The 72,089-nt window shown below is 46.3% G+C and overlaps 2 protein-coding genes and 2 non-coding genes across 4 annotated transcripts; 1 reads left to right on the forward strand and 3 right to left on the reverse strand.

Annotated features, from left to right (window-relative positions):
• Positions 1 to 12,525: 12,525 nt before the first annotated feature.
• LOC115322535 lies at positions 12,526 to 12,628 on the reverse strand. The gene has a single exon (XR_003918994.1). It is a non-coding gene; the product is annotated as a U6 spliceosomal RNA (small nuclear RNA).
• Positions 12,629 to 14,845: 2,217 nt separating this feature from the next.
• Positions 14,846 to 14,948, reverse strand: LOC115322527. The gene has a single exon (XR_003918990.1). It is a non-coding gene; the product is annotated as a U6 spliceosomal RNA (small nuclear RNA).
• Positions 14,949 to 28,338: 13,390 nt separating this feature from the next.
• LOC8038773 lies at positions 28,339 to 29,519 on the forward strand. The gene has a single exon (XM_002412868.5). It carries the CDS (start codon positions 28,362 to 28,364, stop codon positions 29,418 to 29,420), a length of 1,059 nt encoding a protein of 352 aa, XP_002412913.3. The 5' UTR covers positions 28,339 to 28,361; the 3' UTR covers positions 29,421 to 29,519.
• A 3,559-nt stretch (positions 29,520 to 33,078) lies between these two features.
• LOC8038771 (gamma-butyrobetaine dioxygenase) lies at positions 33,079 to 55,760 on the reverse strand. The gene is made up of 7 exons (XM_029982222.3): positions 55,098 to 55,760; positions 45,101 to 45,187; positions 44,346 to 44,503; positions 43,586 to 44,045; positions 36,243 to 36,607; positions 35,477 to 35,745; positions 33,079 to 33,251 (listed from the first exon to the last, which is right to left on the reverse strand). Exons 1-7 carry the CDS (start codon positions 55,102 to 55,104, stop codon positions 33,173 to 33,175), a joined length of 1,425 nt encoding a protein of 474 aa, XP_029838082.2. The 5' UTR covers positions 55,105 to 55,760; the 3' UTR covers positions 33,079 to 33,172.
• Positions 55,761 to 72,089: the final 16,329 nt, after the last annotated feature.

The following is a 72,089-nucleotide window of genomic DNA, read 5'->3' on the forward strand; positions in this document are numbered from 1 at the left end:
GCCCCTAGTACAAATCGAGCGAATCGTTCGTTACCTGCTCGCGTTTCTGGTGAAAGTGGAATATCCCTCCCATAATTTATTCAGAGTTGAAAAAGCATCATTTTGTGATACAAATATATCAATGCCATATGTGGAGAATGTACTTTGAAGTCGAGAGTTGTACTTTCCTCAAAAAGTGCCAGAAAAAAAAAAAAAAAAAAAAAAAGAACTTTTAAAGTACAAGTTAGTACTCAGAAAATGTTCTCCAAGCAGGGTACAAGCTTGCTTAACCTGCTTGGAGTACTGAATACTCAACACTCAATATTCCGCAACATAATAAAACTGGAGACACGGAAACAAAAAGAACGTACACAACACAACACCGTCTCTGACACAGCTAAAAGGTTCATTTACATAAACAATGTTGCCAGAGGGTCTGGCCAACAAACCGCCGAACAGATGGAAAAAACAGCCCAAATATAGCCAAGAGAAAAAAAAATTGCTGTTTTGAAACATAGTTATTGATACTTCAAGAGAATGCCAAGACACATGTTTCATTTTCAAGTGCATCACTCAGGCGCATCACAGTTTGAATACGTAATTTATCTTGAAAACATCTGAAAAAAAAAAAAAAAAAAGAAGTCTCAGATGGTTAACGAAAATACAGTAAAAGCCTGTTCACACATACAGCAGAGCGCTAAGTCAGCGCCACGTGAGCGCTCGGAAGAGCGCTTGTGTGGCGCTTGCCAACGCTTGACTTACTTTTAATAGGGAATTGTAGTAGACCGTTTTTGTCCTCCGCTACGGTATCCGTGAAGAAAACGCCGCAGCTGCGTATGCGCGCCGCCAGCCTTGTCTGCATAGTTCAAGGTCTTGTGGCGGATTACGGAGCGCTATCCGGGTGCTTAGCGGGCTGCGGGAACGGTCTACAACAATTCCCCAATATAGCGCGCGATTAGCGCTTTAGTAGCGCCTTGTTAGCGCTTCTTGTACCGCGGTTACCGCTCAATCACATTGGAGGTGGATCCGCGTTCGCAAAGCGGTTGCGAACACGGTTGTATAAAGGTTCAGTACAATGTCACGCGCACTTGATGTCATCGAGTGCGCGTGAAATTGTACTGGATCTTTATACAACCAGCGTTCGCAACTGCTTTGCGAACGCGGATCCGCTCCCAGTGTGAATGGGCGGTTACTGCTGCATATTAGCGCGTGCACTGCGGTTCTGGTTCCTGCGGTTGGGTGTGCATCAGCAGCACGATGGCGGACATGTGGGACGCTGAAATAGAAATGCGACAAATGCTCTTACATACGCAATTGTGTGGACGGTTTAACGCCCAGAAGAGCCTTCTAAGTGCGCGAAATATTTTGCCACCAAGATACCGACCGGTACAGGGATATTTACATGAGGGAGAAATATCGGCGATTACTCCCTGACGCGCGCGCATCGCGATTCGCGAGACGAAATCGCGAGGTTTTTGTACATCGCAAAGCCTGACGTTTTCGTCGCGGGATGCGCGTGCCGTGGAGAAATCCCCGGGATTTCTCCCTCGTGTGAATACCCCTTACCCGGCGAACCTTGTTCCCAGGCTGAGGGACTGAGGCACAGAGCTCTTTCGAAGGTGATTATTATTTAACTGCGTGTCTTTGAAACCAGGGTCACACATGTCGAATAGAAAGCGATGAGGTCGGAAACAATCAATTGGTCGCTCAAAATCCATGACTCTGGATGGTCTGCCCGACCATCATTTGCTTGAAAAGCGGCTCTTTTACTTCCTCTTCTTTCACCACCAAAGAAAAAACAACGTGCTGTTCCGCATCAGCAAGCACGGCACAAGGAGCATGAGAGCGCTAACACTGTGTTGCTGAAGTGCTAACCGAGCGGTACATGCCACATGAGCGGTGCCACTCACTGATCTCTATTATAGGGGGCTGGATGGCGCATCCAGGAAACAGGTATGAAGCCACCGGAAGACAGCGGCTTGTCCCGGAAGTGAGCGCTTGGCAGGCTTTGTAGCCCTTCCGACTGCTGGTTCGCCATTAGGGTCATAGCAGAGAGGGTAAAAGAGAAAAAAAAAAAGCACTCCCCCTCTCCCCCATAAGCCGTCCGCTCCGCCGAGTGGGCTGTAGCTAGCGTCCGGCTGGCGTGCAAACTCTGTTTAAAATCGCGTCATTTTGGAGCTTTCAAGCTCAGATGCGCAGATTTTGGTATGCCAGCTGTTGTGTAATATTATGCTAGATAAAAAGACCCACAGGGTCCAATGGCGCTGTTACCTGCATGCAAATAATAAAAAAAAAAAAAAAAAAACAGGGAAAACTGTGTCAGATTGGCCGGTCTCTTTGGCGAAGAGTAAATCCGGTTGCTGTACCTTTTTTACTATACAAAAGTTCGTACTGGTGTAGGCCTTTAGCGACCATGAGTGGAAGTCTGAAATAATAAATAAAAACGTGCTCTCCTGCCGCATTACACGCAGTAGTTGAGGGTAGTACTGCCGGCTGACTCAACTGCTATTTAAGTAACGGGAAAAAGATATGCTAGTTTATCATTTAGCAAAATAGAACAACAGAGAGCTATAGGCTGATTTTGGAGTAGCCACAACTATTCTAAGAACGCGAACCACTTCACAACGGCAGCCACGAGCGAGAGTTCGGTGTTCGGTAGAGCCCGCCGATACAGCCCAAAGATGGAGAACGGCAACCTCCCGGTTTGTCGTCTGCTAGCGGAGTCGGCGGCGTGCCCTCTCTCTCGTTTTACCCCGCCGAACCCGCTGAACTTCCCGGATGTGTGGAGAGGGCGCTGCGGTCCAACAAAATGGTGCCGCCCAGAGAGCGCTAAATCGAATGGTCCCGAGAGCGAACACAAGCGTCGCTGCGGTCGCCGCGCCCTGATTGGGTGAGGTGTACCGTGACGTCAGGCCGAGTACCCCGCTCCGCGATCTCGCATCGGGTCGCTTCCCAGCACCGGTTTCCTGGTTTGGCGTTGTGTGCCGCAAGCTCTTCGAGGAGCCGGACTTCGTTTACCCCGTGTACAAGACGTTGAGTTAGGCCGATATTAACGTGCTTCTGTACATTTTATAAGCCTGCTTGTCCCTTTTACCTTTAAAATTGGGTTACAAATCCCGAAAACTATTGGCGGAGGCAATTACGCCGATGAACCTCCCCGTCCGTCCACACGACGCAAGGCAATCTTGAGAGGGGTCGGTGAAGCGCTGACGCAAGTGTTTCAGACGCTGGAATTCTGTTCCTTGCATGTTCATGATTTAGGACGATATTACATCCCGCTTTCAAGGCATCTGAAGCGGCCTTTATATCATGGGCCTTTCGGTGGTCGGCAAATTAGCTCGCGACACCGACTCTGCTCTGCCACTCTGCATGCGCTGGTTTGCAGATGTTTTAAAGGCCCTGCGTCTGATGATCTTTGAAGTGCTCATGAAACAGGGTGGTTTTACATAAATGTAGCTTCTTCCTGAATTAATTATATAGTTTATACGCGTATGCAGGCATATTTCTTAGAGGATTCACAATTACTGGAAATTAGTTTGTATGGTAGCAGCAAAAACGGCCGAATTTCCCCAGTTGCCTCTATGATATGCAGTAAACTGACCAAAATATGCACAGCAATAGTGCCGTAATTTGGAATGTTTATACTTTTTTCTGACATTCTTTATTCCAGCCTTTGGTATTCGGAAAATACACCGTTAAGTCTGAATTGTCATTTCCATTTAAGAGTCACTGCCGCAGGTCCCCAAAAGCTTCCTCAGCCTCCAAACTCCCTGCAACTGGACTCTCTGACAACAGAGAAAAACAGGAGTAAAAGCAAGCATTCGAACGTCTGTCCAGTGGTAGATGCAGCACTGGTAGCAGAAAATTTGGAACCTGTGAAGGGCGACAGTCTGCGTGAGAAAAGCTTCTGGTACTTTAGCTTCAGGACAATTCGATTTAAGTAAAATCTCAATTTTAGGGCTTAACGGACTAATAACGAGCTAGACACCTTAACTTACGTTTGTTATATATTACTTGAGGATTGATATAAACAAGTCTACAGATACCACCCGTGTAGTCCATTGAAATACTATCCGAATCCAGCAAAGGTCAAGTGCGAGCAATGTATATAATACATGTTCCTTGTTTTGTTTTTTTTTTGCTTTGCCCCTGCACTTGGGCTGTCTTACTTGTGATTCTCTCCCCATGGCCGACACTGTATTTAGCACGTTGCTCGAGCAGCATGCAGCTTTTCTGCTGCGGCGATCTTGTTTAAAGACAGAGATACAAAAAAATAGTATACATAACCTGCCAATTCATTCGGACCATCAGCAGCGTTTATTGTGCGAGATGTAAATCTGTAGTGATGCCCCTGCAATTGTGGCCATATTTCTTTATTTTCACATACCAGCTGCGGTTCATGCGTTGCCTGGCCTGTCAGCCATGCTTAAAATGTTCGTTGAAGTTTCGCCTGTAGCTACAGGCCATACCTCAATAAAGGCGTATATAAAAATTTACACTTCCTACGAAAAGCACGCCAAAAAAAATTAAATAGAAACGAGCGCGCCGACAGCTAGCGTCGTCACAGCGTCCACAGGGCGAGCCGGGCGAGTCGGGGAAAAATTCTCTCCTCGCCGTGACGTCACCCCGGTTCGCCGTAAGGGGGCGCCAGGCGAACTTCTCGGGGCTAATAGGGCGCTGGATTTTCGCTTGTCACCTCAAGCGAGCCTGCTTGTTGCGCAGTAAGAGCGATTGCAGACCCGAAAATATCATGGGAAGCCATTCAATGTAAACATTTTGAGATTCTAGTTGACTAAGCGTGCATATGTCCCAAGTTCAAATGCATCATTTTTGGGATTTAATTCAGAGCATGATTATTAAAACCCACTCAAAGACACCATAAAGTACGGACCAAAACATCGCCTTAATGCACTTGGAAGCCCAGCAGACGCCCGACTTCCGGGACAAGCATAAAACTTCCGGTGGCTTCACTTGCGGCCTGCTAGGAGTGCGGCTCTACGCCATCCAGCCCCCTATAATAGAGATCAGTGGTGTCACTTGAGCGCTGCTTCTCAGCGCTCTGCGGTATGTGTGAACCGGCCTTAAAAGTGCAGGCGAGCTGGTGAATTTTGATCAAGGTGAAAATTGCCCGAGACTGTGGTAAAAGATGGGAAACATAGTAGAAGACGCTTAAGGCCGGTTCACACATGCAGCGAAGCGCTAATGTAGCGCTTCTCACGTGCCGTCTGCTACTTATTGTCTGCCATGAACAACAGTATTGACGGTGCGACACAAAGCTGGTGAACGCTCCAGTCAGCACGCGCTTAGCGCGAGGTCAGCGCTACGCTTGCAGCGCTCCGCTACATGTGTGAACAGGCCTTTAAAGTCTCCCGTAAGTTAGAGGGGGGTAAGTATACAGGAAGGTGGTGGTAATGGGGGGGGGGGGGGGAGGCGGGTGTTCTTACAAGATGTAGTAGAGGCAGGTAAAATAAACCCCACTGCTGACCTTGCCTACGCTATACCTGCATCCCTCAAATTGCTAATTCCAAATGTCACATCCCTGAAAACAAGCTATTTTATTGCACGAAATGATTTTGATTTCACGAAAGGCCCGTTTACACTCTTGCGACCGAGTACGACTGAGAGAGACGAGATCTCTTACAACTTCTTAAATGTTTCTAGAATGAGGGGACACACTGACATTGTGGCGCCATCTATGCGGTGACCCTAGAACTGCATTTCACAAAAGCGAAGGTTTTGCGGGATTTCCGAGGTCAAATGTGCGTAATACCCATAGAAAGGCTCGTTTATAACATTGACAAAAGTTTTTCGAGCCAAAAAAGAAAGGATATTGCGCGAGAAATAAAAAAAAATATGCCGGACCGCCGAGTTTACACTGCTTCCCAATAGATGGCGCCAGTGTGTTCTCTGGTTTAAGAAGTTTTAAGGAACCCAGGTTTAAGAGGTCGCAAGCAGTCGCAAGAGTGTGAACGGGCCTTAATACTGCGGCTGTGTACGAGGGTCTGAGACCATCCGTTAAAATAAGGGTGGGGGGGGGGAGGGGCAGGGCCGTACCCAGAAAAAAATTTCGGGGGGGGGGGGGGGGGGGGTTTCGGGGACAACGGCGGCCATTTTGTCTTATTTTCGCCTATGAATCATGTGCATCGGTGGCATATAATGGAGAGTTATAGCAAACCGAAGAACTGGTCCCGGTTTGGTACCCGGTAGCCGACCGGTGCCACTGCGCGTGCGCAGAGGTGGAGATTAAAATCGGCTGGCTGCAAGTGCACCGACCAGGGCCGTACCCAGAAAAAAATTTCGGGGGGGGGGGGTCAGAACCCCCTAACCCCCCCCCCCCTGGTTACGGCCCTGGCCCGGAGGGGGGGGGGGAGGTCTGAGACCCCTGAGACCCTCCAGACTTTAAGCCCTGAAGATAATGGACAGAGGAAAACGAGCGTCTGAAATTGAAGTGTGTTTATTTCCCCAAATCCTTATATAGCCCCAAACCTAACTCCGACCACTGAACGTGACGGCATCATCCTTTGTTAAACATTCCACCAAACCTTTGTTATACAGTTTGAATCATTCAAAGTCTTCACTTTAACCTAAACAGTGAACCCCCTTCCGAACTCAGAACTTCCTGCTCTCGAACAACACACCCCAACGATATGGACCGCACCCATCTAAACAAAGACCGAACTTCCCTAGACTTCCCCAAATCAAAGACTGAACTGCCCCTTTGTCCCCAAGAGGCCCTTAATAATCCTGCCTGTTACTTCCAAAACACAAAAATAAAATGCGTAAAATACAAGCCAAGAAGTGTTATGGTTGTTGTCCTTGCTGAATGGGTGATAATCCGTACAGCATTGACCATTATTCCGTAGCCTATATGTGACATGCAAACTTTTCTGCATACATTTCCTTCAAAACGGAGATTTTCTTGAATTTTTGCGAACTCATATCGATGCTGATATTCTAACGCAGCAAGCAAGAATTAGAAATAGACCTAAAAAAGTCACACGCTAAACCCTCAAATTTCTATTCCGAATACAACGAGTAGCCCAATTTGGCTATACATAGCCCAATGTGGCAGCACTGCACATCAGCCGCGCTATACACGATCTCAACTCAGTTAAGTCACGGCGCGGTGGTGGCGCGTCGGGCGCACTTCCAGTCTGGGGCTGTGTATGGAAGTCTTCATGTGAAACGTGTATTCCTGCATTGTTTTGAAAGGAACCAGAGAAAAACCTGCCTTCTCGTCAAAACGCCGCGACTGGGCTGTACCAAAAGTGTCGAGAAGGGTTTGAAGGTCAGATTTCATGCGCTCGGTTCGTCCGAGAACGTGGATATGTGCCATGAAAAGGGAAAGCCAGACGCAGTCGGACCACGATTGCTTGGGCGGGAAGCACTTAGGGTTGAATTCACGGATACTTGTGGTCATCCGATTTATTTGTTTTGTTCCAACATGAACACCGGAAAACCGTCAAGTTGTACGAACCACCTGCGGACTACGTTCAGCGTGCGTCTTCAAGTTCAAACGGCCGCCTGATCGTTTGAACTGTCGTCTGCTCTTTCAAACGTTTCTGCTTGCCGTCTGCTCTTTCAGACGACGCCGGCCCGTAGACCAAATGTTGGCCCGGTACTTCCGATAAGAAGTAAGTGCAGGCCTCAAAAGATTTAAGTTTGAAGGTTGGTAAGCAGGCTCGATTTAAACAGTAGATATGTTGATGATTGTTACCAGTGGCCATCACCGACTTGTTATGCCTGATTCACTTGGTCCGATTCTGCTTGCGATTTTCAGTATCGACGCCGACCATCTCAGCTACGGTTCACGCTTTTGCGGCCCGAGCGACGTCGCGACTGAAAATTGCAAGCGAAATCTCATCATGCGAATCGGGCTTTAGCGTACATTCTGCGGCGTCCACGCGGAATGAATCGCCGCATGACACAATATTCACGCGAAGTTTTGCGGTGTAACGAGCCTCTTTAATTTCGCTGAGGCCGACACGGTAGTCAGACATTGCCAGGAAGACGTAGAACCAACAATTCGAACGCGAAAAAGGGCAGGAGGACTCACGCCGACGTCGACAACATCGCAGCGGCGGCGAGCTCCTTCCCCACACTCCATAGCGTATGCGCGGCGCCGGTGGCGTCCGCTAGTGGCGCTCCGGTTTGTTTGTAATAAGACCTTAGCAAAAAGAGCGCTCTGGCCGCCGCCATTTTGCGAATCGGGCGACCCCTATCAGCCAGACATTTCTGGCACCCGCCTGAGCTGTGGAAACCCGGTCAGCGTGACTCCCCCACCTGCATTTTGCATTCGGAGTTTGCCGGCTTTTCTTGGAAGTTTTTACTTTATTCGCCTGTTTAGGATGCTTACCCTTTGTATGTTGTCTTCCACTGTGAAAACCAGGGAGTACCAGGGCTCGTAGCCTGCTCGGCCTTCGCAGGAAACGAACGAAGAGAGCGAACGTCAAGTAGCCCGCGAAGCAGGCAGTTCGACGTTCTTAAATTGTTATTTCCGTTGAGATAATCTCCAAAAAGCCTTTCCGGCTGCGCTCCGGGTCTTCGCGAAAAATAGCTGATAGGGTCGGGTCCGGGGTGTGGGGACAGAATAGACACGTTCATTCATTTGCTTTGAAACTGTGCAAAAAAGCTGCTCTCTTCTACATGTTCTCCAAAACACGCCGGATTCCGCCCGATTGTCGTGAGGTGACTGTCGTGGACCCTGTATATTGGATATGCTGTGTTATTTCAGACCTTTCTCCAATCCTGTTCGGATAACGCGGCACCGTGAGGTATGTACCATATATGTTGTTTGATTGATGAGACTCATTGAATTTCATGTAGGCGGGGAATATTCATACAGTTCAGATATCCTGTGTGGTCAAATATTTTGACCTATATAGATTGACGTGGCTGAGAGAACGGTGCCGTAAAACGATGAACATAAAATGAAACCAACATATTCCAGATGCATTTGTTCTGCCGCGCACGGACTCACCAAAAAAGCTTTCATTTCTTTGTTTTTGTTCCCAAAAATAGAGCACTGCTTCTATAAAGACCTCTTTAAATTATGTTCGCCACAGAACTCAAAATAAAAAAGAAAACGCGGCAATTCAGCCGCTACCAGCGTCCGGAATTGCGCCTACGCAGGCTGCCACTGCCCACTGACGAGAAACTCCACAGCTCAGCGAAGTTGGGCAACACTGACGTACACTCTCAAAACCAGGGACGCGCGCTGTAAATCGCTTCGTTCGAGACTACCGCTGGAAAGGTCTATACTCCCAGCTCCAGACCGCCGCTCGTCCTCTCGCGGACAAACGGAGAACCAGAGGAGGGGGAACAGCTAAGCCGTGTTCCAAAATTTACTGGATCTTACTCCAGGGTAAGGGTTTTGTACCCTCAACGTTCTGAAACCTACCCGCGTCCAGCGTTTTTTAATTTGTGCTGTCACGTGATACGATCCGCCGGAGTAACTCGGATACATTTGGGTAAGATTTGGAACACAGCCCTAGAGTTCCTGTATATGCTTCCCCGAAGTGGGAGCAGAGTTGCGCATCTTATTTCTCCGCGCCGCTCGCCCCTCTATTCGTGGAACGAAATCACGAGGTTCAAAAAGCATCCACGCGATGCAGAGAAGCCGAAACGCGGAACACGACTGCGCCGCCGCCACCGCCGCCTGGAGGCTGGCGGCAAGCTCTTCGTAATATGTTTATTTAGAATATTTGTTTATTTACACGAGCTTGGTGTACAGGCTCGTATTTACACGACCATTTATTTACACGTGCATAAAATGCGCAATGTGGTTGGCAAAAATAAAGCAGAATGAACGAGCGCTCGCCGTTGGCGCTGCGCCGAGCGTATACCCGACTCCTGCAGATACGAGTGTGGCTTTTCTACAAAACATATGGATGCTTTTGAGGGCAAGATGTGCAACTCTGCAGCCACTAGGGAAAGCAGTTACGGCGTCGGCGCGGAGACGGTGGCGGTGACTGTCGTCCTTGGTGCCAAATGGTTCTGGTCGGCGTGTTCGTGCGTGAAGCAGTTTAACGAAAAAAGGGAGCGCGTTAAAATAGGAATCTTTGTGTTCCGCCTCGCAACAGCGTTGCACGAAGGGACCGGGATGTCTAATTACATTAAGGACTTTCGTATACCGCATACACTGAGGATTTCTGGTCTTGTGTTCGCTAACTCAATCTGGACTCAACGTGACGGCAAACGCTCACGCCAATAATGTAGAGCTCTAGTGTACAGTCTACGAAACGTTTATTATTTTGCTCTAAATAGGAGAAAACTGGCCGCGCGACGTTATGTCGAGCATTAAACACCGGGAATGGGTTCACTATTTAAGGCGTTATAAGGAACACAACAGTAAAGGTTCTTGTTGTGGTGGGGCAAGGCGTCAGTTGTCGAAGATCCTCTCCCCGATCGCGGCTGGTGACTTCGATGGCGAGGCAGTGGCAGCAACTATTGGATGCTTTAGCTATACATTTATTAACAAAGGGCCGACGGCGACATACGTCCGCGGCCAACTTCGAAACTCCCCCCCAACCCCCCCCCCCCCCCCCCCCCCCCCGCCGTCCCAAAACTTTCCTGGCCCCGCTCTTCCGGTGCCCGCCTCCGTCCCGCAAGGGGACATTCCTCCCGCGCGGCGGCGCCGCGCTCGCTCGCGGAGGGGCCCTTTGTTCCCTCCCGCGCACCGCCAGCCCCCCTCCTCCCGAAGAGGGGGCCCTCTCGAAGATGCTGGCAAGCGCCCAAAAATAAACAACTATTCAAGGAAACATACTCTCTGATCCTTACGAAAGGACAGAATACACGTACTCTCGCTTTCAGGTAAATTCCAAAAGCAAATAAAGAAAGCCTGGATGAGAACGGGCAGTTTTGGAGAGGCGGGTTGCAACGGTTGCATATAGCGTGGTATACAAATGTACGATATATTGAAATATTTCTTTTTGATAGAGCAATGAACAAAACCCCTAAACACGCCGATGATGATGTTCATAGGCAGTTTTAGCATAGCGTTACCGCAGGCTACCGTGAGCACGGCCAAACTCCTGGCTCGGGCTGAAAACTTGCTCCAACGGTGCCGCATGCAACCGGAAGCAAGCTTCCGGTTGCATGCGGCACCGTACGGTGGCCTGCGGTCACGCTACCCTAAATCTTCCTATCAACAGGAAGTTTTCGTACACTGTTTTCTTACCTTCGCTACGCTCTCCGGAACGTATTGGCCACAGTGCACGCGCGGCGCTATAGCCTTGCCTGCAGTTGGGTTGTGGAGAATGTTGCGGGACAGCGGAAACGATCTACGAAAACTCTCTAATAACCATAGCGCAGTCTGGTCACTTGTTGTGACGTATTAAAACCGCGACGGTGAGCAGCAAGTTGTAAGCCTGTAACACGAAGGCATCAATACTGTGAACACTGTCCTCCCGGAGCTTGACGGTCACCGTGCGCAGCTCACTTTTTGGAGCACTAATAGCCAGGCAAAGTGCAAACACCATGATATGTTCATCAAGCTCAAAAATATTTTGGCACAAACAGTGACGTGGCTGGTGCCAAAACACGCTTGCCCTCCACAAAGCTTCGCAAGTTGAGGTTTAACCAACTTTTAAATACCAGCATGCTCGTTTTCCTAACGCACATCAACATCTCCGTCACCTGTAATGCTCCTGACGTGACCGCATCGAAGTTGTAGGCAAATAAATTATTTTTTGCATACTGACCAGCGTCAGCGATCAGGCGCACAGGAAGTCCTGGAGGATCTATCCCCGTCTCTTCCGCCATCTTGAAAATACCGGCCCGCGAAGTGTCCGAAATCCTAGCTCCCACCGATAAAAATGCGAAATAATAATAGTTAAAAAGCGCAACGAGACGCCGAGGCAGAAACACAGCGCTAACGCATTACTGAACTTTATTTCCGTAGTCACTTAACATTAATAACCATGGAAAAAAAAAAAAAAAAAAAGCCAATGAGGAAACTTAGGGACACACCGCCAGAAGCCTAAAATATTGTTATTTCGCTCAACACAAGCTGCTCTACCTTGGTCGATATAGCGCAGTTCTTTATCTGCCAATGACCGCAGAAATCGCAGTGTCTTTTTAACTGCGTTGGAAAGAATAATCTCCAAAGCAGGCTCCTGTGAAGTGGAGGGCTGCGCATAAAACACGATTTTTGCTTTTTACAGCACTCTTGGCATCGGTGTTTTCCTTGGATCTTCGTGGATGTGCATTTCTGACGCTCTATGATAAAATATATTGGTGTGTGTATATTTATATAGCCTGAACTTAGTCTGCCTCACCGGGCGACTCGTTTCTCAGCTGTAGATGAGCAATTTAGCCACTGCGGTACAACCTCTACCCTGAGGTCTTTAAAGTGCACAACACTGTAGTGATACGCGACCGCACGCCGATACGATGCTCATTGTGATCGAAACGTTCTCTCACTACGATATGTGAGAAGGCTTCTAAGAAAAACAGAGACTAGCAAAAAGCAGAACTACTTACTGTGTCATGGCTTTAACCTACATAAGCATGACGGCGCCTTGGAACGAAACAAGTAACTAAACAAAAAATGTGGAACGCTTCACGATTTTGCGTGTCATCCTTGCGCAGGGGCCATGCTAATCTTCTCTGTATCGTTCCAATTTTAGTATATGTACTTTGGAAGTACACCCACCATACCACCCCGGTCCGTATATATAACCTGCTTTTGGGCAGCACCCATATAATCAGTGACTCAAACGTGTTAATTTGTCCGCTACTTTTTATTACGTGTATTACTCAATACTTACAAGAGATATGTTTCTAGTTATGTGTTTCGATTAAGGAGCCAATTTGTGTACGCAGAAATGCTTAGATCTCCTCTAAACTTATAAAACGTGTTCACAAACGCTAATTGCTAATATAACCTAAACCGAGCGTAGTGCATGTTTCGGCCGTGAGATGGCGCCACAGGCCCACGGGTCCATCCCGTGGGCCTGTGGGAGAGGAGGACGAGACGGCTGAGCACTTGATACTCTACTGTAAAGGGCTTCACCCTATGCATACCGAAGACAACATAGATTTAATAAAGTCATTGGGTTTTAGAGACAGGGAAGGGAGAGTGGATTTCAAGACTGTAGAGATTACCAAGCAAAGATTAAGTGAATGGTGGCAGAAATCGAGAGAAAACTAGGTATTTGCTTATTCACTGATGGCAAGGGGGTTTCATAGCCTCACTTTTTTTGCACTGCGGAGTGAATATAGATTTCACATTTAAATATTCTAAGCTTAAATGGTAAAACAAAATGGCTAGGTGGCGTAAGCTACCGCCCGATCCAAAGGGCTCAGCCGTATTCATCCATCCATCCATCCATCCAGGGAGCCTAGATTTAGGAGAGGGAGCAACTTAAACCACGTGAATCGTTTGCAATTTAAAGGCGGACCCCTCCTGAGCCGATTGATCGGAAGTGCGCATGCGCTGCATTGTCGGGTGGCGAGGAGGAAAGCAGGCAGAAAGGCTGAGACGCGGCACGTCCTCGCAGCTCGTATTGCAAACGCGGCCCATCAACCATGTGACTCAGATCGAGAAGTTGGAGTATTTCTGTAATACATGCTTTTAAGGTCCGCGCAATCGGTGGAAGTGGTGAGAGGTGTCGTGTCTGAACGTCTGAACCACGGCCCGGGTCTGAACTGTATGAACGGCGCCACCTCAGTACGGAGCAAACAAAGTGAAGGTCCTTGAGGAATGCAGTCAAAGATAAGGCGCACTTCGAGCGCCGATTCGTGCTATGCACGTGCGTGCACTCTTCCTCTCTCTGGAAATGCCACAGAACACTAACGTTGATAGAACGTTCGCGTGCTCGCGCCAAAACAACAAAAAACGTGCATATCGCAAAAAAAAAAAAAAAAAAAAAGAAGGAAAAAGGATGTTTGGCTGAAAACCAGTCGAAATGTCGTTAATTTACAAATGCTCGTGTGCACGAATGGGCGGGTGTGGCTCTTTTTCGGTTGTGGCAAGTTGTTTGAACTCTGAAGGCATTGAATAATGCCTGTATGAAAACAATCGTTATTTTAAGAAAAAAATAATTTCTTATTTTCTCTGAGGTGTCCAACGAAATTGTGTTCATATGCATTATAAAATGTTTCCTGGAACTTGGCGTCCTCGAGAATATATCTTAATAATAATTTTTAGAGTATGGTCACTTTCTTTTTCTTAGAGGTATTAAAAAAGAGGTTATGATGCGTATATAGTTTCTTGTCCGAGCCGCTGTCAGCATTTTATCAAGAGCACAAGCTTGCTTCATTCTCCAAATTCCTCGGATAGTGTATGTTCCTTTTATTTTAGTATATGGTAAGTTCCGTGTCCATGGCACTGAAGGGGGTGGTTTGTGTGCTAAAGAAAGCCCGAAAGGCCGGGTATGTCATTTGGCTGTTGGTGCGCACACCAAGAAACACAATCCTCCCTAAGTAGTCCCAGCAAAGGAGCAGGGATTAGCTTGGCAATTATGGGTAGAATTCTGTGTTTTCGGACAGATACGAAAACACACACACCACACACACACACACACACACACACACACACACGCGCGCGCGCGCGCGTCGGTAGAAATTTTGTTAAATTTGGATTTATACGAAAAAGTTCGAATTTTGAGGTCATCACGACAACACAAAGAACGAAAAGTCGGTATTTTAAATATAAATTTCATAAGAGCATGGGCTTCGTCAGCGGTTAAAGTAAGATCAATCCCGAATTTGCGAGAATTCGGAATAGGAGTGAAATAAAGTGCGATTAATTGCGAATTTTCGGAGACAACTCCTAAAATTACCGTTCGGACTTCACGAGAAATGAACTCCCAAAATACGAAATCCTGTTACATCAAAATAAAGACGAAAAAAAGAAGAAAAAAAAAATGTGGAACGCTTCACGATTTTGCGTGTCATCCTTGCGCAGGGGCCATGCTAATCTTCTCTGTATCGTTCCAATTTTAGTATATGTACTTTGGAAGTACAATTGTCGTACGACCTCGGCCCGTATATATGTCCTGCTTTTGTGCAGCACTAAAAAAATCAGTGACTCAATTACAGTAATTTTTTTTTACACTCTATATTTAAGTTTAGTACCAGGCATTATAAGAGATATGTTTCCAAGGGAACTCTACAGTAATATTTGAATATATATATATAGAACGCGTCTTGTATGTCTTTTAGGCTTATAAAATAAGTTCATTAACCTGGAGTTCAACGCCAGCTCAAACGGAGCATAGTGTACATTAGGGCGGCTAGATGGCGCCACAGGTACCGTTTCTCTTTCCGATTCGGTCGATAAAGCGGCCGCCTCACTAGCCTCACGGGTGTTCGCGCGCGCTTTTCGCTTCGCGTCCCGTGGCACCTAGTGCCGCTGACCCCAGTGATACTCGGTACCCCCCCCCCCCCATTTTTAGTTAACATCAATACTAGTGATGGGCCGAACTTTTGCCGAATAGAAAGTTCGGCGCTGAATCTGGGGATTCGGAAAAGCCGAACTTTTGCCGTACTTTTCGAAAGATTCGGAAAAATTCATCGTTATCAGACTGACGTTGATATTTTTTTTTTTTTTTTTTTTTGTGGCAAAAAAATTTTTAGCTTGGATTTTTCTTAACTTAAATGCAACATGTAATGCATATTGGCGCAGTTATTACTAAATAAGGAGGTCTTTTACAAGATAATTGTATCGGTGTTGTTTTTGTGTGTTTACTGGCAATTTTAGTGACTCCTTGCGGAAGTGGCGTGACAACGAGGGTGGGTGGTAGCAACGATGGGTAGCAGCGAGCGCACTGCTAAAGTGAACTAGAGGAGGCTAAAGTGAACTAGAGGAACTAGAGTGCGCAGTCACGAATCACGCTACGAGTGTTTCGGTTTGGAGGTCTCATCAGCGCAAGCCTGCCAGTGCGTGTGGTGTAAATACAAAGGCAATTCCCACTGGGTTTCTACTTTCTCTGGGAGTCACCTTTTCCTGGGCGAAAATGAATGCAACAGTTACTGAGCCTTCACCAGAAAAGATAACAATATTACTGTCAATATGCATGTTTTTCGATTTCAGTTACTTGACGTCAGCTTTGCTTGAAAGTGTGCGCCCCATATTCGCAACGTCTCGTTTTTAAACTTTAAAATGCCGGTTTCTGGTGTTAAGACACACGGACGTTTAGTAAGGTAAGAAGAGTTAGGAATGTCGGATATGAAACGTCGAGGGCACCATAGTTCCGTGTTTAGCTTTATGTAGATACATGATAACCGCGAAATAACGCTAATTAAAAAGCAATGTTATTCTGTTTTGGCACAAACTTCCCGTTAGCCGAAAACAGGATTGTTATAATTGCAAGGAGTGCTTTAAAGTAATTGTTAGTCAATGCTTCAACTACCTCGTTGCATCACTAAAAAGGTCAAATGAAAGTTGCGTCATCCAGAATGTACCGCATCATCTGTCACTTGCGCGGTGGACTGCGTAAATTACTGGTCGATTCTCTGTTCTTGAGGCAGAAAATATTGAAGAGAACCACACTCGCAGAGGCTCGCAAACGCAGTTAACGTGTATCTCCCACACCTCGCCATAACTGCTGGTTGTTCTACACTGTACGATGCGGTGTCCATTTGCCGTTCATGGCCCCGTCCCCGTGTCCCCGTCGCGTTCTCGCGCGTGCGCAGACATTTGCCGAACCTTTGCCGAATCTTCGCCGAACTTTCCTTCAAAAGTTAGGCAAATGCCGAACTTTGCCGAATCTGAAGTTCGGCAGATTCGGTCCATCACTAATCAATACATGCTGCCACATCAAGAGTAATCGAGGTTTATTATTAAAAAAAAAAGTTCACTAGGAACGTCAAATTTCTTTCTTGTAGCAGCATTAAATTTCTGTTTAAAATCGCAAAAAAAAAAAAAACGCACAAATTCTGCGTTTTATTGTGGAAATGGCACGACTTTCAGGTTTTCAAGCTCCTTTAGAAGAAACGGTCGTCTCCCAAAAGGAGAAGGAGTTCGTTCTACACCGTCATAAACGATCTCTCCGTTAAAATAAGGCCTTTAGGTATGAAAAGAAGAACTCGTGACAGAAGGCACTAAAAAATCATTGCTGGTATGCATTAATTGAACTTAGCTATATATATAAATAACGTGCACACTTCAGCTTCAAAAGTATAGTTTTTTTGTTTTTTTTTAAAGTCTCTTAAGTATCGGCAGGCTGGCGCAATAGGGAGTTTTCGTAGAGAGTTCTCCCTACCCCGCTGGCGCTATCCGCAAGGAAGGCGCCTCTAGTGCGCATGCGCGCCGCTGGCCTTGACTGCAGAGTTCCGGATGTCATAGCGGGTTGCGGAGAGCGTTGCGGGACTGAAGAGACGATTTACGAAAACTCCCTAATAATAATGTCACGGTTGCCAGACATACTATACAATTTTCATTAGGATTAGCTTAAAAGGACACTGACACACCAAAGGTCGTATTTTTTTGTCGTTTTCTAAAGCGATGCACGTTGTAATTGTAGAAAAAAAAAACACAATGCAAAAAAAAAAAAAAGGATTTCCGCGCACGTTTCTGTTTTTTTTTATATTTTTGCCGCTCTTCCTCGCTTCTTTAAATGCGAAAGCATTAACTGCCCCATGGAGCAAAGCGGCGTTGTTTGTAACCGCCTGTAGCAGCGAAACGGCAGCTAAATGCCCATCTGGTGCAGCGAACCGGCAGTTGAATTCCCATTGGCCCGAAAGGAGAACTACGCAGATGTTTCGTCACCGAAGCCGACGGAGCGCTCGAGGTCAAAGCGGACGCGCCTCAGAAATAAAACACAAAGAAAACAACGCAGATGCATCGTCTCGGAAGCCGTGGAGCCTGCGGGGTTGGGTGTATGTCAAAACGCCCCATTCGCATTTTGCCCGTTCTCGTTTCGTCCCATTCTCGTTTGAACCTTCTCAAAACATCCGAACCGTCCTTTTCGCATTTGGGCCTAATCGCATTGGGTCCCGTTCGCACTAGGACCGAATAGCGCGTGCTACGTTTTCAGCCTTGGATTGGCCCGATAGTTCGTAGAGTATGCTGCAGTCCACTTTAAGGAAGAATAGAGTACAGCTGCAACGGAAAAAGAGTAGCACAAGTAACCGACGACCGGAGCGGCAAAATCGGGACACGCGGCGCTATTGTTCCCGAGCGCGCCGATAGCGAGAGTGCCAGTCACGTTCCATGTCTCAACGGGGGGGGGGGGGGGGGGGGGGGGGGGGGGGGGCCGGCAAAAAACAGCCGGACAAAACATTCCATCTGAACACATACTGTGCACAGCGAATGCAGTAGAGAGACAGCGTGCAAAACGCCGCCACACTAGGCTACCATAACATCTAAGCGATTTTTGCATAGCACCGAGCACGGAAAAGAGAAAACAGATATTCATTCACATAAACGAAGCAAATTTTTTTAAAGCCCGGACACTCCGTACGTCCAACCTAGCTAAGGTTATCAATAGACTCGACCATGTCATTTGTCGAAACAGATAAAAGACGTTGGCAAAAATGATTAGACTGAATAAGTGAATCTAACGCACGTATTTCACCAACCGACGGTCGCGCGCTTTAAATACCATATCCAATTGTCACTGCGCACCTTGGACACACTTTGGGAAGCAATACATAATTACATCGCCGCCCGAGGTCTTCATTGAACGTGTAGTGCTGACCAAAATAAAATGCTAACCTGACTTTCAATCGCTCGCCTCAAAGGACGATTTCGAAGAGGCGGCACTCTAGGTCACTTAAGATAAAAACAAAAAAAAAAAAAAAAAAAAGAACAAGCTATAGAAACGAGCGTCGTAAAAAAGGGTACCGACATTTTTATTCCTACCTCCGAACAGAAACGAGCGCCACCCACTGCATCACACAGAGTAGAGGCCGGACTCGGCCACCGCGCGTATTATCACTGACGTCCGATGCTATGCACTCTGAGCTGGCTGCCCGCAGACATACCAAGCGCGCGCGAGGGAGGGAGAAACTTCCTCCGCCGGGAGAACACGACACATTTTGGGGATCTATTTCACGTAGCGGATAACGCGGGCCTTTTCACACTTAGATACTGGCGCCATCTAGAAGTTGCTCGTTCAACCACGTTACGATCCGCGCGCCATCTGGTGGCTGAAACAGACGAATAAATAGAGGTACCGCGCCCTCTTAACAGCTATCTTATCTCTAAATTTTCTGCCGGCCACCCCCGCGTTGAGACATGCAACGTGACTGGCACTCTCGCTATCGGCACGCTTGGGAACAAGAACGTGTCGCGATTTTGCCGCTCCGGTCATCGGTCACTTGTGCTACTCTTTTTCCGTTGCAGCTTACAAAGTGCGTGTGTGTGTGTGTGTGGTGGTGGTGGTGGGGGGGGGGGGGGGGGGGGGGGGGAAGGGGGTGGACCACTCTGAGTGCACCTTCCCGCGACCCGGGAAAAAAGAGACCTATCGAAGCCGTGCTATGACACAAAAGAGCAGTACGGTGTTTTATTGCCCAGCGCCTGCCACTTCCGGACAACTGCGTGTTTCAAGAGCAGAAGAGACATATTCCAGGAACTAGTAGAAAAACCGCGGGGCTAATTAGCACGTGTACCTGTGTATGGGAGCGCGTGCGTATAGGCGAGTTGGGAGGAGGGAGGGGCGGACTTGAAGAAGCTTTTTCGGGGATACGCGGTGACCCAGTCACGACACCGACATCTCGAAGTGCCGCCATTTGATATTTCTTTCTTGGAGGATGAAACGCGAAGGATGTAACAAGAACGGATCAAATGCGGCGGACCCAACCGAGAAGGATGTTTTGAGAATGGTCCTTTTGAGAAAGTCCAAACGAGAACGTCGAAACGAGAACTGGCCCAAATGATAACCACCCGGCGATGTTCGCCGCGCCTGCGCAGTGGAGGAGCGTGATGTCACCGCTGGAGCGCATGTGGCTCCATAGCAACGGCGTCATCGTTGCTAAGGGGCCTGCCGAACTGCTGACGACGCAGCGGGAAACGGGGGGGGGGGGGGGGGGCGGAGGGCGTCGGACCGTTATGGGCGAAAGGAAGACGTGGCGCGCTGTTTGTAGGAACCCGCTGCGCGTAGAAATGCTTTCGCCTTCCTACACCGTAAGCAGTCTTAGGTGTCCTCCTGTAAATTTTATTTGTATCGCCAAAAATTATAAAATTTAAAAGCTAAAAGCTTTGTAAGCGATATTTCTATAATATTTAATAACGGCATTCGTAAAACATGTTTTTAACGCAATCGCGAACGCACTACGGACATTCTTTTTGAAATACCGAAAATTTGATCTAGAGATATTGCCTCCTGGCTTCTTATCCACCCTCGGAAAACATGGCGTCGCTGGCGTCGCTCGGCACATGCAGCACTGGTGATGATCGGTGAGTCGGGGAATCGAACGAAGTTATCTTTTTTAGGCGTTCGATGACCTCTCAGACTTCGAAAAGGAAACCGTCTAGCGGTCAAAACAACTGAGCTTGGTGTCTGTGCACCGTAGTTTCGGTTGTGATTCCGCCAGGGCCGCCTTTCACGCAGAACCCGCGCGACGTGGCCCCTGACGTCGCTCACAAAGGTCCACTGCGCGTTCTCTTCAACCTCCCACCGTTTCAAAGAATTAGATCGCTGAAAGGGCCCTAAAAGAACTCCGAACTCGAAAGTGAAGCGTCGTCAGCTCACAGCGATAGGCGGCAGGCACAGAGAACAGCGTTTGATCACAAGACGCGGCGCGGGCGAACACCACACTTCGGGTTCGGAGGCGTGAGGGAAACTTGAGTTGCAGAACGACTCAGTCTTTGACGTCACTGTACTGGAGCGGATAGCGCGGGAACTTCAAATACGGCTTTGGGAAATTGTTTTTTGTTTCTTCACAAATACTGAGTTCCCGATTTCCGCACATTGAGGGTAATGTCAAGGTATCGTTTTCAATCGTTTCGGATAAATGAAAAAAAAAAAAGTGACTTTGACCTGTCAGTGCACCTTTAAATGGGCACTGAAGCCGATTCTGAGATCGTCCTTTTGTGGTGACAACTCAATCTAGACGCTCTAAGCATCCCAACAAACCTGAAATCACAATCGTGAGCAGCTTATTTCCTTTTAAAAGCATGGTCAAAGATCGCGAATCGAGAATTTTCTTCCGAGTGAAATGGTCGACGAAGGGCGCTTGTCGGCGAGTTGCAAGTGATGGCTTCGCCCGCGGAGAAAAAGAGGTGTCTTATCCGAATGTGTACTTTCAGACTCTCTTCGAAACAAGCTGTAATAAAATCACTGAGAATCTGCCCGTATTGTAGGGCTTTCATTGGTCCACAGAATGTAGTCCGCGAGAAAAAAGAGTCCACATGTTCTTCTATTGCCCTGAGATGAATAGGCGGTTTTGTCATATAGTACTTGGTATATGTGAAAACTAACACCTTTTAAACAATATGAGATCAAAAACGACATTTTTCAGAAATGTCTTCAGTGCCCCTTTAGGTTTGATTATGACATGAAAGCTTCTAGCGGATGTTTATATATCAATTATATGCGTTTTAAAATTGTTACCATAAGAAACATGACTGAGTTCTTCCTATCTTGACGGATAAAACATTTTATATTTTTAGCTTCGGTCACATCCGGCACTAGTGACCATCCCAAGTGCAGTCAACACCAGTGGTAAAGGACATTCTGTCGGCAGCGTGACAGCAGCTGCTTTAGCAGAATAGCCTTTAGCGAAAATGACATTTAGTGAAAAAGACCTTTAGGGTATCGTCTGACAAGGGTTTCAGCAGCCTTTTTTTGAGTGTGAAGGCGTGTGAATGGTGATGGCTCGGCGCAGGAAGCCGCGGATTTGCTTTTACAGCTGTTAGATTCACAAGTCTGGTACTCTGAAGTTTCAGATTTGGGGATTATAGTATCAAGAAGCGTGGTGTCGGATACAAGCCGAAAATTTCGGCGATTTTTCTCATTGTGCTGCGCACTCCTCATGTGTCTGTTGGACAGAAGAACGACACGGTTTGAAACTATGCATAACCTGGTAGGCTCGTACTCTTCGTTCACCTATGGTGTGGACAAATCAAAGTGTCTCGTAAAGTGATTGATCGTCCGCTGGCTGCTAAGCATGTACCCACGTGGCTATGTTCAGATCGCAGTATATTGGAGAAAAATTGCCCGATCTATCTATGCCAGTAAGCGGGATCACGCATGGCCTAAGAGTCGCAATTTGACTAACGCAACTTGCATCAGACATGGTAAGTCCAGATTTAGGGCGCGTTAAAGGGTTCACATTTTAAATTAACTAATCAGTTTATTGCTGGGTCGGCAGTGCCAGTCATCAGCGGTTTAACAAGTTTAATGGAAACAAGTATTATTGAAGTATACTAAGATGACCATAGACCTTTTTTGCCCTATCCCCCAGAGGTCATCCTGGTGCATCACACACAGTCTGGTGATGGTTACGAAATTGCAGAGGGTAAGCAAAAAGCCGAAGGAAAGTAATTATACTTTTGGTTTTTAATTTTTACGGCTAGGTGGCGCGAGCTACCGCCCAATATAAAGGGCACAGCCGTTAGTATATTCATCCAGTCAGCGTGGGATTGAATACGAGCCTTCGCCGAACTCTGACGCAGGTACTCGTTCTCGAGCGGAGCCGACTTCGCGCCGATCGATGACGCAGAGTTCGTGTCCAATACAGCCACAGAGTATGTGATTAAACTACGGCGGACTCGCAAAATTAGCGCAGCCACCGCTAGATGGCGCGCTCATGTGAAAAGGACTTATTTAACGTGGCTGTCCAACCCTCGAGAAAGCGAGAAAAAAAAAAAAAAAAGAGAAAGAAAGAAAGAAGCAACACGAATTCAACTTCATAGTTTAATAGTCTCGGACAGGCTAAGAAAGACAAGGAGGTAGTTCACCTGCCCCACCTCCAGCTTCATATACCTTTGATAACACATCGTCGTCTCGTGAGCTTCGACGGTGCTGGCGCAGCAAAGCACGAAGGAAAGCAGCGATCGTGTTATGGAGGCCGGGCATTCGAAGGGTACGCCCTTGTCGTTCACAACTTATCTAATATATATTCCCACTTCATCCTTGAACATTATGTCCATAATATAGTAAAAACAAACAAATAAACACAAAAAATCACCTACACTTCGACAAAAAGAAAGTGTTGTGTGTATGTTTTCACAACCAAAAGTTAGTCCGCATCAGTGGGGTCTGCTCTGCTGTCACCGCTGAAGATGAGAAATTTGGTCAATGCAGCACAACCGCTAACTGACGTCTTTAACGTACACCACGCGGTAATGATGCGCAACCGCACGCCTGTACGATGCTCACCCAGATCGAAACGGGGATGAATTGAATCTAGGATCCCTGGGTTCTGCAGCGCGAGCTTTCGCTCCATGCACTCCGAGCTGCGGTAAGCTAACACACTCTCCACCGATCCCCATGTTCGAAAAACCAAACGACGTTTAATTAGAAATAAATAACGTGATCAGCCATATGATAGTTTCTTTAAATATGCTCAAATAACTGGAAATAAATATAATATTTTAACACGTTCTCAATACGGGGAAGCCGTTGATAATCAAAGCTTCTACGGCAACTTCGATCAAATAAAATATCCAGGGTAACTTACTGTCGCAAAATCCGGACGTGGCTGAACGACAGCTGTGTGTTTTTTTGTTTTTTTGTTTTTGCCTTGTTCTTCTCGTCATGCGATGTTCGGGGGAGTTTAGTGGGAAAAACATTGAGAGAGATTCACAGGGTTGCCAGATAGCTCCTAGCTGATATAGCCAAATGGCTAGTCAGTGTAGCCCAAAAGTAGCCGAAAATTTGCATAGCCCAAAAGTAGCCAAAATTTTTACATTGCGCTTACAAGCTCAAGGCAAAATTTCTGATACTGTATATGTTTAGGTGAGAGATAGTATGCAAAATCAAAGTATTACAATATTCAGAAAACAGTTTTATTTCAAATAATAAACCAAAAAGCTAATGTGGACACATTTGGACAGTCTCGTGCTATGAACAATATTATTAGGAAGCATTAATCCCACTCGTATTAGCTCCGTGGAGTACATTAGAGTTGAACCGAGCGAAACATTCTTCGGAATGCTTAACATTTTTGCAACACTTATTCCTCCCTAAGAAAAAAAAAAACACTTCACATGAAGGATGCTCTCCAGGGTTGCTTCAGACATCTTACAGTATACAGAGGGAAAGGGAACAATTTCGCGGTTATCGGGGAAAAATTGGACATAGCCCAAAAATAGCCGCACGTAGCCACATAGCCGACCGCCAAATTTCGACGCCAAACCTATCACTAGGTAGCCCAATTTGGCTATTAATAGCCCAATCTGGTAACCCTGGAGAATGGAGATTCAGTCCGAGGAGGGACTCTGAAGTGGAGAGACATGGAACCGTCCACGTCGAGTCCGGGAGGTGCGACAGGCAGCGAGCCAGGTCCAGGCAGGGGAAGCCTTCATCGAAGTGTGCGTGTGTGTGTATGATCGGCCTTCTCGAGCCCACTGGGTCCACCCCCCCTCTCCCCCCTGAACAGTGCATTGCAAGATGCCGTCACTCCCGGACACTGGAGACACTCCCCCCGCGCTCTCTCTCTCTCTCTCTCTTTTAGTATTCCGTAATTAATTTCGAATTGGTTTTAGTCAAGGGTTAAATTGTTTTGTGTTCGATTCTCTGCTGATGTCTAGTATTTTTGCATTGGTCACCGCTCCGTCGGCCAAGTGAAGAACCCCGGAAACTTGTTTGTGGACGTGTCATCACCGCCTGTGAGCCTGGTGTTTGGTTTTCTCATATGCGAAGCATTATTTTTAATTAAACTTTCATTTGATTTAAACTTTGTGTTGCGTCCCATTCATCGGCAAGATTCCACCAGAGAACAAACCAATCGCCCGGTCGGCAGTGTATTTTTTTTTTTTTTTTAATATAAAATGTAAAAATTAAATGCGAACTTCGGACACTCCCTTCCTCTCCCACCCGCTTTGCATTGATCCCGAGGCGATCCTTTGCATAGTTCGGAAAGAGAGAGAGAGAGAAAGACGGTCCTAAGAGTGATAGGCATATAATTAGATTTCAGTCAGCCGAGTAAGACATGTGAGGCTCGGGGCGTTGGTCTTCCACCAAAGACCAACCCAGAGATCTCCAGAAGTGTGTTCTGGACGGGCGCCGACCTAGACGCCTGTTCTCGGATGAGCCCGCCCGCCCTAGTCATGTTCACCGAGAGTGCATTGAACATCGACGTCTCCGTTGATTGATGTTCCACCAATATAAGCTAACGATACCCTTAGAAATCATGAAAAAAAAAAAAAAGACTAACAGCAAGGAAAAAGACAGCCTGATAAAGGGACTCATTAATTTGCACCCGTTTTTAATTATGAGTAGTAAGGCAAACTGCCATGTGTGGGTGGTATGCGAATACCGATTCGAATGGAATAGCGCAGTGTCGTGTCTTTCCCTTCCACTGTGAAGGTTATGAGTAGGGAGTATTCGTAGATTGTTTTCGCAGGCCCGCAATTCTCTTCGCAACCCCGGTACGACCCCCGGAACTCTACAGTCAAGACCATCGGCGCTGGCGCACTAGCGGCTTTTTTGTTGCGGAGAGCTCAGCCGGAGGGGGAAACGCGGTTTATGAAAACTTCCTAATGACGCAGTGCTTTTCGATCGATCCGGTACTGGCACACCCGTACAATGCTTTTTTTTTTTTAATTGTTTTTTTTAGGCGTTTTTTTTTTTTTCAGTTTTGTTGTGGCGCGAAAGCATCTCCTTTTACTACTACGCGTGCAAACCCGTATGTTTCGCTGCACCGTCACACATATCTAAAAAAAAAAAAAAAAAAAAAAAAGAAAACGAAGGTTTTTTTTGTTTTTTTTTTAGCTACTTTTTCTTCGAATTTAGTAAAATCACGCCTCCAAACTGATTCCTTTTCCCGCTTAGGTTCGTCTTGTGTTCTCATGGAAGATAAGGAGGTGAATACAATCTGAGGGTGTGAACAAATCCGCATCGAGAAAGGATAGAACGGTACAGACACAACCAGGTCGCACGGTTTTGTCATCATCAGTCCTCTGTTCAGTCACGGTGACCTCCGTCCCCCTTTCCCCTTCCGTCTGGGTTTTCCAAGTGACGAAGTGATACCGCTTTCAGCGACTGCCCCTCGCTTACTTTCAGCTCGGCAACTTTAGGGGGCAAAAATGCCCTGGCCCCATTCGTGCCACAAAGCGTCGGTCAAGGTCGACCGTCCATGCGCTAAAATTTTACATTTCTTCGGAGTGGTCAGCCGTCAATCGTCCTGCCGGTGTGATCTGTGGAAGTTCAAAGTTGTGCCACGCAGTTTGTTTCAGCAGCTTGATGACTGTGTAGCGATGGGCGGTGAGTCGGGAGGATCCACGTTGCTTTTGGTGCTTTTTTCCTTCGTCGTGTTTAAGCCTGGTTCAGACGGATGCGTTGCTTGTGTTCAGAGCGACCAGGGCGACAAAGTCACAGAAGTGTTCGCCGTAAAAAAACGTGCCAAGCAATGTGAAAGGTAGCTTCGTGAAGCAAACATCAGCTGCGGCCGTTCCGGTCGTTGCTGTCGTTTGGGTTGCACTGGACACAGCCGACACAAATGTGTGACCCAGCCTTTAGCCTGCTGCTAGAATTCACCTCATTTGAGAGATACCGCGTGATGTAAGTATCTGTTTTAGCTGGACGGGTTCAGCTTCGCGTTTGCAACGTGGGACTACGGCTAGCTCATGGGTTTCAAGGTGAAAACATCTTTGATGTTGGCGGTGTAGTCTCTCTTGGACTACTTATTCAACCTAGAGTACGGTGAGCGGCTTATTGATACAGGATTGAGGTTGCGCTGTCACCGCACGCAATTTGCTTTAGTTCAGTCAGGGTGACGCTCCTGTTTTTGGTCAAACGTACGAACGCTAATTCATCTTTGAGCCCTATATTTATTTGAATGGTTTCCAGTGAAGTTACGTGTTTTTAAGGCGAACACAGTATTTTGAAGCTGTGCATATGTCGAAAAAAGAGAGAAAAAAAAACACGGAGACAACATTAGGAGTATCGTTTGCTCACCGCGTGTTTTTTGTATAAAATTTGGGGTTTGAAAAACGTCCCATCATAGTGCGAAAGCACGTGCCATCATAATAACTCGTGAAGATGCCCTCTTGTACAATGCAAATATTTTGTATCGCCTGTTCTAAACTGTGCTAGTTAATTTTACTTCTTTCAAATTCTCCTTGATAATTTCCATCAATATTCAAACCTCCTGATGCCAGTGTTGCTTGACCGGGTTTTGAAAAGGGCCTAAAGCGCGAAACACATGCGCGGAAAAACCATCCGATCCGGCAGTACGACTGCCTGATCCGAAAAATTTGGTCGCTTCAGACGTCGGATCGGCGATCCGACGTGCGTCCAACGCGCCAGATAGTTTCGCACGGCGGACCGATTGTCGGATGCGTCCAGTCAATGACAGCACGGCTAACGCGAACGTCATGATGACGTACTGGGTCTGTTGGGACGGGCGACGGAAAGCCGGACGCGTGGATCCCGCCGCTGACCCATTCGAGAAAGATGGCCCCGGCAAAGAATGCACGCGCTAACGAGAACGGGCTTCTAACTTCGCTTGCGTTAGCTAAACCGTCAATCTGGGACCAGAGATCCGTGAACGCGGACCTTCGCTGGAGTGCTTGAATCTCCTGGGCGGAGCCTAACGGATCGTCGTGTCGCATGCAAGGTCGGAAGCGTGTGTCTCAAACTGTCGCGTGCGGCGATTCGGAGCGGCGTTCGGACTGTCGGATCGGACGATTCTACCGTCCATGTGTCTCGTGCTTAAGACCGTTTTCATAAGTCCATCAAGTTCAGTGCTACAGCACAACCCGAACATAAAAATCTGCATACATATGTAGTGCCGAACACCAACCTTCTCTCTCCACATTGGTTCCGCTTCCTCTACACGGGTAGCGTTGATATCCATTTTAGTCGTGTAAGAAAAAAAAAAAAAATGCAGGTAGTGATCGTATTTTGTATGTCTATAGATAATTAGGCCGGTTTGTTTTTAACGCCTTTCTGTTATCTGCATTCTAAGATCTCAAATTTCGCTTTTCTTTTTTATAAAATACTTGCACAACTACAGCTACGTTTTTGTCTGGCAGGTGCAACCGCCGTGGTTTGCTCCTTTCCTGCTAAAGCCTCTGCGTATAGCGAGTCTTGTTGAACCAGAAATTCACAGTTGAATTTTGCTGTATTAGTACCAGAAAACTTGACTCGTGTGTGTGGACAGGTTGAGTTTTGTAAGTGATCGGAGATATTTTTAGCTTCAGAATTCAATACGCCGTTCTTCCATCTTTTTCTAGTGTCACTACTGACCTGACTTCCATTTCACATGTTTAATTAAGGTGTCCACTTTGTAACCCAGGTGGGACCAGCCTTCTGGGCGTTGTCATGGTTGCTGTCGTCATGGTCCTTACTCGTCCGAGCGCATCCGAGCCCAGTCCCCAAGGCACGGGTCGTGCGGACTTCTGCGTGGGTAGACCCTACGGTTTCTACGCCGATGTTCCCGCAGGCTGCCGATCCTACTACATCTGCAACCCGCAGCTCATCTTCGGCAAGACCGTCACCCGCCAGTTCCATTACGACTGCTCTCCGGGCAAGGTGTTCGATCAGCTGCACCTCACTTGCGTGTCCGCGGCCAAGGCGGCCGAGGCGTGCGCTCTTGCCGAAGGACACTACGGATTGAACGAGGCGTTCACCCTTCGCACGGCCATGCTTGCCTCCAGGACGACGTCCAGCAGCTTCAGTTGCGACGGGCGTGCCGACGGTTCCTACGCTGACGTAAGGTCTGGATGCGGATCTTACTTCGTCTGCAGTCGTATCCAGCTCGCCCAAAGCCCCCAGAAGCCGCAGGCCATCGGCTTCAGACTCTCCTGTCCGTTGCCCACGGTGTTCGACCAGCAGTCCGGAGCCTGCACTTACCCCGACCTCGCCGTTCCTTGCGAACACTCTGAGAAGTTGTACAAGCCCCGCATCGAACCGGACACCGTGCAAGGAGAACGGAGCACACCCGTCAACCTCTCTCCCAGGGGCGACCTGCCTCTCCTCAACATGCCGGAGGACTCTGTGTTCGCCAGTCAAGTCGGGAATAAGTTGCTCTCCTCCGAGGTGGTTCTGGCGGGACTAGGCTTGGAGCGGACGATGGCCTTCCACGCTGTCACTGCTTCTAACGGTGAGCCCGTGGCGTATCCACCGTCTTCGAACTTCAGCTGCGACGGTCGGATGTACGGCTACTACGCGGACGTCGAACTGCAGTGTCGGTACTTCCACGTCTGCACGGTCAAGGCAGGAGTGGACGGGAAGCGTGTCTACGAGAGGCATTCCTTCGTGTGCCCCGATGAGGACACTTACTTTGCTCAACTGGAGTATGAGTGCATGTGGCGTGACAAAGCAGCCCCGTGCTCGGAAGCTGCCGAGCATTACGACGACAACACCAGGTGGAATCTTTAGTCTCTTCGCCGCCGATTTTCTTTCTTATCCATAGATTGTGCTCTTAATTCATAAATAAATAACACGTGTAGTGTCCTCACAACCAGTTGATACTGAAAACGGAATCGTGGACATTATTTTGTCATATAATACTACTGCACTTAAAGGGCAACTCCTTGGTTCTCCCTTTACGCAGGCTCACTGGCCCCAGTGGGACCCAAGTATATTCGCACGAAAAGCCACTGACGGAGAACCTTCTTCGTCGCATAATTTCAAAGATAAAAGCGGACGTTTTCTTTCAGCCTCTCCACAAGACTTGATGGCGGAGTTGTGGAGATCGCATTGTTGGCGTTGTCAACAAGGTGAACCGAGGCCATGAAAAAACGAAAAAAAGAAAGAAAGGGGTAATATGTTTTTCTTAAAATAAAGAAAAAGGTGAAGATAATTACATTCGTTGCTACTTGAGTAGCTGGTGTATTCCCATGTAGGTGATTGTCAAAATTCTTTGGCAGCTGAATGAAAACCCAGATTAGACTTTTTGTTTGTACATAATAATCTTTAATAATGGAGTTATTTTTTCTTTAAATTAAGTTGCAACTGGCGAAAATATGGACCGAGAGTGGGCTTTCCAGAATTTTTCGTGTCTATCCGAAGACTTCGCAACCCCGATGAAACACTTTTATTTAAAAGGGGAAAGGGGGGAGGGGGGGGGGGGCTTTAAGGGAAAGATGGGAGCGAGGAGAGCTATAGTCCACTGAATGCTTCGCGCTGCTGAGAGAAGATGGCGCCACCTTCTTTGGATAACATTGACCAGGGGTTTCAAACACGCGGCCCGCAGGCAACCGGCTACGATTCCAGGTTCCCGTGTCTCAAGGTCTAGAAATGGTATGCACCATAGTGGTCTAACCCAATAGACTCATTTCTCCGCTTTATTTTCGCTCGAAAAGTAGCTCTGCTCTCTTAACGTATTCACATAGTTCGTAATTATCTGTGATCATTTGCCCCTTGTTTCGGTTTATTTTTTTTTCAGCTTTTTGTAATTTACAACAATTTGGCAACTAGGCTGTAAGCGCGAGTTCTTCGTTGAAGGATGCATCTCGGGTGCGCGAACTCTCGATCAGCAGGAGCAACTGCCAAAAATAAAACTACACACTCGGGACTCGCGCCTTAAAAAAAAAAATTCGCCAATAAAAGACAAGTATTTGTTTAGTTTAGAGTGTTCTAATAAGAATCACCAGGAAAGCAAAAACTGTCAAATTAACTGATTGTTTTTCAGAGACATGTTCAGCTTGGTTAATTCATGAGTAAATTAAGCAGCGGGAACGACCGCGTACCTGATCTTTTGTTCCATTAAAAATGCCAGTGCGGGGGCAGTGTCATTTTAATTAGTGTTATGACATCATATCAGGGCCCAAAGTACTGATATAAAAAAGTCAGATCGAAAGATGTCACTGGCAAAACTGCGACTTTACAAAAAATATAGAGCACTAGTTCTCTTTTGAATATTTGAACACCCCAACCCGGTCGTACGTTGGTCCTCGACTTTTCGGGTGTGGGCTGTATGGCCCCAACACTCAATGAGTTTGAGAGCACTGACATAGATAAACGGACAGGACGGCGCGAAACGCAAAATATCGCTTTTGAAGCCGTTGCCAAGAGAAAGAACGCGTGCCTTTCTTTCTGGGTTGTAAAATGAGCCAGACAGTAGACTGTATTCTTGTTTACGGGGAACCGTGCCACTCAGAAACCTCCTCGCATGTGTAGGCGCCATTCATAACAAGAAACCGCGACAATACGGTGCAATAACGTTTATTGCGTTTTTTTGCAGTTTAGTGCTTAATTATCACCCCGATAATGACGGCTCCTATAGCTGTCACTAACAGCTCATACAAGATAATAGTTATATTAAGGGTCCGGATGGGAGATATGTCGCTGTCTCGAGGACCAGGAAATAAATAGGAAAACTTAAATGATGAAAAGCTAAATAAGTAACCCTATAGATAAGCGTGTAAATAAAAATTTTAAAGTTAAACTAAACATTAAGAAAAAAAAAAATAGATGGGGTAATATATCTACTTTATAAGTGAAATATAAACCCAATTATGACATCGCACAATAATTGGCACTCAAAAGAACTCACCAGGCATAAACCAAATTGCATAGAAACTTTGGCATGTTTCGACGGGGCAGAATTCTAATGAGAATGATTTAACTGGGGGGCCGGGGGGGGGGGGGGGGGGGGGGATGCTGACAGACGATAGAAGACGGTTTACGATAGGCAGTTTTTTCTCGTTTTCCCTGGTATCTCCGTTTACGCGGTTGGCGTGTGTTGCGGCGCCGTTTCTTTAAGGGCGCTTAGTTTTGTGCAGGGCGGACCTGGTGGAAGCGGGCCACGAGCCGAGCTTCATTGGAAGAGCCGCGGGCCAGGGTTTGGAGACCCCTGCTTTAGAGGATTGCACGGCGGCTTAGACAGGCTTACCATGCCATGGACCGTATTCGTGTTATGGGTGCCATATTTAAACATGACGTAGTTAGACTAGGAGACAAAGAATTCATGAAATAGTATAAGCATGTCTTCAATAAAAAATTATTTAAGACAATTGGCGATTTTCATTGCGTGTTTTTCAACCTACTTTCATGGCTTCGTCTAACCGTCAAACTCTGGGGATATGCGATTCGCTCGAAAAAGCTGACGAGCGAACCTGCCGGTACTATTTTCCAGTTTAGAGGTACTGTCGACGTCACAGATGTCGCCAATACTCTCGGACAACTTTCTGTGCTTATGCAGCCAGAGGTACGGGGGCGCGTGCATGAAGGCCGATTAAAGCTGTGCGCGTGCACCCCTCCTTTCGGCGGAAACGCCACGATAAGTTGTTCAATTTAAGCGCGAAACACATGTACGACGAAACCGTCCGATCCGACGTGCGGACTGCCGGAATGACCTTGAGGGGAGAGGGTTTTCGTAGCATCGGAGAGCGTTGAAAACCCTCGCCTCCGACCGTCGTATTGCGCGGTCGGACGTCGGATCGGACGGTTTCGTCGTACATATGTTTCGCGCTTAAAGCGCGAGACACATGCGCGAAAAATCCATCCGATCCGACGTCCGATCCGGCAGTACGACTGCCTGATCCGAAAAATTTGGTCGCTTCAGACGTCGGATCGGCGATCCGACGTGCGTCCAACGCGCCAGATAGTTTCGCACGGCGGACGGATTGTCGGATGCGTCCAGCCAATGACAGCACAGCTAGCGCGAACGTCATGATGACGTACTGGGTCTGGCGGGACGAATAAGAAAACGGGACGGGCGACGGGAAGCCGGACGCGTGGAGATCCCACTGACCCATTCGAAATAGATGGCCCGGCAGAGAATGCACGCGCCAGCGAGAACGAGCTCCTAACTTCGCTCGTGCAATCAAGAGGTCTATGAACGCGAACCTCCGCTGGAGTGCTTGAATCTCCTGGGCGGAGCCGAACGGATTGTCGTGTCGCATGCAAGGTCGGAACCGTGTGTCTCAAACTGTTGCGTGCGGCGATTCGGAGCGGCGTTCAGACTGTCGGATCGGACGTCGGATCGGACGAATCTGCCGTCCATGTGTCTCGAATGTCGCAGTTAAAATTATGTTCATCGTTATCTTTTGGCGTGACTAACGTGCACGTATAAGAAAACAAAACAAAGGCCTAATCCATGGTATGTGTTTATTCAACCACTCCCACAGTTTGCATAAAATAAAAACTAAAATATGATACTATTTACAAGGATGAGGGATGCCTATTTACAGGTCGTCGTCTTTTCTCATTTTTTCGTACAGGGATTTCAGCTCGTCCAAATCCATGTAGCAGCCTTTGAGATGCCTGTAAAGAAATTGTAAGGATATGTTATTATACTGAAGTATTTCATGGCGCAAGAGCAGGATAAAGGACATGATACGCGATAGAGAAACTATTCCAAATTAGTTATGGCACAAAATATTGGACACAATTAGACCACGAAAGCTACAGCTTATATATAATAAAAAACGCATTTCTTAAAAAAAAAATGGCTTAAACATTGAGAGGGGTATTTGCAAGCAGAATGAAACAAAATATGATATTCAAAGAGAGCTGGAGAACATGTTTGCCATTTGCAGAATAAATTTGTGAGAGCAGAACATAACTTGGTGTTTTCTTGTAAGCACCATGATTTTCTAGGTTGCTTCAGAATTATGCAGCAAATCGTTTGAAGACTGTGTCGCTGTTGTCTACAAAGGTGACAGTTGCAAGTTGTCTTGCCAAGAAAACAGGGGCTGCTTCTGCAGATAACCTGGAAGCCTTCTTTGATTTGACGTACTTAAGTAATCTCGGTAATCGTATTTACGAGCCGAAGCTAACGAGCGGAAGAAGCACATTACAAAACGGAACTGGATGAAGGGCAGTTAAAAAGTGACACCTTGGGATTCCTAACCGGCAGCCTCACGCACGACCGTTACGCCATTACGGTGGTCGGTAGATGTAATATTTCGCGTGATTAATGCAACAGTTGTGACATTTTTACGCAGTATTATGTGTACTATTTCTTACCACGCGGATTGTGGGGAATTAAAAAGTTCAAACACCTTGACGGTGTGTGCTACGGGGCACTATATGGCGACGCGCGCCCAAACGCGCTTCTGTGGTCGACCTTCCACGATTGGACAAGCCCTCAATATGACATGTTGAGTATGATGAGGTCTAATTAAGTAATGAAGATAAGAAGAATGTCAGGACGTCAAGTTCGACGGCGTGATTTCAAGACGCGATGACTACGAGCTTCCGCCGTACATTTTACACATTCTATCAAAATTGTCGCTGGCAATCAATAATTCCGGTTTTGACGTCACAGGTGGAAACCATGAGAGGGAGCTATCGAAGCATCTCGTCTAAAGTCTCTAGATAATTTTAATAGTAACGACAACCAATATAAATTACAAAGCACATTCCGCTAGAACAAAATGGCGGCCTTCAGTTCAAACCTCTGCTGTGCGCCGCCATTCGCTTCCTAGAACCTGCACCTTCACGCAGTCGGCGTTTCAAAGGCTGTCGACGCTTGTAGGAAGCTTTTATCTAGGGACTTTAATCTCGTCGTCAATACCCTTCGCACCTGCAGCTATATTTGCAGTCCATAGTATGGTGAGTAGCCAATCACCACCCTTCTTATCATAAAAAAATATGTATGACTCAGGCTCCTGTTCTCTTTTCGAGGGAGGGGGGGCGATACAGCCCCACTGTCTGTTGAAACTGGCTACGCAACACCTTCTGCATGCGCCGACAGATGGCGGCGGGGTGCATATATTTCGAGAGGCTAGGCGATAGGACGCATAGCAACGGAAGCTGCACTGGATTAGCTGGTTATAGGGAGCGACGCCGTGACGTAACACCTAGCAACCCATCCTCCTTATTAGCGACGTGCGCGATCAAAAGCGTCGCTGTTGTCGCCATTCGAGACTGGCCAAACGCTCACTGTGACGCCTTTATCTGGATTAATGTTTCTTTTATCGACGGAAATCAGCATGTCAGAGTGTCAGCTGTGACGATGTTTGTTTAAGAATGCAATGACTACAAGCTTCCATTGTTACTTTTACACATACCATGGAACTTGTGGTTTGCAGTTAATGATAAGTAGTCAAAGATTACTACTCGTGACGTCACGGTGAGAAAATTTCTGGTCGTGACGTCACGAACGGAAACCATAGGAGAGTGCCACAGAAACATCTCAGTGCTAATAGCCAGCATCTCTGCATCATCCTAACCACATGCTTTCGGTCAGATAGGTGGTATTACCAGGGAGGCGTAATTGAGCGTGGTGTTTACGCAACATGCTTGAACCAGGCCAGTCCTGAGAATAACACTACGATTTTGATGGTGTAAAGTGCAAGTTACGGAAGCGTCATGGAATCTCGTCGTAAGCTTGAGTCCCTTGCTCAGCAGCAGCGGACCTAAGCATGGCGGCAGTAAATACTACTTACATAAGAATAATAAATTTGGAGCTTCCAGAACGTTCCATTCAATCGTGTGCGTGCTTTACCTTGGTGGCGCATAACATATATCACCAGCACACTCACCTCTCCACTTTGGAAGGTTCGAACCCGGTCCTGCCGTGAAGGATCCTCCTGTTGTTGATGACCACAAGATCGCCGGGAGTGAGGTAGAAGGAGTACTGCAGCGTGCTCTGCTCGATCCTCTGGGAAAACAGCCGCAGTGCCTGGTAGTAGTTTGCAACTTTGTCCTGGGGCAGAAGGGGCGGCCGCATGGAGAACAGACTGTAGTGGATGTCCTTCAGCTTTCCCATGTGGTCGACGCTGATCACAGGCCAGGATTCTCGGAACCACCTCTGTCATTAGAAGACAGTGGAACCACTTAATCGATATGCTGAACAATCATTGAGAGAAGCGTGCGAGCGTCGATCGGTACACCATGGACACTCGGGCTTCTGTGACGTCATTTGTTGCCACTTCGGGATCAGTTTTGATGTATGAGCGGGATAGGACTCTAAACACACGAGTCGGATACGTTGGGGCCGGTGGACACGTGATTGTAATCAATGTGAAAAGGTGTAGATAATGGGAACTCGTGCTTGCAACCCTATTATAACCATTGCAGGAAAGTTTATTTCGCGGGGATATTGAAACAAGGAGTTTCCTTCGTTTGTTGTGCGACTGGGATAACCAGCGGGAGTGCCAGACGTACGATACAAGCTATGACCTCATTTGATCAGCCCTCAGGTTACTTGACGTGAGTGGTCGTGGCTGCGGCCAAAACCTGACAAACAAATATATATATATATATAAAAAAACGCACAAGCGGCTTAGAAATTTGAGGATTACTTACGTCCCGATCAGAGTCCAGGAAAGAGAATATCACGGGAGTCTTCGACAGCGTCTCGAAGTGTTGCGGGTAGTTGTAACGGAGCCACTGGGCTGCGTAGAATCCGTCCACGAAAAACGACTTGCCGCCGGCATGCTCCTGGGCGCTGGCCGGGTCAGCGGCCTTGAGGCAGTGCAGGAGCTGAACCCCAGGTGCCCGCTCCCGGTAGGCCAGGTCCGTGTGGTGGCCGAACTGCAGACCCGTGTATGCCAGGTGCGTCTTGGGGTCTGCGTTGTACTTCACGTCGAACGTGACGCCGTAACCGGTCTCTCGGATGTAGCCCATCCGCCGTGCCACGTTCACGATCTGGTGCTCGTTTAATGGAACGCCTGCAAGACAAGACGGTGGGAGCGTTAATTGAGAAGAAAAAAAAACAATAAGGAGGGAAATGGGGAAAACCCTATATGAGAGGCGGGATACGGCCCATTCGTCACATGTCGATTCGTCATAGGGCAACTGGTAACAGGCCCGTTTGTCACAGCGGAACATTGGTCATAGGGTGATTCGTCACGCTGGCAGTTCGTCACACAATGACTTCTAGATTGCTAAACGTTGTTTTCTTCTTTCTTGTTTTCTTAGGAAAGTCACGAAAGGGGGCCACTTAATTAAATCCGTACAAGGCCAGTGAGGTTGACTACGGGAAACAAAAGCATGTCCCAATGACCCCAAGTTAAGGCAGCATGCAGCCTTTAGCCTGCATGTCGTCTTATCGGGGTCACCTTTATTACAAAAGAACTTTGAGAACATAAAGTTCACAATAGAAAAAAGCCCACCAAGCGCGATTCTTTTTTTTTTTTTTTTTTGTGCCCCGTTTCAGGGCAAATTATGCCGGTTGCCCTCCGATTATAAAAATATCACTTTCGATTTCTAAATGGAGGTAGTTACTACTAAGAGGTGCGGCGGAGAAAAGCTCACCGGAGAAAAGCTCACCGGAGAAAAGCTCACCGGAGATAAGCTCACCGGAGAAAAGCTCACCGCAAAACCGGCAGATGCGGAGAAAAGCTCACCGGCCTTTGAGCGAATGTACAGAAAAGCTCATCGATATTTTTTTGGCTTAGCTTGATTCTGCGTCAAACGTGCCAATTTAACACAATTCGCATTCGTCACTTCAATAAAAATATGTCCTCTTTTTTTAAATATTCTTGAAGTTCATTGGGCATACTTACCAATTCCTCAGAAATTAGTAATCACTCATTCTATGAATTATTGAAGCCGCAAACATAAAATCAAAACATCGTACACCGATAAAAAAGGCAACAATTTATTGACAGCTGACAGCGCGCCGTCACTAGCTCTTTCAGATAAAGGGTTTGTTCTTTGCGAGCTATAATGAATAGCGGTGTGTGAACCGGTTCAGCTCCAAATATTGTGTAGTGCCTAATAGATAAGAAGGTGTTTGCTGATGTAATCAGTGTCGGCTACGCTGTTTTCTTTCTGTTAATTTCACTAAAAAAACTTTAGTTGCGAGAACAGCTTCGCTTGTCGTGTTTGTTTTCTTCACACCGTCGTCATCGTTTGAGCGGTTTTCATCATGTATAACGTTTACAAATTCGCCCTGTTTGCTGTATAACAGAAGACTACTTCTATAGGTTACGATCAACAACGCTGCCATTGCGCAGCTCCGAAGGTCATGGGTGGCTCACCGTAGAAGGGCACTCAGTATCACACAAAGGGAACGTGTGAAAACACCAGCACGAACGGCTAGAAGGCGTGCATGTCCGTGGAAGAAGCCTCGATATCCTACTGACTGTTTTATTCTGTTTTCGAAGGTTAACAAAAGCTTCAAGGAGAATTTCAGGCACCTCGTTGTTGCGCATGCACTTTTGAATTTTCGGCAGCTGCAGCTTTGATGTTTTTAGGTTTTAGGCAGTCATCATTAAATTTTTTAGCTTTTTCCTGTTCTTCAAGTTCATAAAGTTTTTAGTTAGGTTTTCGTTGCCTCGAGAGTAAGCCACAGAAAACACTCGCCCGCAATTATTAATTTGGGAGCAATATACCCAATAACCTTAACAAATATTACAAAAAGGAAATTTTTTTACAAAGCTGACGAATTTTAATGATTATAAATTGATATATGTTACGCATTATCCAACAGCCTTCATATAAAAAGAAGAGAAAATATCGGTAAGCTTTTCTCCGCATACGCTCAATGGCCGGTGAGCTTTTCTCCGCATCCGCCGGTTTCGCGGTGAGCTTTTCTCCGGTGAGCTTATCTCCGGTGTGCTTTTCTCCGGTGAGCTTTTCTCCGGTGAGCTTTTCTCCGGGATTCACTAAGAGAGGTGGCGATATGCTTCTTCACGAAGGACATTCCTACACTTGCATTAAGGTTTACGAAACTACGTTGTATTGGGCCTGCTGGCGGAGAGGAGTTTGTAAAACTAAAATAGTCACCGATCACGCCAAGACTCCTGTAATCTCTTATTCAGGAGACCATATACATGTATTTGACAACACCAAGATGAACGTGCTTGGGTTCGTCATCAGATGAAGGAAAAAGCTGGTATGTACCAAAATCTGTTCCTGCTCTTATATTGCCAAAACAAGGTCACTGATGTCCTTTATTCCAGTGGAAGGCCGTCTATCACCACACCAAATACTTCTGGCTGCGGTTGCCTGTGTCAGTGACGACATTGCTTTGTAGATTCCCGCACCGCCAACACTCCGGGGCACCATCCGCTAGCAAAGGCAGCGGCCGAATTTCGAGTACAGCGTATCATCTTGCAAAGGTGACATATGATCGAATGCCCACAGAGTTCAAAGTAAAGTGTATTGCAGCGCAAAATTACACTGCGCGACATATTATGATAATAATGACTGTTTTACCTGCATGCGGACCACAGCCCAAAAAAGACTCCTTTCTCCTTTACGATAGCGGAGAGGGCGACGGCGAAAGAATCTTGATCTTTGCTATCGAGCGCAACTTGAGCTGTCTGGCTCACGCGACTACGTGGGGATCCGGCCAACTCGTCGAAAGCCAACTCGTCGACGGCCTACTCGCCGACGGCCAACTCGTCGACGGCCAATTCGTCGAATAGGGCAAGTCGTATTAGGACAACTTGTCGAAAGGGGTAATTGGTCGAAGGGCGATTCGTCAAATGGGTTGAATGACGGTTTGAGGTAAAAGTCTGTGGTTCCTTTTTATATTTTACTTTCTTTACAGGATTAAAAGAAACACTACAAGAGGGCAAAGATAGGAGAGAAACCTTAGAAAAGTTGAAAACTGTGTCATCATCCTGATTGACATGATCGTCCTTTTGTTACGTTTCTTTATTACTTATATTTAGGGTTCCGTGCTTTTGGAGTTTATTTTTCGTCAAATTCGGAGGGTGTTTTTCTGAGCTATTTTTTGCCGAAGATTCGGAGTTTATCGCAGTTTATATCTGTTTGAGGAGTTTATCGGAGTTTATCTCTGTTTGATTCCCAATTTTTCAAAATTCAGATTTTAATTTCGCTACGTTTCGTATTAAAATAGATAAATTAATAATAACCGGATGTAAACGTATGCCAGATAAAAATAAAACGCGCTTGTATCAATTAAAACTTCTTCGGCTGAATTTGGTGTTGGTGCCATTGCCATTGGCAATACTAATTTGCCTCACGACAAAAGTCGCATACGAGTGTTGCTTCGATAAATGGCGATACCTTAAAATCAATAAACTCCCGGAGGTAGTCACTAGGAAGCTCCTAGTCATCCCATCCTATTCCATCAATCTAGCCCGCGGTCGCGAGAGGTGGAGGGGTTAAGGATGTAATAGTTTTCAACTGCCCCTCTTCCCTTTTTTATACAATCTCTATGGTCCATAGCTTTCACTGTTACAAAAAACATAACCTCTCCTTTCTCTAAATCGCAAATCTCATGACCCTAAGAGGAAACCGAAAGAGTGGCTTTTGTCGTGACCTGAGTGTACAATGCCATGTTGCCCTGAATCAACCTTGACGAGACAAGTGGTGAGACCCCTTTTGACAACGGTCCGAGATTTGAAAGATAGTTATAGTGGCATTTAACTAGGACCATTTCCCCGCGCTGCCCAAATATTAAAAAAAAAGAAGAAAAAAGGTTTTTGACTTTTTAATTTATAAATTCGGAGTTTATCGGATAAATCCGAATTGACCGAATTTCACCGGCGGGTGTTTTTCGGATTTATCCGAAAACACGGAGCCCTACTTATATTGTGATGAGCCGCCGTAGACTGTCGCTGCGAAGCGGCGTCAACTAAGGCCTTAGTTGACGCTGATCGGCCGGGTAGGTTAACACGCGCCCCATTGATACAAGAGCGACATAGTGACCATGCCCCACTGCACCGCGAAAGTGGCGAAAACGGCAAGTGTTAACCTTCAAAAAGAGAGAGCAGACCTGTTAATACTGCAGATTGGGCGAGTTGGTAAGGCATCATTACGAACCAGCGCACAGGTAGACAGTTACTCAAAATCCAAACACACAGAAAAATACACTCATACAGCGCTCAGCGCTGTATGAGTGTATTCTGTGTGCACTGGTTCGTAATGATCCTCTTAAGAAGCGCCTGCTGATACATTTTTTTACGAAAGACAGAACACGCACTATTAAGGACAGTATTTGCTTTGAAATTTAAGGACACAAATTATATATTTGGCATTAAAAAAGCAGCGACCAGTTGGCTTCTTCGACGAGTTGCCCTATGACGAATGGGCCTATTCGACGAACGGACCGCGGACGAGTTGGCCTAGACCCGACTACGTGGTTCGCGGACGGGACCTTCAAAGTGACCCCGGCACACTTCTACTAACTGTACACGGAGCATGCCACAGTCAACGGCGTGGTAAATAAAGCCAATGGTTTACGGCTTGTTGCCCAACAAATCTGAAGCTACCTACAAAAGGTGAGCATTCAAGAGCTCCGATAAACGTATGAAACGAAACGCTCAGTGGACCTATTATTGGATATGTGTTTAAAGACTTCAAAATATGTTCGCCCGTTTTAAGGTTTTTCGACGTCGTTCTGAGTCACATGGGGGGCCAACTGCCTTGAGGTGGCTTACACGGACTTCAAGATAGCGGCCATCAACGATAGAGGGATGCTTTTTTCACTTATCCCAGTCGGTGTATAGGAAGGTGTGCTCCAGCGGTCACCAGAGTCGCTACAATTCAGATGACGAGTTTGCAGTTCTGGTATGCGGATTCTATTTATATGTCTTATTGTTGTCTTCAGGTAAGCCAATTGGTTACTTTATTTCTTTTTGATTTTCAAATGGGAATGCATCCAGCATTGGCCTTCTTGCCAATCGCCGACATTCCCAAGGCCTTCAAGGGACTTCTCGAGGTTTTCCCCACCGATGCCTCACTCGTGGCGGACTACTTTGAAAACGTGTATATAGGAAGACCTCGTCGAAACGGCTTGTCGTCGGCCACCTCCCCTCCTCTGGTTTGGTCAGTCAAAGAATCAATACTAGCAGAAAGGCCAACAAGGACGAACAACAGCATCGAAGCGTGGCTCCGGGGACTGCACGTAAGAACTGACCTAATCCTCTGAGAACTTGGACGTTTTCTGTAGTACATTTTTGCATTTGTGGCTCAAAACTTAAGTACAGTGCCCACTCAAAAAGCTTTCTCCACGAGTGTGTGTGTTCTTTTTTCTTTCTATCTTTAACAGAGATGAAGCTGGCTCAAGCAGAGGGCGGCACGACATCTTCGAGGGTATCCAAGAAGCACGACGACAACAACCGGCGGCTTCGAATTATTGTGAGCCGCTACAATGGTCGCAATCGTCTAGAAATCATGAAGGTGGCAGCTCGGAATATCGCTTTTTATTTTTTTTTTTTATTTCGCTCAATATATCTGTTGTTTTCTAAGTACAACGATGACTTGTTTGGATGTTCCCTCTCTTTAGTAAAATTAAATATACCGTACTAATCTTTATTGCATGCACAGCCAGGTGAATATATGTTGAGCAAATTCAAATATCCGGTTCGCACAGTGACAAACGTTCCTAGGGACAAATTCCCCTGCGACGAATGTTCCGCTGTGACGAACGGGCCTATTACCAGTTGGCCTATGACGAATGCGCATATGACAAACGGGCCTACACCCATGAGAGGCTAGTCTTCCTATGGAGGGGCCATCTTTCTCGTTCAACTTGGGAAGAGGAAACAAGAATTAATTGAGAGGAGGCAGATGAGGTGGAGGGCTGACACCTGCCGGTTGGGAGTATACTCCAGTCTTACACAGCGTTTTAGCACCATAAGTAAATTAGATTGGCCAATAAATTAAGTTTTTTTTTCAGTGCATCTGCACATGTAGATTCTCGGGGAATAAAACGCAGTTTTTGAAACGATGCAAGTTAACAAAGACAGCCCATGCTCTGTTTGTGTCAATCTTTGAAAACACAAACTTAACATCCACTGGCTCTGCTAATCTACACCATGTCAAAATCTGCACTTTTCTTGAGAAGCATTATCGGTTTCGTGCATGATAGCCACATTAAAACGGCAAGATTGCCATGTTTGTTTTAGGTGAGAAGATGTAAAAGCCGACATCAATACTATGGGCAGGATAGTCGTCAAGATACAGCAGAGGCAGGTCGATATTGTGAACGTGCTTGCTGAAAATATAAAAATTCAGTGCGCTTACAAATCAAACAGGCTACTAAGACGTTCCAGCGAACGTCGAAGGGTTCATTTCAATCACGGGGAATTTTTAAAGTGGAACCTAAATTATATAAAACCTACACTGGAAAAGGTTTTCGGGAGATTGCAGGTTTCTCGGCCGCGATAGAAATCTGTCAAATCCAGATTCCATTGAATATTGTAGTTTTAAATTCAAAACACCTTATTCAGATTACTTAGTCGTTCCCATAGCCATACCTCTGCTACAATCTAATAAGTGCCAACTACGTCATAGGTTTAATATAATATTTCAGAAGGAAAGGTCCCAAGCATTGCGGCCGCTTCTGAACGGTGGTGTATAAACGCGGGCATCCGTGGTCCTATCGGTGGTCCCGATGGGCAGATCACGAGGCACTTCAATATACACAAAGAAGCGGGAAAACGTTACTTGCAAGGTCCCTACTTATTGTTTTTCTAGCCTTATTTTGTGCTTACTTCGTGGAAAACACTGACGTCTCGCATTGCATAAAAATGAATAAAGTCGACAACAGCTCAAAAAACTTAATTTCATCGCGGCAAGACGAACACACCCCTACCTATCGTCTACTATTTCTTTTTTTAGCTTTTCTGTCTTTTTTTTTTTGGGGGGGGGGGGGAGAGAACTGATGTCAGCGCTCAGAATTTGCCGCGATCTGCTTCCACCCTTTACCCCTCTGAACTACGTACCTCTGAGGATGGAGATCCCGTACTTGCAGACGTTCTTGAGCATTTTCTTGAGACCAGCTCGCGTGCCCATGAAGTCATCGAACTCTAGTTCCGGAGGGTTCTCCTCGATCTCGTCGCGGTTCCAGAGGATGACGCTCGACTTCTTGTTGATGTAAACCTCGTCTGTGATCTCGTCTTGCGGCGGCTGCTGGTCCTGGGCCGGAGCAGCGGACACGGCGGTCTCGGCCGGGGCCTCTTTGGGCTGGAACACGGTGGTGAACTGGTGTAGCCACTCGGCCGTGTACGTGCTTGCGTGCGGCGGCCGCCGGGCCGACTGCGGCCAAAAGACCTCGAGACGATGGAAGTTGTTCTCCACGTCCCACGACAGGGGCTGGATCTTCGGGTCGATTTTAGCGCTGTCCAGTTGTTTCTCTTGAGTCGGGGGATGAACGCAGGCCTGGCATTTGCAGCTGTCCCGAAGCTGCGAAGAGGAAGTCGCAGCATGTGTGAGACACCTGTCTTTATCTTCCAACTCGCCTCTTTTTGTTTTAACCTGAAATGTCCATCTCCTATTTATAAGAAGGAATAAGATTGCCTATATTATGCATAATTTACCTCCATAGCTGAATTGACGTTTGTTAAGTTTAATATTCCGTTAGATACTCCTGAGCCGGCCTGCATCTAAAGGTTAATTCTGAAGGGGAGGGAGTTCGAGAGGCTGCAGCACAGAAGCAATGGTAGTTTGTTTGATTGGTCACATTCGAAGGAAAATGATACGTACCCAGGTACTGCTGAAGAGGCATTTGCTGTTGTCGGAGAACGTAACACAGAGCGTGTTCTCACTGGCCTTGTACACGTCCTTGATCTTGGGAGGGGGCAGGGTAATCTCTTCGGGTTCCTCGGCAAGGGCCGTGCTCATGCAGCGGACTGACCGAGCAGCTGGAAGGAAAGCGATTGGCGACACGGTGAGGACTTGCAAAAATATCCCGAGGTTACATTCGAACAAACAAATAGGACCTGCTTTATCTGCAAAGACACTCTTAAATTTACGATGGCCAGTGGTACTGCGAATGCTTCCTGCTTGAATATTACGTAAAAACGAAACTTGTGCATACAAATAAAAATAAACAGTAATTCGAATGCCTTCATAGAAGCGAACATCTCAAGCCGAAGTCACGCTTTTAATATATCATGCAGAAACCGCCTGCAGATATCTTCGAAGTACACAAATGTAAGAAGCAAACGTGCTACGAACGTACTTGAGCTGTGTAAGCAGATAACTGTGTCATCATGTCTCCAGTGAACCTCGTGCCCTTTGCAGAACGTGTGAGGAGTGTGACTGGATATTCTCGAAAACAAAATGTTTACCCGATAAAATTCATGTTGGTTAGCATAACGAGTTTTGACGATCATAATATACTCGTTATTGTTGGTATTACTGTTAAACTGAGAAGACAACCGGAACGTATTCCAGGTATACGGACACGTTATATTTATTATTACCCATGCTACTGATGATATATATATTTTTCTTACCGGAACCTTTGATGGAGGAATCGCTTCCTAGGGCACGGCATGAGAGAAGGCGCCTCCCGGTTCCCGAAAGGAGAAATTTTTTGCAAACTGCAAGGAAAACAACAAAAACATAACACGCATCACAAAGGAGGGAAAAGCAACGCGATTCAGCATGACATGTATACCTTGGGACTACAGTGCCCCGGTATATGTATAATGCGTTCATATACAGTACCACGTTCTGATTGCATATCTCTTCAGCGGTAATTTCGTACAAAAAAAACAAAACAAAAAAACACCCGCGTTTTTACGCTAATCGTCGTGATATTGTTATTTGTTACTAGAAAACTTTGTTGACATGGTGAAAATTGAAATTGTTAACGACTGGGAGTAGAGGAGGAGCAGGTATAAAAAAATTCGGCAACCGTAACGACTTCTTCCCATTTAATTATTAGAAAAAGAACGCCCCCCCCCCCCCCCTTTTTTTTTTCTTCTGAATAATCGGCGGACAGGCCTCATGTACGTTCGAAGTATGTATTCTTCATACATATATACGCTTGGAACAATGCCTGCCGACCGTTTTTGTAGGACCATTGTACTGCCCGAGTTCCACTAGAGCGACAAGCAGAAACGAACTAGAGCGACAAGCCTCCAACACATGCAGCACGCTCGCAATGATACCTTTGGCAGGAGTTTAGTTGTTCGGTGCTCGTAAGGTAACGCTTATGGCCTGAATGTCCAACGAGACTGAATGTCCAACAAGCCTGAATATCCAATCGGTCACGTGACAGGCGAGACGGAATGTACAACGAGACGAAAGATCCAATCGAGACGGAATGTCCATCGAGTCTGAATGTCCAACGAGACGAAAGGTCCAATCGAGACGGAATGTCCAACGTGCCTGAATATCCAACGAGACGAAAGATCCAACCGAGACGGAATGTCCAACGAGCCTGAATGTCCAACGAGTCTGAATATCCAACGGATATAGAATGAACCTTGCAAATTATTTAGAAGACATTTCTTTGTTGAGTTGTAGGACTACTGATAGTTACGGCGGTGAAAAATGCGTTCGATAAAATGGGGAACCGGACATTTCGGTGCGGAGATATCGGTACGCGATCATTTCGGTATGTGGTCGCTTCGGCACCGGGCTTTTCAGTACCGGGATTTTTGATGCACGGCTATTTTGGTATGCCGCTGAGCTTGTCCCACTGACGTTGCCTCTGTAAAGTCCCCAAAATGAAATTAAAATTATGCTCGTACGTATATTTTGTAGACTTCATAAAATCCCCAAAACAATTCATTTATTGTTCCTTTTATATATCTAAATATAAAGATGATATCTATAATTTAAAAAAAAAATATGTTTAAAAGGTCACTTATGCTACAAGATCAAAGACCGAACTCGTTGACCATTGACAATCTGTCACACGTTTGATTTTAGAAGGTCGCACCTCCGGAGCGGGAACAAATGTGGGACCCACGAGCGTCCTCAGCCACCGTTTTTCCTTATTGTACGAGTTGCTGTATTTTTCTTATTCGTGTCCCTAGTCCCGCAAAGATGATGTCCCTCGCATGGGAGAAAAGCGCCTGATTGAATTTTTAGTATTATATTTATTATTAGGTGAAGTTCGTGTAGTATGTGTAATTACTCTAAATTGCAGTTTTTTTTTCTTCTTTTTTTAGAGAACGAACGTGAAAGTTTTAGACATTTCTGATTGGACTTCTCGGTCCCCAGAAACAAAGATTCGATCCTCATATCAAAATCAGTGATAGGATACAACGTTCCTTCCATTAAGCCTTTGTGCAGCTAATCTTCTCAATTGGTGAGCTTTTGTCCGGTGATTGTGCGTTGACGCTTATCGCGACGATTAGTTTCGCATGATTCGGCCACCAAAGCGATTGCTGTCGCAGTGAATCATGTATTAAGCAACAAGTAGGTAATATTAGTAATTATTACAATACTTTTTTAGCGTTGGCTTCCGTCGTTTCTGCCTTGCCTGGTCACGTGGCATGCAGCAATCGCACCGATACGCGCCCAGGTAGCATACCAAGGCTGCGATCGGATTTCAACTGGTTCTAACTCTGTCACAGAGCCGCTGCAACGGTGCGACCGTTATTTATTGATATGCGTACATTACAAGTGCACATATGACCACGGCATCAGGGCCCGTTTTCTCGAACGCGAACCGTGGTTTAAAGGGGAACTCCGGCGATATTTTGAGCAACCCCAACTAACCATATATTCGAAATCGCCGTCCGTTACTCTTTTCGTTATGCTATTTAGTATCGCGAAATTCAGAATAGTTTTTGTGAAATCGGCAAATGAAAACGACGCCAAAACGAAGATTCGAATATACCCGCGCTTTTCATTGCCCTGAACGTCACGGTTGGGCTGGATTGCGGTTCGAGCAGGCAGTCTAAATATGAACTATGCCGAGCATTTGTATCGTGCTGCTGCGCGGGGGCTGGAGTGACCTTCCAAAGCATTCATTTGACACCATGAAACTGTTTGTAATCAGATGTGAACAAAGTCTACAGCCCAAAAAGTGAACTCCTACCCAACCATGACGTCACTTTTTCAATGTTGCCCGTAGAGCTTTTCACTTTGAAAAACACGATGAGGTCCAAAATTGTAAATTCTGTAACTGCACGAAAAAACGTTATTTTGTCCAAATATTTGAGTTACTAGTTCAGCGATGTTTGTTGGTGTGTCTAGCAAGCTTTTAGGCAAATCGGGGACTATGAAGAAAACGGCGGAGTACCCCTTTAAGGTTAACTATTGTCCCTAGAAGGGGGAATTCTAGGTCACGTGCCTTGGAGAGCATGGGCGCCGAGGGAGGGGCAGTACCTAGAAGCAAAATGGCCGTGGCGTCGCTCAACGAGGGCTAATAATTCTGCTTGGTTCTGCTGAACATTCATTTCGATCCGGCTGTTATATTAATGACGCACCGTCAACCTATTAGCACGTCAAGCAAAGCGGTAGTTCAGAGGGACTACTAAACTAACCGACGGCAGCATTCCGCGAACGCATCACTCTTCAGCAGTCCGGGATCCAAAACATATGACGGTACATAAGCCTTGCAAGTGTTCTTATGGTGAGTAAAAATATGTTTTGCGAACGAGTGTTGGTATATATTTATTCTAACACGTTTAATTTGTTACACTATGCATGCCAACTCGTGAGCAGCGATTACTTTGCGGAGAAAGGGGGTTATCCACGATAAAGTCTTCGTTCCTGGTGAACAGCTGGGGCATTGTACTGTTTTTTTTTGTTCGCAGCGCGCCGACAGTATGCCGACAGTATCGAGGTTTCTACATATCCCCGGTGGCCAGTTAGCTTCTCGTCACCGGTGGATCGGTTGGGCAAATGGAAGAGAGGGCAAACAGTTGAGATCAGCAGGAATCGCAGAAACGTGCGTTGCGAGGAACAAAAACGAGACTATATACAGCACCGGCGTTGCCAGACTGGAAGGAACACGGGAAAGTTATACGTTGTTTATGGCGAAACATATTGAAGGAAATGTTTTTTAGATTTTCGAATATTCGTCGACAAACTATGGCATAGTAGCTAAAATTTCTTGGTACCATCGGAAGCAAATAAATTGGTGTTCAAGTACAACATTACTATATTTTGACTTAAAATACCATACTAGATCGATAACAACCAGCGGAAAAAAGGATAAACAAAATGACTGGCTTGTTTCACCGATAGATGACTCATCTTATTGCCCAATCAAAAATCATTATTGTTGTTCTATATCCAGCCGTTTATTACAGTACCTAGGTACTTTTTCCTTCCTAGGCACCGTGGTTTGCCAAAATGGGTTTACCATCGCTTCGAGAAAACCGGCCCAGGAGGTCAGCCCCTCGCTCGGTCTTCCCAAATTCCATACTGCTAGAGTTGCGAGTGAACATACGAACAACCCGACTTTTATCATTTTGAATAACCCGGGTACGATTCACTATCGGACCCTTGCCAATTCTGAGAGCTGCATTTGTCATCCTCTCTTTTTTGAAAAGAAGGTCTCACTGTTGACCCCCACTGTCACCGGCAATCTACACACCCAACCCTAATAAACTCGTTTCGACAGTTCGACGAACGGGGACTTTCGCCCCATTCTTCATTCTGCGAATCGGGGCAAATTGTCCTTCTTCCAGTTGTCCAGAGACCAATGGAAGTTCGACGAAGTGACCGGATTCGTGGTGTAATATGCTTACCCTACAAGAATAGAAAGCCACGCGGAACGATCTATTGTTATATTCACACATGATGCAGGCTATTAGTACATCCGGGTGTGAAACTTCTGCTGCACGCCGAGATGGATGCGTTTACTTCCTTTATCAGCAGTCAAGCTCCCACCTACCAAGACGTCATGAACTACCTCGACAGAATGGCGAGCTTTGGAGTGCTTCCAGAAGCCAGTTAAATTACATGGGCTTCTGAAAACCACTATGCATGTCACATGCAAAAAAAAGGAAAAAATATATGCGTACTGTGTGATATTAGTATTATCGCTCTACTCACTGACATACAAACCTATTGGTAGGGAATGGATGCGTATGTAAACTACTGACGACTGACGTGTATAGTGAGTAGTTGTCTCTTCCAAAGATAAACGAACAAAAATAAAAATTTGTCAAATTCACACAATTGTTCCGCATTTACTCAGTAATTGTCGGGTCACACCAGCCACCACCCCCATGCATTTACAGGCGCGTTAGATGTAGATTTTATTTAAAAAGAAAAGATATCTATATTTTTTTTATTAGTGGGAAATTACGCTTGTGGAAACTCTTGATGCCTCGCACCCACAGCTCCTTTTAAAAAATTAAATATTGACTTTGCGCATAGTCAGCGGCGCTGGCGGGCGGTCATGTATTTGGAATGCGGATCTCCGTATGTAGCTCATCTATAGATTGAAACAGGCAGGGATGAGGACTGAACTAAAAATTCCTGGGTTCTGAAGCGCGGCTTTTATGGACGTCCCTCAATTGCGATCCACATAGAACACCCGCACATTGCATCCCTATTATATATTTCAAATTGGCTGATCTATGTCATCGGAATATTCCAAACATTTGAACTGTTAATATCAAAGGAGCGTTTGGCGTCGTACAATCAACACCTTTAACCGATTGGTACATAGCTGCGCATCGGCACTCAGCTAACTAAACATCGAGCCTTCCTATAGATGAAATTATATTTGTGTCTGCTCTGTTTCTTTGTCGGTCCGTCGACGTCGGCTTTTGTGGCACGACATTTTAGTATGATGTAACTACGGCAATGTCTGCAGGAATGCGGACTAAATATACACCCAAGTCTGTACATCTAAGAGTGCAAATTATTCTAGCACGTGACAGGCGAGACGGAATGTCCAACGTGCCTGAATGTCCAACGAGACGAAAGATCCAACCGAGACGGAATGTCCAACGTGCCTGAATGTCCATCGAGACGAAAGATCCAACCGAGACGGAATGTCCAACGAGCCTGAATGTCCAACGAGACGGAAGATCCAACCGAGACGGAATGTCCAACGAGCCTGAATGTCCAACGTGCCTGAATATCCATAATTGGATCTTTCGTCTCGTTGGACATTCAGGCTCGTTGGACATTCCGTCTCGTAATCGTAAGGTAAGCACGAGTGATTGCAAGCCTGCCAAGTATACCCTCGCGTGCGTGATGCTTGTGTTTGAGCATAGCCCGCTTTATTCTACAAAGCATGTCAAGGCGCGAAAGACTCTGGTTTGAGGCTTGACGCTGTCGTTTGTTTCGGTTTGTCGGTCTAGTGGGACTCGGGCATGACAGGACGGTCATGCAAGAAAGAAACACGCCTCCAACAGTGTGCACAAGCTGCAGTGTGACCGGGGCTTAACGCGTCCTGGTGGACCAGACTTTGCACTAAGCACAACCGAAGAAAAGCCAAGTCCTTAATTTGAGAGTGCCACGCGATCTATTGTTGTACCGCAACAACAACGCCAGCCAATAATACGTGGCACGCCACTGCACTCCAATATCGATAAGACACCCGAACTCGCAAACTGGAACAGTAAACAAACTGAACTCGCTTGCACTTACGGCATCGACGGAGGACGCCTTTGACATTCTCCGCCATGCCGTGTTTCTAGGACGTGCTCGACGCATTCGAGAGAACGCTGGCGCCGCCGTGTCTATCGCCTCGGTCGCGCGCCGGAGAATCCCTCCACACGTTATCATCGAGCACGGAGGACGTGCAGCTCGCTTCCGATACGTGGCTATCGACACGTCGTAAAAGCAGCGCCGCGAGCACAGATAGGAGGGAGCGCGGGCTGCGCGAGAGATAAGAAACCCTGATCTCGTTGGCGCAAATTTGGGGCCCTGCCAGCCTGTTGCCAGCGGGCTCTCGAATTTTGTTTGCCTTCGTTGTCGCGTCAAATGAGTGGAGGAGCAAATGCGAGCTAAACCAAGTGGCCTTGCTGCCGTCGCCGCCGGCCCCTGACGAGTTGCGAAACTGCCGATTGTCTGCGCGGGGCCAAGTGGCTTCATTCCTCCGGTCAGGCTTCCGCGAGGGTATTTGTAATGCGTTCGAATTTTATTTATTTCTATTTTTGTAGTTAGACAAAATTAAATGATTTGGCTTTCCTGCTTGTCAAAATAATATGCCGACCCCCAAAAATGCGATGAAATATTTTAGTTCCTCTGAGAGATGCTGATCTCTGAAGAGAGATCAGCTTCTCTCATAGATTTTTAATCGTTGATTTGTTTGTTAGTAATATTTTTTTTGGTTCACCACTATATGAAATTTGAAGTAATAAAGCTTGGACTTGAGTTTGGGCTAGTTGGTTGTACATTGCTAAATGTGCTGCGCTGCGAGGTTCTACCAAATGTTATGTAGAACTTCTCAACACAGGGCATTTAGCTATATTACGGTCACATGATGAAATGCGACATCAAGAGAAAAAAAAAAAAAGAAAACATAAAGATGTTGGGTGGTAAATTGTGCTGTGACGTCTGAGAGATTGTGAAAACGATTTCTTGCAATATAGGCTCGTTTCGGCACAGAGCCAAGGAACTGACATTTTATACACACGTCGCCGTGACACGCATGCAAATCACTGATTCGTGGTGTCTGTTTTGGCACCCGTCCGCTTCCTGTATATGGCGTCAATCCCGTAGCGTGTTTATAGGACACCGTCTCGTGTTCGTGATTTGAATACCTTTCGGACAATGGTCCGGAATAATATTTCGGTGGCAATCTGCCTGATGTGCTAATAATGCTAATGAGTTATGAGACGTCGTTTGGCTGTACAGTTGTACCATTTAATCATCTAGGTTTGCTGTTTCGAAATGAGCATATTGGGACCCGCGTAAGCAAGGTCAAAGCAAACAGTCACGTTGTTTCTTGTCTCATGTTTGGAGGGGTCCGCATGGAGGCTCAAATGCACTAAATGCGTATCTTGAAATAAAGCTCGCGCCACTCAGGTACCAAAGAAAACTGGTCGAAATATATGCTTTTAACAACACATGAAGTCCCTCGGTCAATTTGGAGAGCCACTACTGCAACGCCACTAATCGGAAGTGAGTTTCTATTCCGTGACTTCAGTTTTCCACCTTTGTTACTTGCTCTAATTTAGAATGTCCGAACATTTTCCAGGATATGAACATTCATACTTTATACTAAATGTCTGCATATCCGTGCTTTTCTACTTTTGCCGTCGTGTGTTCCGGCGATCTGGATTCCCTTTCGAGGCAATTCCTTTAACACCAAATTCCTAACGACTATGAAGTGACTGTCTATTTGAGAGGGGCTTCACGAAGAGAACTATGCTTCCAGCAAGTTTTGGGAAGCGTATGCAGCCTTTGGTACACATTCGATCTACACACCGAGGTCATGTAATTCCTGTGAAGCTGTCGGCAGAACGTCATTGTATTTTGTGAGCAAGAGATTATCTGTCCGTGTAGATACAATTAAACGAAGAAGAGTGAAGTCCCGACCATAAAGCTACATGAAAAACATGGATATTAAAACAATGAGTAGTGTATATACGAACATATTGAGGATGTAGCTTTACTCTCTAACGCAAGTTGTGTGCAAAACTAAGGAATAGGGATAATGGCCTTTATGCAAAATGCATTCTTTTTCTGAAGTGCACCAGCAAAATCGCTTACTGAAACTACGCGCTCGCGCGCATACCCATGGGTAGGAGTACCAAGCGTCGCGCCCCTAGTAGCTAAATTGAGGACTACACCGATGGGGACACGGCCTCCGAGTTTTTTCTCGCACATTGCTAAGACCGGGGACGACGGAAAGAATGGGGACAGGGACACACGTCTCAAACTCAGGAGCTGAGTTTGAGACATGTATCTGTCTCCGGTCTTACCAATGTGCAACCTAAACCAGCTCGCCTGTTTACTAGCTTTATATTCATTTTTTTTTTTAACTGGCTACGCTCCTCAGGCCAGTGCATTCGTGCGATAGAGACTGTTACTGTGGGGCGCTTGGTGACGCTCGCAACCAAAGCAAACAATACAATGAAATGGCCGCAAACTATCATCATCACCATTATCCTCGGTCTACGGAACTTAAGAGCAGCGCGAAATGTGCTCCCGCCTCTCGCCACAACACACAGACCCCTTGGCAAGGAAGAAGTTGATCGACATTTGAAGGTTCATCTTTTCAAAGCGCGAAAGGTGTAGAACAAATGTCCATGCACGGAAGGGAAGCTCCGGAAACTGTTCCCATGCACGACGATAAAAATATTTCTCTACATCTTGTAAACACTGAGATGGGGAACGATAAAAAAACGGATTAATTATCAGCTCGCCGGCACTCACTGCTTATATTTCTCTGCCTGTCCCGCCGACCCAGACAGGATCCACAGATTACAAATATAGATTCGCAATATATCTGGCATTCTGAGTTATCATCCAGTGAAACAGCTCAACGACCGAAGTAGCATATGAAAATTTACGAATCAGCAGAGGTCCGCTTCCCTTTCCATATTCTGATGATGAAAACAAGGAATATGCAAGCTTCATGCCGGGGGCTCGCAGTTAACAGTGTGCTTCGATGCGATTTTGTTTCCGTTTCTGGTTTGGTTATAAGCTCCGCTTGCGGAAATCCAGAAATCTGGCTCGGCTCGCTTTTTCTGGTGGGCAGCCGAGCGTTTGGACAGCCCGGAGCAGAGCGCGCGAAAAATCTCGGAGGCCATGATGGGACAACAACGACATACATCGTTTTGACGCAGCGCTCAGCTCATGCAGCCGAATATTACGTCAAAGTTCGGCTGGGGCTCGTGTTCTGTCAGTAAAGGTAAAGCTGAGTAAAGTCGCAGGCGCACGTAGCACTCATGGATTTTTGACTTCATTTTTCTCGACTGAGCGCGGGGAAGCAATTGGCATGAGCCGTTCCCAACCTTTGCAGCGCGCAATCAAGAAAGACGTGCCTTATGTTCGTAAACGCAAACTCCAGGGAAAACAAGCTGGACGTCGCGCCCCCTATAGTTCGATCTCCTTGCCAATACCACTAATTGATAGCGTGCAGCGAGTGTTTTTGTGAAACAAATATAAAAATGCACGCATATGCATGCTCGCACGTCACTCATGTCATGATGTCAATGTCCCACAGGAGGACTTTTAGGCGGCAAAGTAAGCAGGTAGAATGTCGAGTGTACTTTTTGCGCTAAGATATTTCTCACGCACCACACGGCATAACATACGGAAGCACGAAAAAAAAAAAAAAGAATCCCCTGATGCTAGCCAAGTTTCTGACTATCAGACAAGTAAGGCACTACAAAAAAAAAAAAAAATACTTGGTACCGCTTAGTATGTTTGCTTTCATATTTTGAAGGTTACGCGTTGGATAAATGGCTTAGAGGTAAATTACCGCTTATTGACAACCTCGCCTACGTAACAACTAGCTGTAAACTCACATGTGCATAACTATCCGCAGCACATTACTCGGATACACTGAGCAATGCCGCACCCACCACCCACCTGTCGCTACATCCGCACGTCTCAGTGAATAGAACTCACCTTCCATGGCTGCAAAAGTGCGGCTTGCCAACTTCGCATGTATGAGGTTCGTCAGCGCGATACTCGACTTCAACCTGGTATGAAGGAACCACTGCGGCCTCGTACACTTTATGCTACGCCCGGACCAATCAACGCCCGGAACGGGAACCGCGGCGCTAACACGCCCTCGGGGTCCTCGCGATCCTCCTCTCTCCCCAGGGAAGTAGCGTCTTCCCCCGCTGCTCTCGATAAGGCTCGGATAACTGTCGCCGATGCTGCCTCTGCTTGCTGCACGGCTGGCTGCCCGGCGAGATGTGACGTCACGACGCCGGGGCTCTTGTTGTCGACTTGGCCGCGTTAGAATCGCCCTCGTTTCGGACAGGCGTGGAAGTGCTCTTTGATGCCACTTACGAAAGAAGCGGCGGTGACGATCGCGGGCCCAGGGTGACGTCGCACGTTTTGTTTTCGCTGGTAGCAGAGGCTACGTATTGGGTAACAACGGCGTGCGCGGTGCGGGTCGCGGAGGTCTTCCCCGACCTTGGAGCTTTCGGACGAGCCGAGCGGAGAGATACGGCCGAATCTTTTCAGGCCTGCTGAGACGTGCGGCTAGCACGGCGACGCGGGTTCCGGACGAGATAGCGTAATTTGATGTGTCACGGCTCGGCGCTCTGTAATCGCGTGATTGAAGAATAGCAACGAGTTGTGGACTCGTTTATTATACCGCAGTAATTGGGGGAGGGGGACCGCTTCGTGTTTGCTTTGTGTTTCCACTCTGAGATTGGGAGATCTTTTCTTCTACAACCTGCATAAAAATGCGCTCGTGAGTTGCTTTTGGTTTTGAGCAAATGCTTCGCTTTCATTATATTAGTTGGCATGCAAAGTATAGTCTATCAGTAGTTCCATCAAGTGGCCTCAGGAGTACGCGAATGCCCATTTTTCTTTTCTGCATAACTGGGAATGTAAGCTTTTTTTTAAATATTTATTCGGCAGTGTGCACGGACCTGAACTACCCTGGTATTCATCTAAACATGTTTCTCCAAAGAATCCTCATTAATGTTGCATGATTTTCTCATCACTTTCGTGTCAAGAATGGTCCTTAGAAAGAAAAAGTGTAATGAATGATATTTTACTGCCGCAAAACGTAAGCACAAAACACTGCTCGGTAGGCTGAAGAAAAAAGTACGCCCACCCATAATCACAGTTAGATATAACATGCGGGTCCTCGTTTCCCCGTCTGCATAGCGCCCACATAGCAGATGTACAGTGCGCCGCAATATGAAAGACCCACTCGGAGCGCCTGGCCGAGCGCTGCGAGTGGGTGTTTCATATTGCGGCGCACTGTACTTTCAAGCACCACGCATATGGAGTGCAGCGTACTTGTTCTTCCAGATTGCACCGTGTTTCGCAGTGCACGTACTTCCTGGGAATGGAGGGGATGAAAAATCCAGAACCCGCCTGTACAGACAAGTGTGATAAAGGGTAACCGTGAGTGACCTGGAGATAAAGGGCTGTGAATTCCGTGGCACGCGCTTCACATTGTTGAGTGGCTAAGTATAGATATTACACAACGAAAACGCAGAGTCATGCAAGTAAAAGGCAGTGTCGCATCATCATCATCATCATCTCTTTCTGTCGTCTAATGAAGCACACCTCAGCTTTCAATACGTGGACCGCAATCCCCCACTGAAGAGCCCCAAAAAATCCTGTCTTAAATGACCTCCCCCGCCGGTCACAATACGAATGGGTTTTGTATCGGCTTGAGGCCGTGCATGTAATCGCTTCTGCGTGATGCCGCAGTATCCTATTGTCCAAATCATACAACTACAGCGTGAAACCAGTACCGGCAAATCTCAATAGGCAGATCCAACTTTCTCTCCATACGCATACACAGCATCCAAAACACTTAATAGTTTCCACTCGGTATCCAGTAGAGATAAAATAAAAAAAAGCTGTTTAGTAGGGTAGGATATTTATTTTTTCTTTAGTTAGTCTACCTTCGCCCGCGCGCGCTCTGAGGGTAAACGAATTCAACGAAACCATATCCTACCCTACTAAACTAACTAAACAAAAATAAATATCCTACCCCACTAAACAAACAAACACACACACGCACACACACACACGCAGACGCACGCACACGCACACAAGGAAACAAAAGAGGAAAATAAAAGGTAGTTATCAATAGTACAAAAAGCGCGTAGTCAACAATTGATGTTAGCGATACAGGCAGGGGCGGATGCAGGAATTTCCTGAGGGGGGGGGGGGGGGGGGGGGCCGGGTCAGGTGTTGGTCAGCGTACCATATGTTTAGGAACCCCCTCCACCTCTCCACTGTTTTACGCCCTAAATTTTACACATGTAAAAATCAAGAGGGGGGGTCAGGACAGCTCGTCCAAATCCATGTAGCAGCCTTTGAGATGCCTGTAAAAAATTGTAAGGATATGTTATTATACTGAAGTATTTGATGGCGCAAGAGCAGGATAAAGGACATACAGGTACGCTATTCCAGTCATTCCTTATTTGCAATAATAATATAAATATTAGTCTTTTTTTTCTAAATGTTGCTTTTAAACCGTCATTTATTAATTCTAAATCACTCAAATAGAAGCCACGTTAACGCACACACTAATTGCGCGAGTAGATATTTGGAGCAATAGTGCAGTAAAGTCTGCGCTCTATGATGACAAATATCAATTATTTTGCACGAGGGATTCAATAGGTTCGTTTGCACACTTGCAATCAAGTAGAACCGACCAATACAAAACCGGCTTCCAAGCCTCTTGCGACGGCTTAGGGCCAGCTCCGCAGCAGCGCATCCGGTCCGAGGCCATCGCAAGAGGCTTAAAAACCGGTCTTGTCTCAGTCGTTGTCCCACTCAATTGCGAGTGTGTGAACGGGCCTTCAGGCGCTCGGATCATGAAAGTTTGAGTTTCAGAAAAGCTTAGAAAACCTGTAGTGACTTGATAATTATCATCCTATACTCACGCAATAATGTGCTTTGTTTTTTCTTCACGTTTCATCGCAACCGGGAAAGAGAATCGCTTGCGGTAAGGACACACAAACTCGTTATGCTTCGGTCGGCACTGCAATCCTCATGCATACTCATCAAGCTCTGCCTCATCATCAGCTCTAACAAGCAAACACGGAAGGCGGTATATACACAACGATAGCATGCTGACTATTTTTAGACGCGTGCAATGCTCCAAGCTTGCTTCTGACGCAGCCGACCTATACTTTCATGCTTAGAGCCTATAGGCTCTAACCGTGAAAGTATAGGTCGGCTGCGTCAGACGCCGTAAAAGTACACTTTTACGGCTTCGCCTTTAGGTCGCCAGGCGATGTGGAAATCTGATTCGCTCGAGAATGCTGGCGAGTGAACCTGGTGTGAAAACTTTCTATCCTAGCCATTAGGTGCCGTCGATTTTGCAGTAGTCGCCAATTGACAGTGTCACTTTATGTGCGAGCGAAGAAGCTACACGCACGAGCCTGTTAGGGTAAAGTATGTTTGCACTGCAGCGCTGGGGGCGCTGAGATCCCGGACCTTGTAAAGCGCTGAATATCTAGCGGTTTAGGAGCTTGTTTTTGCAGCCTTCACCATGGAGTTATGATATAGGCTAGAGGTTCAACTGGAGCTAGTGTGCTGTCGCAAATTAAAGTAGACAGCAGCCAGTTGGAAATGGACTTCCGGTAATGAATTGTTATGGGAAAAAGCGAGTGCATTTTCACCCTCCGCTCGATTATAAGTGCAAATATCACGAATAATTCGCACGCGCTAGCTAGCTTGGAACATTTCTCAGTCAGGCAGACAAAATAATTGCTTAGTTATTGCTTCTTTATTTCAAATTCGTGACATTAAAAAGGGTGCTGAAACGGCTTCGTGCATGTATTTATGTGCACTGTCGGACACTGTTAGCGCGAACACGGCGTCGGAGCTTTCGACCATGGCGGATATACGTACCAAAAGGAGGAAAGACATCTGGAAAACCAAGACAGACGGCAAGAACTACGCAGTAACACTGGATAGGTAACATCTTGTGCATGCAGAAGATCTAAATTAATTGAAGGCCACGTAATATAGTCCGATTTGCAATAAATAAGTACGGCTTTATTCTTTTAGCTCATGAATATATGCCAGTATGCTTGTTCTGCGTTCAAATGATCACCCGCACGCTCAAAATCTCTGAAAAAAAAAAAAAAAGAAAACGGAAAAAGCCAGAGAACAGGTGCCCAATAAAAGCTGTCTGGCATAAGAATAAATAGAAATACACATTTTTCATAGCGCACATGCTTCATAATCATATGTTTTTAATGTTTGTAACCGGTCGTAAAGATGCACGACGGGGTTATTTTTTACAGTGGCGGAACGTGCATATTAGGACTTTATAACTGCCACCGGAATGCTGGCGAACTTGAACACACTCTACATTCCTTTCTATTGTTATTTTGCGTAGAATCGCCTCTCGTTTTTACATAATGGCCATGGAACCCAAATTGGGCCTGAAATATAACCAAATTCAACATCTTTCACTTGTAAAAAAAAAAAAAAAAAAAAAAAAAAACATTGTTTAATAAAGTTGATAAGCTTTTACAGTGTTAGTAAAGGTATATACCATTCGGTACGACCCAGATAACAAAAGTGATCTACGTTCTTTTTCGGCGAAGAGACAAAATGCACGCGCATTTTCCCATAGCACAGGAGTACCGCAGAAGCTTAGACCAACTCATGCTTAGAAACAAACCGGAGCGCCCCTAGCAGACGCCACCGGCGCCGCGCATGCGTGATGGAGTGTGGGCAAAAAGTTCGCCGTCGCCCGTAAACAAACCATTGGAACGCGATGTTGTCGGCGTCGGTGGGAGTCCTTGTGCTCTTTTTCGCGTTGGATGGTCTCTTCTACGTCTTCCTGACAATGCCCGATTACTTTAGCGGCCTCAGCGAAATTAACGAGGCTCGTTACACTGCAAAACTTCGTTTGAATAATGTGACATGCGGCGATTTGTTCCGCGTGGACGCCGCAGAATCGATGCTAAAACCTTATTCGGACGCTGAGATTCTGCTCGCAATTTTCGGTCATGACGTCGCTCGGGCTGCAAAAGAGTGAACCGTAGCCGAGATGTCGACGTCGATAGTGAAAATCGCAAGCAGAATCGGACCAAGTGAATCAGGCATAACGAGTCGGTGATGGCCACTGGTTACAATTATCGACGTGTGTGTTTGTATCTAATGTTTACACCGGAGCCTATTTATTCTAACCAAGCTTCAAACAAATATATTTTGGCCCTGCGCTTACTTCTTATCGCAATGACCGGAAGTATTGTCTACGGGTCGCTGTCGTTTGAACGAGCAGACGACAACAAGCAGAAACGCTTGAGAGCAGGCGACAATGCGAACGATCAGGCGGCCATTCGTAGTATTCAGGTGTTCCGTACAACCTTGTGGTTTTCCCGCGTTCATGTTAGAACAAAACAAAAGCTACCGCTGATGCGGCAGCGTTTGCCGTTCCAGATCAGGTTATGCTGAAACAGACTGAAAAACAGGGCGAATTCCGAGAGCCTACCATATCCGAACCGAACATACTACACGCTTTCAATCCGCCTCTTTATTTCACGGTGTTGGGTAAGGTACGTACATAAAAAAAGTACTTGAAGTAAAGTACAAAGTAAGTTAGAGGTTATGTACTTCATGTAAAGTAGTAAGTCCACCGGGCGCAATGTACTTAAAGTAAAGTGCTATAAATAAAATGCAGTTTCAAGGTAAAGTACAAGTACTCTCTAACCCAGTATTTCACGGTGCCCTTTTTTCATTCCTCTATACAGTTTTTTTGTTTTGTTTTTTTAGACTGATATGCATTGTCTTCGGAATAATTGGGAGTTTATCAGTTATTTCGGAAATGCTGGTAAAGTTTTAATAAAGTCAAAATCAAATTTGGGAGTTTTACGTGCCAAACCTACGACGGGCATCTGGCACGCCCCAGCGGAGGACTGAGGATTAATTTCGACCACCTGGGGATCTTTTGACGTGCAACCGAAAGCTCAGTTACGCGGCGCCTTCTCCGCAATAAGCCTCCGTCATATTGCGGGCACCTCGGTCGGGATTCGAACCCGCCACCTGGGGTTCCATAGGCCGGCGCTCTCGCCTCGGAGCCACCGAGGCGGCGGATTTAATAAAGTAAAGTGGTCACAAAGTAATTGTTGTATTCTCCCTGATGAGCTATTTAACACAATCAACTTATAAGGCATCTGTTTGTTGATAAAGCATCATTTTGTGATACAAATTGAAGAGAACCAAATTTGGGGAATGCACCTTGAAGTCGGCAGTTGTATTTTCCTGGAAAAGTACCAGAATTAATACTTTAAGTAAAGTACAGGTACATGCTCAAAGAATGTACTTCCGGTAAAGTACAACTTTTTTAAACCTACTTGAAGTAATACTTTGAGTATAATGTACTTAAAGTACTTCCCAAGACTGCCATTCCATAAGGGTCGAAAACGGCAGCGTTCCGTTACAGCGAAACCGGGATAAACAGACTCCAAGCCTCGGCGCATCTCTCAGATATCTCATTTCGTGCGCCGATGATTGCGATCCGTTCTCCGGATCATCGCGGTCGACCGGGCGGAATGACGTAGCAATTGCATCGCCTCCATTCCGCTCCCCGCTGACGCAACGAAGCCTCGCTCGCGTGTTTACCGCTCCGACTGGTGGATGAAGGTCTTTCCTAACCTTGAATGCCCAAGGGCACGCCGACGAGAGTGCCGGTCTGTGACGACAGAAACTCCTTCTATATCTTTTTGTTTTCTTCTTTTTTTACCGTTTTTTTTTTCCGTGTACGCGAAACGAGAGCAGAGGAAGGAGCAGCCGACGATTCCCCTTCCGCGATCGTGAGAGTCACATGTTGTCGGGCGCTACTCGGAAACGGTCGCGTAGAGCAACCGCTCACGAGACATCCCCCAGCCGGCGTCCTGTGGACCGTGAGGATTGCCTAACGCCATAAACCGGGTGGTCGCAGGATTAGAGACGGAGCGCTCGGGGAGAAAGAGGGTGAAGGACTTCTGTAGTGTGACGTCAGCAGTTTTGGCCGCGGGGGATGTTTTGATGCAATCAAGTTGTTTACGAGTGAGCTCTAGCGTTAGCCTTAGTAGTCGAAAGGTGTGTGGCGTCGAAGTATCCGTGGAAGCTGTAAACAAGTGAAGAGTGTTGATTGTTGCCACCTTGCTCATGTTCCGGTAAAATTCGTTCGACTTGCAGGCTCGCCGTAGCGGAGCTGTTTACAACGTTTCAATTTAACCATTCATACTGGTTTGTACACGCTGGATGCATCGACGAACATTGACATAGTTGCATACTATGCCACAGAGAACGAACGGATCTGCTCAGATACCTGATCGCCAGTTTTTAGCGTCGTTCTGAAGCGGTTATATATAAGGCTGTCAAATAAATTGCCGCTGTGATGGAATGTATCCGTGAGTGGCACTATTCATAGGCGCATGGTAAAGCTTGGTGTCGAAGCAAACTTGCGTTACAAAGTCCGAACAAGTTGCCAATTTAACTTTAGTGGTAGTTCGGTTCTCAGTATAATATTAATCCGTATATTATGCATTGTGGAATGTATGTTTTGATGTTTTGATCTGAGCTTGCTCTTAGCATGGCGAGCCCCAATTATGGTAGTCTAGCTGGAGCAAAGCAATACTGTTCATTCGGCCAATAAATACTAAATAATGAGCGACTTGTCAAAGTGATAAAAAGTATCATCAATGGATTGTAACATCTGACGTTATTTTGATGCAGCCGATACAATCTAAATGTTAAAGATATAAGAAGTAGTAAAGGTACACAGTAAAGTATCGCCATCTAACGACTTGTTTTCGTGTTTAAGGCATGACATATGCGCCACTTTCAAGCGTTGTGAACTCTTTTTAATAGTCGCACAAAACATCTGTCGGTGAATGTTCTTGCCCGTCGACGGCGATTAGGAACGCAATAATGCATTCGGTACCTTGGCTTAAAAAAAAAATTACACCATCTTCCCGAGGGGAACCATGGGGTGATGCGGAGCATCGCGGATCGTTATTAACGGTGTTATTAACGGTGTTAGTAACATTGTTAGTAACCTTGTTAACTTGCGTGTTATTACGTTGTTAACTTGCGTTGGTTACCACACATCGCGTGAACGTTGTTGGAAACTCCTTCACGTTGTCGTAGTTTAGCATCCGCCGCTCGACGTTGACGAATGGACGCCGCTTCTCGTTGCCGTAGTTCAGGGTCTGCCGCTCGCTTCAAGCGTTTGCGCTCAGCGTCGCGTGCCTTTCGCTGCGCAGCTTTGTCTTCAGTGGACGTCGTTGCTGTTAGTTTGTGGGGTGGTGCTGACGCTTGCTTGCGCCAACCCACTAACTGACGGGACTGTTGCTTCCATCACGCTTCATCGGAAGAACGGAGTGAAGTGGAGTCAACAGCGGTGAACTGAACGCGCGCGAAGGAGAGGATACTAGAGGAGGAGAGTTGCGCGTGCGCGCGCGGTGTGAGTAGAAGCGAACGCACGCGAAGTGCACGCAGCTGGTAGAGAAAGAGAGCGAAGAGTAACGCGCAGCTGTTGGAGAGAGGGAAGGAGGAGAGTTGCGCATGCGCAGTGTGAGTGCGGACTACGACGCCGCGGGACATAGGCCCGGCAAGAGATGCTCCGCATCTAAAAAAAAAAAAATTAGAATGGAGTTAATTTCTTCTTACATGCCAGATACTGCTTTCCCCAATACATAAAAAAAAAAAAAAAAACGATCTGGCCAATTTAAAACGACTCTGCGAACTGGAACCCTTAATGTACCAGTGCCGCGTAGTCGTGACTCCTGTTACACCGTTCGCCAAAACGACAACACGATGCGGCGCTCTCAATTTACTTTCAGGATACTGGGATTGTTTCGAAACCTCATCATTTATTTACAGTACTTTTTTCTTAGCGACGCTGCAGAAAACACTAAAGCAGCAGTGACACACATCATACAAAAGACACGATGTTAGGTGCAGACACGTCTACAGAGTTATCTGAGGACAGCCCTTAAGCACGTTCGAAGGACATCATCATGCATATGTATGATGATGCGAGATGTGATATTGCATACGAGCAATGTGACAGGGCGGTAAACAAAAAAATAGAGAAACTCTACATCTTGTAAACCCTGAGATGGGGAACGATAAAAAAACGGACGAACACAACGAACACAACACATCGTTCCCCATCTCAGGGTTTACAAGATGTCGATTGATTACCAGCTCGCCTGCACTCTCTCACTGCTTACAAGAGAAACTCGTCTTGATACTGTCTTTTGTTTTCTGTATTAGTGGTGTGACTGCCACGTAATCTGCACACGTTAGTGTTCTGGCTTAGTTATTCACGACATTAGGCTTAGCGAGTCATCCGGATGTCATAACGCAGGAGGGAGAAGAAGGCGGTCCACGTGGAACTTTCCAGCAAAGCCTTGGCAGCGGCTCAGATCGCGCGACAGGAAGCAGGGTACTCTTGTGCGGCGTCCTGTTGACATTCTCGGGGACCGGGCATATCAACGAGGACATCGAAACGGGAAACCGATTTCGAGCCGTGCATTACGTGAATGCCGAGGGGATGGATGGCCGCATTGCGTCGATGAACAAAAATGGGACACTTTCGTGCGAAATGGTGAGACAGAAATATTTACAACAGCGATGACTGCACGAAAATGAAGAATTAAGAAAAGGAAAGCAATTTGGATTATTTATATGGGTATTATAATTTGTTTTATATCGATTACATAACGAATATGGGCAGCGTATATCCTGCTCACTATCAACATAATCGGCGCAGCTTATTAAAAAAGAGAGAACATTCTTTTTTTTTTTTTTTAATTACCTGAGACTGGTGGAGAACAAGGAGAATTCAACGTGAAAGAATGACAATAGCAACGTCTAAAATCTAAAGTGGAACAGAAAACAACGAAATGACAAGTGTCAACGTTTGAAACGTTGCCTTCTCTCAATCGGTTCATTTCTCTTCCCCTTTGATTTGTTCTCGTTCTCCGCCCAGTTTTTAAGAAAATGGCAAATCTACCCCAGCTCGCTGGCGCCATCACTGCTTTATCGAGAATATCAACCCGTAATTGCGCTTAGGGTTACAATGACTGATTATACTTTTTTCGAGGTTCAGGGCCATTGAGTAGTAATGACGGTAATGAATATAAAGTCTTTAATCCGGCACAGTCACTTTCATATCGTCAACCTTCTTTGACACGGTTATCACTCGGATGGGAATTCCATGATAGTCTTCATAGTGTGCACGAAAGTAATTGGCATGCATGACGAAGCATATTTTGCGAATGAAGCATGACATTTACCAGTGTGACATGCTCTGCCTTTAACCGCTATTTGCTTTCTAGACCTTGCACAGTCACACCGGCTTTGAAACATCTCGCTTCTTGAAAAAAGTACGCCGTTTTCTTCCAGTGATTTGTTACCAGCGCCATTTTCAGGAATTTTTCCTGGAGCTCCAGTCTGGACACTTGGCCAAAACGTTCGCGAGGAATTGGGCGGCCGCGATTGGTCGGCGCCGCGCGTGAACCTGGCGGCGACCAATCGTGGAGGTCGAATTCCTCGCCGACTTTTTTGCCAAGGGACCAGACTAGGGCACCATGTTTCGGCTTGCGGCAAGTCGCTGGTTGCTGCAGTCCTGTAGACTCGACTGTGGTAGTTCGGCAGAATCCACGGATTGTGCTAAGCACAGGGCATATGCTAAGCAAAAAAGAACAATACCGAATACGAACTTTGAACGTTGCAGAGACCGGAGCCAAGGCCGAACAGCTTGCATCGTGTCCAGGTGCGGCGAAGCGGCCTTACGCAACAAAATGTTCTGCCCTTCCGTATAATCAGCTGTGCGCTATCTGGAAGCGCAGAAGGTCCTCGTCGTCGCGTTCCACTCGAAAACGTTAGTTAAGTTGTCTTTAATCTTGTACACGTTGCTCGATCATAAGTAATTTATTACTTTCAACGGTCATAAGTAATTTATTACTTCCAAAAGTAGAAACTGCTCTCGTGATTACTTTAATAAATGTATCAAATTGAATAAAAAATTACACAAGTAATTTGATTACTTCTTATAAATACCGTACAAACCTGGTATCGGAAACTAAACAACAAAACAAATTTTTAAAAAAGTAGGAAAAGTGTTGGGAGAGAGGGCGGAAAGATGCATTCGTACATTCCTTTAGTACCTTGATAAAAAAAAGTGATAGATCGAGGACATCCGGTCAATACTGAGGTATTGTTTCAGCCCTCGTAGTAGGCTTTGTGCACCGACGAGTCCTTTCCTTTGTCCAGTCGACGACAAACAGATATCATTCCTTCCACTCTTCGCTTGGAAAATACCTTTCTATACTACGTTTCAGCTTAAGTCCAGACGCCGCCGGCGTTCTGACAAGACCGATCAGACAGCGTCAAACGCGCGCCATCATGGTGTTGTGTTCGGGATGTTTCTGTACTCTATCATCGCTGAACCAATCATAAACAAAGGCCCAGTGACTTGCATTTTTGACGCTGCCTGTTTGGCCCCATTAACTCGTTGGGTCAGCTGCGTGTAGACTGAAGGTGAAACAAAGTCTAGTTTAGTTGAAACTAAATAAATAACAAAATAAAAAAAAATATTCGGGTGGCGCGTTCCACATCAGCTCTTCGAAAATTATTTCCAGTAATTCAGCGGAAAAAATAGAATTTGGAGTACTCAACGTGCTTTCATCTTGATGGCATTTCTTTTTGTTCCCAAATGAATTGCGTTCTAAGAACTCAAATTCAGGAACTGTTTCTTGGTTCAGAGAAGTGGTTCTTCATTATATTCAACATTCGTGTACTTCCTAGGGTATGTACACGAGTTAGGGGTGTGAGAAAAGTGGTTCCAATCGAATGGACATTAATAAAGCATTAAAAACAACCGAACAATATCAACGCACAAACACGTCATCTGTCAAGCTCCTCGCAAAAGGAAAAAAAAAAAAGAAAAAATATGTTGAGCATATACATGGACGCAAGTTTTCTTACAACGTCTGCGTGCCGAGTCTAGCAAAATGAATCGGATGTATCAAATGCGAGATGACTTGGGATCAGAGGCCTGGACGGACGCCGACGTCGCGTCTTCATCATTATTCTAAATTCGGCTATTTCTTAACTAAATAAAAAGTTAATGTTCTTACCAACCGTTCCAGACAAGTTTAACTTCCGAGTCGAGTCTGGAACAACCCAGGACGCTACAGGCCTATTCCCAGCCGGAAGTGCGTCATGTGGAAACGCCCTACGATGAGGTCCATTTCCGTTCCAAAAGTTTACCAACATTCACCCCTTCGGGTGAGATGTTTCCACGTCAAAACAAGGAAACAAGTATATCGAGCCAAGCGACTATCAAAATCATTTGATAATTTGATTTGCTTCAGAAGTCAAGCACTCCATCGTCAGAAGGCCAGAAACAATACGAAACTCACGACCAACTAGAACTTTCTACCGGCACTTTCCCTGTGGCTAAACGATGATTGCGGGCATCAGTGGGATGGTGACAGCTGCCAGATTTTTGCTTCGAGCATTTCGAACGCGGTCCTGTTGACATTAGATAGAGTCGCTGGATCGCTCGACTGCAAAACAAGTTTCGGCCGCGATAGCGCGGCGGTACTCCCAGACACTATAGCCTCGGCTGATACTCCAGGGAGATAAGAAGGGAGTCCCCTGGGCTGGCTGTTACAGCCTCGTTTTAGTTTTTTTTTTTTTTAATGTTTGCTCTGGAGGGAAGCTTGCATCACGATAAGGCGCGTTGAATGTGCTGCATCACTGTCAGACGCTTCTAATCAAGGCAAAGAAGACAAGAAAAAAGAGGTACCGGACAATTGGCGTCAAATGAGATTCTTCGTTTTGCGAAAGTCAGAGTGCCGCCGGTTCTACGAATCGATAAGATTAATCAAGCAGCTTCGAAAACACAACGTCACAGCGTTTTTACTCTCGATGGCCTATAGACCCCTTTCAAAATAAGGTGCTCCGTTGAAAGCTGTGAAATTCCTGCACAATGGCGGACTAAAACCTCAACGTCATAGCACACTGGAAAAAGCACACCCATTAAAAAAGGTGATGATCGCAGTGACATTGCACTTTCGACGCTGTTTGATTGGCTCGTCGGCACGTAGTGTTGGCCGCGCTCCGACGTTCGCTATCTTATGGAATGATTTACACGTTCCTCGACGCAGTCGCTCCGCCATTGTGCAGTGGTTTCAACTCACTAATAATCGGCACGTGACTTTTGAAAGGGGGCTATTATTCGTTCCTAAATTAAATGCCTGCAAAAGAGCTGTCAAGAGCTGTATTTATCTCACACAGGTGGCTTTTTAACATATCTAACATTCGTGTATTTCCTTAGCTAAGTACACGAATTAAGGATATGCGAATAGCGGTTCCCATTGAATGGCGCGCTGCGTCATAGTTTTCGCAGAGCAAGGAAAGAATCACAACTACTGGCTCTCTTTACGGTGTTGAAACTATGCATAATTTTGTGCTATACGAATCGTAGCACTATTCACATACCGCTAACACGATTCTGGGTGCATAGACCCCTTTCTAAAGTCTGTCCTCTGTTGCACAGCCGCGTATATTGGGAGAGTTTGGTCAATGGGAGGAGCCGGTGAGAGCCGGGGTGGAGCGGAGAAAGCGTAGTCGCCGCCAGCGCCGCATATTCCCCCCGTGATGATCTTGCAAAGTAATATAAAGCCGAGATGACTTTGAGGGAGCCGCGCACCGCGGCGCAGGTATTTTTTGTCTCTATACATGAGGCTAAAACTACATGAATGGGTAATTCTGAGAGATTTGTAGAAAAAGGAAGCTTCAAGGTGCTGAATGTGTTTACTGAGCCAGAAAAGGTGACATAGACGAGAAAACTTTTCTGAAACATAAGGTGAAACTGCGAACATGGTGCGCAGCAGTCACCAGCAAGCCAGGGCTGTCTGCGCTGCGCACTGCCGCACTCCCTGCTAGCGCTGCGGCCGCTTCTGCTCCTCTCCGGAGAATGCTTTCGGATTCACAACTCATAAGAAGTGCTTAGGTGTCCTCGGAATTTTTTTTTTATTGTGGTAAATGTTGCGGCATATTTGGGGATGACTAGTACGTATATTTTTCCTGCTCTTTCAGTTTCTGCCACAAACATTGCCTACCAAAAGAGCTCGTCCTGCCAGTCTGCAAATTGCGGCCGCGGGGGAGTACTTTTCGAACGTTTCCCATATAGTGCTGTAACTCATCTTCAAGGTGCCTCGAGCTATTTAAATGATCGGTAAATTCACGCATACATGTGACTTTGATTTTTCGGTTTTGCGCTAAAAACAAAAAAAGTGCTTCAGAATGTAGCTGTATAAAAGTAAGACAGACTAAATATAAACTACATAATTAAGTATATAACCATTCTTTTCGCGGAATAAATTTGTCACATATATAATGCGTTAACCGCGATAAATGATTTATCGTTTTAAACCTTCAGACGAACATATTTGAAAAACAAACCTCGAAAGGACTTATACTTTATATTTAAGCTGAGTTTATAGCGCCACCTTTTGAATGGTAGGTCGGTCCACCGAATTCGATTACACAAAGAGCAACCGATAACGACCCTAAGCCATGCAATAATGCATAGACGTTAATTTAAACACGTGAATGTTATCAGAACATCATAAAATCAAGAGTGGCTATATTTATCAAACGCATCTTAAATGCGTAGCATTCGTAGAACATTCCACTTATCGCCTCCTGCGCGCTGCCATCTTTGTTTTCTGGGCTGTAGAACCCAGGGCCGTAACCAGGGGGGGGGGGGGGGTTAGGGGGTTCTGAACCCCCCCCCCCCCCCCCCCCCGAAATTTTTTTCTGGGTACGGCCCTGGTCGGTGCAACTTGCAGCCAGCCGATTTTAATCTCCACCTCTGCGCACGCGCAGTGGCACCGGTCGGCTACCGGGTACCAAACCGGAACCGGTTCTTCGGCTTGCTATAACTCTCCATTATATGCCACCGATGCACATGCTTCATAGGCGAAAATAAGACAAAATGGCCGCCGTTGTCCTCGAAACCCCCCCCCCCCCCCCCCCCCCCCCCCCCCCGAAATTTTTTTCTGGGTACGGCCCTGGAGAACCAACACCACCTAGACAGCTTTCAAGCCTGCGCATCACGTGACATGACGTGACGTCCCGGAGGCCTGCAGGGGCGCTCATTGGATGCGAGCGCCACGTCGGCGGTCGCCGTGGAAGTCGTTTCCCATCATGGTCCCTCGCGAACGCTGACGCGGCACTCGCATCCAATCAACGCCCGTGCCGGCCTCCTGGACATGACGTCACGTCACGTGACGCGCAAGCTTGAAAGCTATCTAGGAGGTGTTGGTAGGACGCGTTCTGTACATATTCAGTAGCTTCCTTGCATGAACTATTAGACGCCGCGCTTGCACCTCAGGCTCCCAGTGACTCGGCATTTTGAACCCTGGTTGATAAGCGCTGGAAACCTGCGCAAACACCTGTAGATTTAACGTGAATTGTTTTCCCTTTACAGATACGTGTTCCGGTGGACGACCCGAGCGCATCACTTGTGCGTGCGTCAGCTCAGCGGGCGGACGGAGGCGGTTTGTGAAAGACGTTATCTGTACAGAGGCGGGTGCGTCCCCTATCGTGACGTCACGGGGGTCTCCCCACTCGAGCGACGTCGCCGTCGCAATGTCCAGATAGTGGAATATGACGAGTCATGCCTCGCCCCAGTAGGGGATATCTAATCGTAGTCCTGGCTACGCACGCCCCATGGGTTTTCGAAAACGCTAGACTGCTTCTCGTTAAACATTAAAAAAAAAGATGCAGGCGCAGCGTGATGAGATGTCCACCACCCGCTTTAGTCAAAGTTGGAAATTTCCGGAGGTGAGACAAGAAGGAATGCACCTTAAAAAACAAAATGACTGTTGAAAAAAAAAAATCTTCGCTGCTAAAGTGAACGCACATTTCTTCAGTGATACACGGTAAGTTAACAATGCAGTCATGTATTGCTCGTGGTACCTAGACGATAGTGTTATCGTTCCATTGTTCACTTTATAACTTCCTTCTTTTCTTTTTTCTTTCAACATGTGGCAGTGGATGTTTGTTTCGCACGAGCGGGGACATTCTACGTTTTATCACAGAGGCAAACGCAGAAAATGCAAAGCGAGAAAGTCAGCTTGGTTATTGCGCGTTGACGACGACCTCAGTTGAAAACAAAGTGAAAACAAAACAGATAAAACGCAGCTAAAAGCCACAGTAACTGTACGTAACGAACATATTGCCAACATAAAGCGTGCAAGTTCGTCTGCTCCCTGCGTATGTTTTGTGTTGGTTTACCCCCCCCCCCCCCCCCCCCCCCCAAGAAAACAAAAATTGGGTTACGGGGATATTTATACCGCGTGTAGTTGGTCAGCCATTAAAGTTGCGACGAGTCACACGCTGTAGATGAACAATTTAGCCATTGCAGTACAACCACTAGCCTGGAGTCTTTATATTATGGCACCAACCACTGACATCGAGATCAGAAACATAATTATCTCATTAAAAAACAATACCGCGTCAGGCTTTGACGACCTGACTGTAGCTCCCATCAAAGCAATAAACGACCTGATATGTTATCCTTTTGCTCATATATGTAATAGAATCCTTGAAACAGGCATATTTCCTCATAAAATGAAAATAGCTATGGTGTGTGTCATACATAAAGGAGGTGAGCTAAGTAATCTAAATAACTATCGGCCAATTTCGATACTGCCATTATTTTCAGAAGTCGCCGAAAAAGTGATAACTGTAGGTTTTCTAAATATATTTTTGACAAAAAACATCATAACGCCTTGTCAATATGGATTCCAGAAAGGAAAATCCACAGAATCGGCTTTGTTGAACATAAAGGAAGAAATAATAAGTAATATTGAGTCTCGCCTTTACACACTCGGTATATTTTTAGATTTTCGCAAAGCGTTCGTTTCTATAAAACAT

This window comes from Ixodes scapularis, unplaced genomic scaffold (assembly GCF_016920785.2).
Source record: "Ixodes scapularis isolate PalLabHiFi unplaced genomic scaffold, ASM1692078v2 PGA_scaffold0__279_contigs__length_252992795, whole genome shotgun sequence".
NCBI classification, from domain to species: Eukaryota; Metazoa; Arthropoda; class Arachnida; order Ixodida; family Ixodidae; genus Ixodes; species Ixodes scapularis.

Coding starts and splice junctions, on each gene's coding strand:
- LOC8038773 (XM_002412868.5), top strand. CDS start 28,362: ATGGTTGCTGTCGTCATGGTCCTTACTCGTCCGAGCGCATCCGAGCCC.
- LOC8038771 (XM_029982222.3), bottom strand. Junction 44,046..44,345: donor GCCTCTTCAGCAGTACCTGG/GTACGTATCATT, acceptor TCCTCTTCGCAG/CTTCGGGACAGCTGCAAATG. Junction 33,252..35,476: donor GAACCTTCCAAAGTGGAGAG/GTGAGTGTGCTG, acceptor ATTTCTTTACAG/GCATCTCAAAGGCTGCTACA.